The 72,089-nt window shown below is 33.3% G+C and overlaps 2 protein-coding genes and 1 long non-coding RNA gene across 9 annotated transcripts; all 3 read left to right on the top strand.

The window, feature by feature from the left end:
* Nucleotides 1–18,488: 18,488 nt before the first annotated feature.
* Nucleotides 18,489–21,464, top strand: LOC105339692 (cysteine dioxygenase type 1). Of its 3 annotated transcripts, XM_066082689.1 has the most exons (4): nt 18,491–18,757; nt 20,068–20,318; nt 20,483–20,669; nt 20,713–21,464. In XM_066082689.1, coding segments are annotated over exons 1-4 (597 nt in total). In that variant the 5' UTR covers nt 18,491–18,599; the 3' UTR covers nt 20,714–21,464. The 3 variants fall into 3 exon arrangements, with proteins under 3 accessions (XP_019927566.3, XP_065938761.1, XP_011443656.3); XM_020072007.3 differs by having other exon boundaries at nt 18,489–18,757; nt 20,489–21,464; XM_011445354.3 differs by having other exon boundaries at nt 20,483–21,464.
* A 1,937-nt stretch (nt 21,465–23,401) lies between these two features.
* Nucleotides 23,402–35,590, top strand: LOC105339693 (uncharacterized). 5 transcript variants are annotated; one of them, XR_010713318.1, is made up of 6 exons: nt 23,681–24,102; nt 26,005–26,340; nt 27,444–27,471; nt 32,884–33,048; nt 33,670–33,831; nt 34,094–35,590. XR_010713318.1 is itself a non-coding variant. In XM_066082659.1 (5 exons), the coding sequence occupies exons 1-5, from the start codon at nt 24,066–24,068 to the stop codon at nt 34,177–34,179; spliced, it is 780 nt and encodes a 259-aa protein (XP_065938731.1). In that variant the 5' UTR covers nt 23,681–24,065; the 3' UTR covers nt 34,180–35,590. The 5 variants fall into 5 exon arrangements, 3 of the variants coding, with proteins under 3 accessions (XP_065938726.1, XP_065938723.1, XP_065938731.1); XM_066082659.1 differs by lacking the exon at nt 27,444–27,471 and having other exon boundaries at nt 32,890–33,048; XR_010713317.1 differs by lacking the exon at nt 27,444–27,471 and having other exon boundaries at nt 23,871–24,102.
* Nucleotides 35,591–42,650: 7,060 nt separating this feature from the next.
* Nucleotides 42,651–47,009, top strand: LOC136269620 (uncharacterized). The gene is made up of 5 exons (XR_010713336.1): nt 42,651–43,824; nt 44,552–44,902; nt 45,380–45,547; nt 45,966–46,220; nt 46,525–47,009. It is a non-coding gene; the product is annotated as an uncharacterized lncRNA (long non-coding RNA).
* Nucleotides 47,010–72,089: the final 25,080 nt, after the last annotated feature.

The following is a 72,089-nucleotide window of genomic DNA, read 5'->3' on the forward strand; positions in this document are numbered from 1 at the left end:
CATGATTTTCATACCACTTTTTTTTACATGCTACCAAAATGGGGAGGGGGGGGGGGGGGCAACTCCATGATAATTCAATTTTTTATGTAAATTTTATAAAAATAGTTTGCTTCGAGAAACTGATTTCATTCCACCCATAAGCTTGAAATAATGAAATAATTTTAATGAAAACAATATAAATAGACGTCATAAATCCCATATCAAACGACATATTACCACTTGGTTCTGCGCGTCTTTTTAATGAATTTATAAACAGCTGCAAATTCTAAAATGTATTTTAAAGGTAATGTTAGCTGCAAGTCTGTAGACCTTGTATGAAAAATTTCGGATGGTAGTCAATTTTTCCGGGATACAGACCGAGCGGTACATATATGCAGCTAAGGTAACTAAGAATGATTCCAATAAAATACTTTGTTGAGTAATGCAAGCTTTTAAGAAAGCAATACTTATATTTGTTTAAAATATAACACCCAAATACTTCGTCTTACATTCGCTATTTGTAGAACAAGCAGAACCAGTATCAGTCTGACCGGCCTCACCATATACATTGTTGGAATTTTATTGTCCTAGCATTGCATTGCTCTGCATGTACACAATTTCTTTTAAAAATTAAACACTTTTAAAAAGTGTTCAACTATATGGCTACACATAACGTACACACGTGATTCAAAATAACCCACACGGAAAACGGTAAAGAATTCAGTCATTGAGTCTACATTTTATAGAACTTGTAAAAAAACACATTGCGGGTCTGAATGTTTGTTGATATGTCAATCTATCAATATTCAGTTTGTTAATTATTTTCGATTGCTAAGGCTACAGCGTATTTGATGAACATTGAACAACATTTTTTCCATGCCACTTTTTTCCATGGAAGATAGCGAATACAAGTATAAAGCATTTATAAAATTTATTTAATTACCTCTTTAGAATTTTGTATGGAATAAATAATTTATAAGTTGCTGCTGAAGGTTGTTAGGTATTTTCGTTTGTAGATGTTTTGCAAGTAAAAAACCTGAAACGCGGGGCAAGTAATAATTAATATCCCTAATAACCGTAACTTAAAACTAGCGGCTTTGGATTCAAATATTATCGTATACGAATATTAAGTTCACTTTTTAAAATCATCTCCACGATGATAATTATATTATATCCATCGCAAATTGCCAGCGTACATTGTCATGTCAGTAATACACATTGTGCTTTATATGAAGGCCGTGTATACGTATTGTAGAAAAGTTGAGTTTAATTACCATGCATTGGAACCATTTTATTAACACATCTCCCAGTACTGAAACAATTCAAAATGTCTCTGTTACAGTAACACAGTGGGGCGTTAAACGTGTACGTCCGGCTCTACAAGCACATGCACTGTCGTCTAGGCGACGGCCTGAATACAGCTAGCGACTCTCCTATCGATCGATTACCTGGGTCTAAATATATCTAAATATAGACAGGGGCACAGTTATGAAACAAACAACAAAAATAAGGTCAAAGAGGTTTATCTATATGAAATGAAAATGTACATATGTATAAAAACATTTAGGAAATTTATGTGGAATTATTTTTGCGCGCTACATGTATCAGTTAATGCATTACAAGAAGCCCTTTCATAACCTCATAAACGTGCGCACCCCCACACAAATGGACCGAACTGACAACAATTGTTTCTGCAAATACTGACTATAAATTACGAAAACATTAAATTGAATACTATAGAAGGATTCAAAATTAATTTCTTTACAACTTTGCTTCAATAATGCATTAGAAATGTTTTTTCCTTTTTAAGTTATTGACAAGAAACTTTGGACGCCTCTAACTCCCTAATTATAAGGGCCAGCCCCTTTTTCGGTATACCGAATGAAAGGTCTGGGTAAGACCAAGAACTTTTAAAATACATGTTTTAACAAATTTTTATCAGGTAGAAAACTAACACGGAAAATACGCGAATTTTTTTGATTTTTTTTCTTACCTTTGTTTCAACATCCATACCAACCCTTTTATTTGCATTTAAATAATAAATAAAATATATCTCGCACAAATTCAATGTATTAACTTCCAAACCAGCCCATCTTTGAGACTCTGCCAGTCATCGTTAAAGCTAAACCCCCTGGACAAAAGAAGTCGTTAAATTTTACTAGAAGGGGAATAACTCAAAACCGGGTAGGGATTTTCCTCAACTAAAATATGCAACGACAACATCTCGCGGCATGTTATCAGTCCTGAAAATTTCAAAACAATCGGTGAACAAACGAGCGAGATATTAAGGATCAAAGTTGGCGTCTAGAAGAAAAAAAAAATAACTAGAGCAAAGCTCGTTGCAAAGCAACGAGTGGGTCTTCCGTTAATGTCGGAAGTAAAGCTGGAAGTTCCTGTAAGAAGCAGAGCTCTTAAACCAATAACAAGAGTACCTTAAATAAAAAGATGAAAAAATCAAATTATTCCTGGTACGACTTAACAAAAACCTTTCCGATTTCAAGAACGACTTAACAAAAAAAATCCGAATGTGTTACAGTACGACTTAACAATTAATTTTTAGGTACAAGTTAATTTAACCAAGAACTTGATACTAATTTCTTAACCAAAAACGCGGAATCAAATTTTCCGGAAAAATCATTTTTTGAACTCGTATATCTCTGTAATGCATCGTCCGATTTTAAAACGGCTTTCAGTGTTAGATTAAGCTTATTAAGCTCTATAAAAGACTTATTCATTTTTGATTTGATCAGAAAATTCATTTTTTCGAAAAATTTGATTCCCTTCCGGTTTCGACCGGAAGTGACAGATTTTCATTTCCAGCCTTATTACAGAGGTAAATCGATTAAATCATAACCATTGAAAATTTTAAGCCTCTATCTTAAAGCGTTTTTGAGAAACGCCGCGGACAAAATGACTTTTTGAAATTTTTAAAAATGACGTAACGTAAAAACGGAAGTGACGTTTTCAAAGAAACTTCACAAACTTTGAGGTATTATAGTTGCACACAACCTCTGAAAATTTCATCAGAATCGATTGTAAACTTTTTGAGTTATAAAGCCGAAAAGGAGTCAGAAAAAAAAATAAAAAGAACTAGAGCAAAGCTCGTTGCAAAGCAACGAGTGGGTCTTCCGTTAATGTCGGAAGTAAAGCTAAAAGTTCCTGTAAGAAGCAAAGCTCTTGAACCAATAACAAGAGTAAATAAAAAAAAAAGATGAAAAAATCGAATTATTCCTGGTACGACTTAACAAAATCCGAATGATTTTAAGTACGACTTAACAAAAACCTTTCCGATATCAAGAACGACTTAACAGAAAAAATCCGAATGTGTTCAAGTACGACTTAACAATTTTTTTTGGTACGAGTTAACTTTACTTTGAACATTAGGCTATTTTTTAAACCAAGGGCACAGAAACAAAATTTCCGGAAAAATCAATTTTTAAACCCCGATATCTCTGTAATGCATCGTCCGATTTTAAAACGGCTTTCAGTGTTAGATTCAGGTTATTAAGCTCTACAAAACACATATTCATTTTTGATTTGATCAGAAAATTCATTTTTTCGAAAAATTTGTTTCACTTCCGGTTTGGACCGGAAGTGACAGATTTTCATTTCCAGCCTTATTACAGAGGTAAATCGACCAAATCATAACCATTGAAAATTTCAAGCCTCTATCATAAAACGTTTTTGAGAAACGCTGCGGACAAAATCACTTTTTGAAAATTTTAAAAATAACGTAGCGTAAAAACAGAAGTGACGTTGTCAAGAAAACGTTAACATCTTAGAGGGATAATAGTTTCACATTTCCTCTGAAAGTTTCATCAAAATCGGTTGGAAACTTTTTGAGTTATAAAGCCGAGAAGGAGTCAGAAAAAAAAAGAAAAAGTATAATAACTAGAGCAAAGCTCGTTGCAAAGCAACGAGTGGGTCTTCCGTTCATGTCGGAAGTAAAGCTGGAAGTTCCTGTAAGAAGCAGAGCTCTTAAACTAATAACAAGATTAACTAAAATAAAAAGATGAAAAAAGTCGAAAAATTCCTGGTACGACTTAACAAAATTCGAATTATTTTAAGTACGAATTAACAAAAACATTTCTGATTTCAAGAACAACTTAACAAAAAGAAATCCGAATGTGTTCAAGTACGACTTAACAATTATTTCTGGTACGAGTTAATTTTACTTTCAACATTACGCTATTTTTTAATCCAAGGACGCGGAATAAAAATTTCCGGAAAAATCAATTTTTAAACCCCGATATCTCTATAATGCATCGTCCGATTTTAAAACGGCTTTCAGTGTTAGATTCAGCTTAATAAGCTCTACAAAACACATATTCATTTTTGATTTGATCAGAAAATTCATTTTTTCGAAAAATTTATTTCACTTCCGGTTTTGACCGGAAATGACAGATTTTAATTTCGAGCCTTATTACAGAGGTAAATCGACCAAATCATAAGCATTGAAAATTTCAAGCCTCTATCTTAAAGCGTTTTTGAGAAACGCCGCGGACAAAATGACTTTTTGAAAATTTTAAAAATGACGTCACGTTAAAACGGAAGTGACGTTTTCAACGAAACTTCATTAACTTAGAGGTATTATAGTTGCACATAATCTCTGAAAGTTTCATAAAAATCGGTTGTAAACTTTTTGAGTTATAAAGCCGAGAAGGAGTCAGAAAAAAAATTAAAAAGAATAATAATAACTAGAGCAAAGCTCGTTGCAAAGCAACGAGTGGGTCTTCCGTTAATGTAGGAAGCAAAGCTTGAAGTTCCTGTATGAAGCAGAGCTCTTAAACCAATAACAAGAGTAAATTAAATAAAAAGATGAAAAAAATCGAATTATTCCTGGTACGACTTAACAAAACCCGAATGATTTTAAGTACGAATTAACAAAAACCTTTTCGATTTCAAAAACGACTTAACAAAAAAAATCCGAATGTGTTCAAGTACGACTTAACAATTATTTTTGGTACGAGTTAATTTAACTTTTAACTTTATGCTATTTTTTAAACCAAGAACGTGGAATCAAAATTTCCGGAAAAATCAATTTTTAAACCCCAATATCTCTGTTATAAATCATCCGATTAAAAAACGGTTTTCAGTGTTATATTCAGCTTACTAAGCTCTACAAAATACATATACGTTTTTTATTTGATCAAAAAATTCAAATTTTCGAAAAATTTGATTTACTTCCGGTTTCGACCGGAAGTGACGGATTTTCATTTCCAGCCTTATTACAGAGGCAAAACGATCAATATATAAGCTCGAAAAATTTCAACATTTTATCTTAAATCGTTTTTGAGAAACGCCGCGGACAAAATGACTTTTTGAAATTTTTAAAAATGACGTAACGTAAAAACGGAAGTGACCTTGCTATAGAAACTTTAATATCTTTGAGCCATTATAATTTCACATTATCTCTGAAAGTTTCATAAAAATCGGTCAAAAACTTTTTGAGTTATGAAGCCGAAAAGAAGTCAGAAAAAAAAAGAAAAAGTATAATAATAGAAAGAAACCGAAGAATAACAAGAGGGTCTTCCGTTGAAAACGGAAGACCCTAACAATAACTAGAGCAAAGCTCGTTGCAAAGCAACGAGTGGGTCTTCCGATAATGTCAGAAGCAAAGCTGGAAGTTCCTGTAAGAAGCAGAGCTCTTAAACCAATAACAAGAGTAACTAAAATAAAAAGATGAAAAAAATCGAATTATTCCTGATACAACTTAACAAAACCCGAATGATTTTAAGCACGATTAACAGAAACCTTTTTGATTTCAAGAACGACTTAACAAAAAAATCCGAATGTGTTTAAATACGACTTAACAACTAAATTTTTGGTACGAGTTAATTTTACTATAAACATTACGCTATTTTTTAAACCAAAGACGTGGAAACTAAATTTCCGGAAAAATCAATTTTTAAACCTCAGTATCTCTGTAATGCATCGTCTGATTTTAAAACGGATTTCAGTTTTTAATTAAGTTTAATAAAAGCTGCTTTGTTGCTTTATAATAAGTATCAAATTATTGGTCAGAAAAGAGTTATCATAAAAAGACTTAATAGCCCTTGTACCCCCTCATTTGTGGGGCCAGCCCCTTTTTCTTGATATTATGTTCTACAAGTGTTCATAAATTGTAAACCGTTCTCGAGATATCTGTACAAATGTGTTTTAGGGGCCGACCCTTTAACCCCTTACCGGGGCCACTAACAACAAAAATTTTGGTTTAATATTGTTCAGAACATTATTTTGAACAACTTTTGTTCTACATTGCTTTTCAAAATATTTTTCCTTTTTCAAATATAAATGATCATAGTTTTGAGTTCTGGCCCCTTGAAACCCCTAATTACGTAATATATGACTTAGGTATGGTACTGTATAGATGAACAGCTGTACAATGAACATTTTTGCTTCTATAATTAATAACAAAATATTGTTCAGTAAAGAGTTATTGTAAAAAGACATTAGAGCCCTTTTGGCCCCTAATGTGAGAGGCCAGCCCCTTTTTCTTGATATCAAATAAAAGGTCTCGCTAATATAAACATATTTTGTTCAACAAGTGTTCAAGAATTATTAACTGTTCTTGAGATATCTGTACGAATGTGTTTTAGGGGCCGACCCTTTAACTCCTAAATGGGGTCATAAACAAAAACATTTAAGGTAGCATATTGACAAGAACACCATTTTAAGCAACTTTTGTTCTACATTGCTTTTCAAAATATTTCTCCTTTTTCAGATATTAATGATCAAAGTTTTGAACTTCTGGCCCCTTGAAACCCCTAATTACGTAACATATGACTTAAGTATGTTACTGTATAGATAAACAGCTGTACAATGAACATTTTTGCTTGTATAATCAATAACAAATTATTGTTCAGTAAAGAGTTATTGTAAGAAGACTTTAGAGCCCCCTTGGCCCCTAATTTGAGGGGTCAGCCCCTTTTTCTTGATATCAAAGGAAAGCTCGTGAAAATTGAAACAACTTTTGCATTACATGTTTTAACAAATTATGTGCACATCGAAAGGCATTACAGAAAATGTGCAAAAATTTCGTGGAAAAATTTGGTGCCAATTTTCAGGTTCAGGCGAGCTTCGAGGCCTTGAGCAATTTTCATTATTGGAAGCATGGGGGTACATCTACAGACATTCATCTACAATCCCTGAAAATTTCAAGCTTCTATCTTGATTAGTTTCGGAGGAGATGCGTGGACAAAATGACCCTTAAAAATTTTCAAATCGTCTATATCTGAAACCGGAAGTGACGTCATCGTGTTAAAATTTAATACAATGTAGCAACGATGATGTTCTATTACTCCTAAAAATTTCGTGCAAATCGGTTGGGTAGTTTTTGAGAAATAACGCTCCAAAAAAGTCAGAAAAAGAAAAAAAAAGAATAATAAGAATAAAGAAAAAGAAACCGTAGAATAACAATTGGGTCTTGGAAACGGAAGACCCTAAAAAGAAACCGAAGAATAACAAGAGGGTCTTCCGTTGAAAACGGAAGACCCTAATAATAATAACGAGAGCAAAGCTCGTTGCAAAGCAACGAGTGGGTCTTCTGTTGATGTCGGAAGTAAAGCTGGAAGTTCCTGTAAGAAGCAGAGCTCTTAAACCAATAATAATGAGTAACAAAAATAAAAAGATGAAAAAATCGAATTATTCCTGGTACGACTTAACAAAGTCCGAATGATTTTAAGTACGACTTAACAAAAACCTTTCTGATTTCAAGAACGAATTAACAAAAAAAAATCCGAATGTGTTCAAGTACGACTTAAAAATTATTTTTGGTACGAGTTAATATTGCTTTCAACATTACGCTATTTTTTAAACCAAGGACGCGGAATAAAAATTTCCGGAAAAATCAATTTTTAAACCCCGATATCTCTGTAATGCGTTGTCCGATTTTAAAACGGCTTTCAGTGTTAGATTCAGCTTATTAGGCTCTACAAAACACATATTCATTTTTGATTTGATCAGAAAATTCATTTTTTCGAAAAATTTGTTTCACTTCCAGTTTCGACCGGAAGTGACAGATTTTCATTTTGAGCCTTATTACAGAGGTAAATCGACCAAATCATGAACATTGAAAATTTCAAGCCTCTATCTGTGAGCGTTTTTGAGAAAAGTCCGGGACAAAATGACTTTTTAAAATTTTTTAAAATGACGTCACATCAAAACGGAGGAGACTTTCTATCTGAAACTTCAACATTTTTGAGGGACGCCAACTTGCAATAATCTCTGAAAATTTCATCAAAATCGGTTAAAAACCTTTTGAGTTATGAAGCAAAAAAGGAGTCAGAAGAAAAGAAAAAGAATAATAACTAGAGCAAAGCTCGTTGCAAAGCAACGAGTGGGTCTTCCGTTAATGTCGGATGTAAAGCTGGAAGTTCCTGTAAGAAGCAGAGCTTCTAAACCAATAACAAGAGTAACTAAAATAAAAAGATGAAAACAATCGAATTATTCCTGGTACGACTTAACAATATCCGAATCATTTTAAGTACGACTTAACAAAAACCTTTCTGATTTCAAGAACAACTTAACAAAAAAAATCCGAATGTGTTTAAGTACGACTGAGCAATTATTTTTGGTACGAGTTAATTTCACTTTAAACAAAACCAAGGACGCGGAATCAAAATTTCCGGAAAAAATCAATTTTTAAACCCCGATATCTCTGTAATGCATCGTCCGATTTAAAAACGGATTTCAGTTTTGAACTCAGCATGAAAATTACTGTAAGATACGTACGTAAAATTTTTAAAATTGAAAAACATGAAAATTCAAAAAAATTGGTTTTGCTTCCGGTTTCGACCGGAAGTGTCAGAATTGAGTCTCCAGCCTTATGTCATAAGTAAAACGATAGTTCTACCTTCTCTGTAAATCTCATAGCTTTATCTTAAATCAAAAATGAGAAAAGCTCCGGACAAAATCACTTTTTAAAACGTGAAAAACGTCAATATCTGACGAAATTGATGACGTCATCAAATAATTTGTTCATATCATAGAGATCTTTTAGATACACATTACACCTGTAAATTTCAAAACAATCGATGCAAGCGTTTTTAAAATATTTGAGTTGGAAAAAAAATAAAAAGAATAATAATAATAAGAATAAGAAACTAGAGCAAAGCTCGTTGCAAAGCAACGAGTGGGTCTTCCGTTAATGTCGGAAGTAAAGCTGGAAGTTCCTGTAAGAAGCAGAGCTCTTAAACCATTAACAAGAGTAACTAAAATAAAAAGATGAAAAAATCGAATATTCCTGGTACGACTTAACAAAATACGAATGATTTTAAGTACGACTTAACAAAAACCTTTTTGATTTTAAGAACGACTTAACAAAAAAAATCCGAATGTGTTCAAGTACGACTTACCAATTATTTTTGGTACGAGTTAACTTTACTTTGAACATTACGCTATTTCTTAAACCAAGGACGCGGAATCAAAGTTTCCGGAAAAATCAATTTTTAAACTCCGATATCTCTGTAATGCATCGTCCGATTTTCAAACGGATTTCAGTTTCGTATTCAGCATGACCAACTCTACAAACTTCGTAAACATTTGAAATTAAAACGAAAAATTCGAAAAATCGAAAATTTTAAAACACTTCCGGTTTGGACCGGAAGTGACGGAAACTAAAATCCAGCCTTATGTCCAAATAAAAACGATCAATGCTTCAACACAGAAAATTCCAAGTCTGTATCTTAAAGCGTTTATGAAAAACGCCCTGGACAAAATCACTTTTTTAAAATTTACAAATTGACGTAACGTAAAAAGGAACGTGACGTTGTAGTTGTAAATTTAACATCTTTGGGGCACAATAATGCTACATCATCCCTGAAAGTTTCATGTAAATACGTTGAAAACTTTTTGAGATATTAAGCTTTGAAAAAGTCAGAAAAATAAAGAAAAAGAAAAAAAATAATAATAAAAAGAAACAATAGAATAACAAGAGGGTCTTCCGTTGGAAACGGAAGACCCTAAAAAAAGAAACCGTAGAAAAACAAAAGGGTCTTCCGTTGAAAACGGAAGACCCTAATAATAATAGAAAGAAACAATAGAATAACAAGAGGGTATTCCGTTGGAAACGGAAGACCCTAATAAGAAATTTAAAAATTTTTCAGAATAATAGTAAGGTTTTCCGCTGAGAGCGGAAAACCTTAATTAATAGAGAGTTATAATTAAAGTTGTTGTAAATATGCTGATTAATGTTATCAATTCTTAAGCAATTAGACTATGATCGGTATTGGGAAAGTGAAATCTGAATACTTCTTTAATCGTGTTTTATGAATTAAAAGAACGTGTTTAATATAAACTACATTGGCATCTACCACATCATGCATCACAGAAAACTACATTGGCATCTACCACATCATGCATCACAGATAAACTTTATTATGCCTATGCATTTTGAACATACATCATGTTAAATAATTTGATCACACCCGACCGTGTTTGATCTCCTCATAATATTCAAATAACGATTAATTACTTAGTAATACATATACACATTTTTAATTTTTTTTAGCAATTTTACGATTAAATATTGAAATAATCATTGAAAAATTGTATTAAACGATACATTACAAAATCGATTTAAATGTTAACACGGCCAAAGACACTGGAAAATGAATATTCTAGACAAAATACAAGAAAGGTTTTAATTTGTGTTACATACAGTCTGCCATATATCACAGTGCAAAATTGACTGTTCTATAATTATCTTTATTTCGGACTTTACTTTTCAAATGCAACATTTATTTTGTCAATATATTTTCTTATAATTTAATGTTTACAAAGTGAATTAGCCATTGACACCTGGCAGACTCTTTATTTAATTGTTATTACAAATCAGACAGATGTTTCTCCCAAGAACTACTAATCTCTTGAAACAACATAGCGTAATTTAAGCCTTTCATGTCTTGGTCATCAAAGACTCATTGAGTTAATCTTATTACATAATACCTGTGAATCTTTCACTCAATTCATCTGATGTCATCAAATTGTCACTTTTCCTCATTGTTTAGATTCTTATATATACTGAATTGTATTTGTCAATCTTTAGTTCGGAGGCCTGACGCATTACCGGCCACTTCCGTCTGTGTCGCTTATTTGTTTGTTATTGTTCATCTTTTAAATTCGATTGATAATAAATACGGAATCCTTCATCACTTGGTTTTACTTCTCTGGAATTGCATATTGGTGGACCTTTGGGAATACGGCAAACCTACCCTTCGTTTTTACCTTACGGCCCACAGCGCGCCTCAACCTTATACTGTATACTTATACCTTCGACGCCAACATTCCCTCACCCCATCCGTACTGCACACGGCGGATATACAGCTCCAGACGGATTCCCTAGCACCGTGAAATCTACTCGGTCACAATTGGTGGATGAATCCTAAGGGTAATTACAACGCCCGGGGCTGCTGCATATACCTTGCAGTAGCTAGATCCCGTACCTTAACAGCAAGCGAGTTCCCCTACGACGATGGACACTTATCGATTTCGGCCAGCTTGGATGTCTTGGACCTTTCCCCCAAATTCCAAACAACATAGACCCTGGTTCAACAACACTTGCTTCAGATGTCACATGCCTGGACACTTCGCCAGAACCTGCACCTTTCACAGAGCAAAGAAATCAAAATCGAACCAGGTACGTGGTAAATACAGGATCCAAGAGTATTCCCAACAAAAACAACATCTGAAGGAACTTCCGTTCTACAACGTCAGAAATTCGGCCCTACGTAATTTGATGGACTATTCGGCTGTTCTTAAACATGAACTTGCCCAAACAAAACAATCTCTTAAAGATTCACAGGACAACTTTCTAGGATTGATTACCCAGTTCAATGAAATGAAAAAGGAGTTAAATTCGACCAGACTCAAAATGCACGCGACTCAAGAGAATTCCCGAGAAGAAATAAGACAGTTGCAGACAAAACTGGACGCATCCAAAGAAATAAACAAAATGGCATCCGAAGAAATTCAAGCGCTAATCCAGAAAAATCATCACCAACTTCATATTTCTCAGGACCAAGAAGAAGACATCTCTGACTTGAACATTCGAAATTCCGATTTAGAATATTCTTTATCCGAGCAACAACACATCATAGATGACCTTCGTGAGGATATTTATCGCCAAGATCAAACTATTCAACATCAGATGGAAGAAATCGAAGATTTACATCAAACAAAGTTTGATTTAGAACAAGTCATATCTCAACACCGCAAAGAAATCTGTGACTTGCGAAACCAGATATACCCCAACCATAGCAACGGTTACAACAGACACTACCTGAACGGACACTTCTACCGCTGACAGTTCCTTTCAAACACGAGGACGTGTTTAACCGGAGCGGGAGGATATTATCACAGTGCAAAATTGACTGTTCTATAATTATCTTTATTTCGGACTTTACTTTTCAAATGCAACATTTATTTTGTCAATATATTTTCTTATAATTTAATGTTTACAAAGTGAATTAGCCATTGACACCTGGCAGACTCTTTATTTAATTGTTATTACAAATCAGACAGATGTTTCTCCCAAGAACTACTAATCTCTTGAAACAACATAGCGTAATTTAAGCCTTTCATGTCTTGGTCATCAAAGACTCATTGAGTTAATCTTATTACATAATACCTGTGAATCTTTCACTCAATTCATCTGATGTCATCAAATTGTCTCTTTTACTCATTGTTTAGATTCTTATATATACTGAATTGTATTTGTCAATCTTTAGTTCGGAGGCCTGACGCATTACCGGCCACTTCCGTCTGTGTCGCTTATTTGTTTGTTATTGTTCATCTTTTAAATTCGATTGATAATAAATACGGAATCCTTCATCACTTGGTTTTACTTCTCTGGAATTGCATATTGGTGGACCTTTGGGAATACGGCAAACCTACCCTTCGTTTTTACCTTACGGCCCACAGCGCGCCTCAACCTTATACTGTATACTTATACCTGACGCCAACATTCCCTCACCCCGTCCGTACTGCACACGGCGGATATACAGCTCCAGACGGATTCCCTAGCACCGTGAAATCTATTCGGTCACAATAACATTCACCGGGGAAAAGTAAGGTGTTTCTATATATCCGGCGACAATAAAACTAAAATGCTTTAGATGGTAAAAAGCACTTTATTTGAACTTTAGGTCGGTATGGGTGATTTCTGGGAATCCAAAAACTACACCCGAACAATCCGAAACCTAATTCCTCTCTTCCGACAATGGTGTATAACACAATATAAATAAGAATTGAAAACAATAGAAATTAGCACTTAAGCACGAGTGACATATGTCATAGAGTAAAACTTCAATATGAGTGAGTCAATTAAATCAAAGGTGAGGGTAAGAGTTAATAAAATAATTAAGCAATTATAACTGAAGTGAATTATTGTCTTGTACAAAGGGAAAGGCATATTTATGAATAGATAACAGTTACTCAAATTTCACTCCATGATACATACATCAACAACAAAGACATGCGTTAATGATATTGTGATAGTATGTGTAATTTTTCAGTATCAGAAACATCTTTCTGGAAGTGACATACAATTGGCATTGCATGTGGTGTTTAGTCTTCTTAATTCATAAGCGTTGAAAATAAAATGTAGGAGCGAAAACCGAAACTGATACTAGAAACTGGTTAGCCCAGCCACTGCTTGTCACTTAATACTTTGTGAAATTGGTTTATTAGACATATATTAAAAAAACACAGATTAATGTATCATTGTCTTGAGATTGACTTCAAATAAATATGCATGTAATAAATGTCCCATCTCTACTTAAATTATAGATTATTTTTAAACACGTCTACGTCGGTTGTTATATCTAACTTCGTTTAAACATAAATATAATCTCGTGAAGATCGGTCATATTTTATACAATGAAATCGTCCGTATATGTGATATAATATTTTGTTTCATTCTTAACAGTTCTTAATTACCATTTCAGAATGCGTTTTAAAAGCTGGCACCAGTCAAATTAAAATCCTCTCTCTCTCTCTCTCTCTCTCTCTCTCTCTGTTATTTATTGTATATTATGTGTTTCGATAAAATGCTGATCCAAGAAATCTACACAAATGTTAGTGTTAGTATCTTGTTAATATGCAATAAAATTGGATCTACCTGAAAACAAATTATTTAGGGAAAAAATTCATCAACATTGAAACCAATTACGGGCGCGCTTGATATTCCAAGAAAAGTGAACACCGTGGACTCTTAATTATAACACATGGAGTGGTGAAGCGACGAGGTATCACCGGGTATATACTTTTTAACAGCCCCCCCCCCCCCCCCCCCCGTTGTAAGGTCTAGGGATGAAATCAATATATGACTACAGCAAACCTCAAACATAACAAACACAAATTTACGGCTATAACGAATTTTTATTCCTGTTCCGGCAATATTATTTTATAAATCTATAGAAAGTTGCCGTAGATAACGACCATGGCTATAACGAATTTATTGTTAGACCCCGCTGTTAAAATTTAAACGTTTTTTTAATCATTCATATTACGATTTTTGTTTCATTACAAATTTCATTGAAGATACATCAAATTTTAAGATGTATATCTTAAATATTCAAGTATAATACAGTTAAAAAAATGAAAAGGTTAGATTAATATATTTTGTAGATTGCTTAATATTGATTTTATACGATATCTTACGAATTCGCTAAAACACATAACAAATTACGGTTATAACAAACTTTTTTAGCTCACCTGAGCTGAAAGCTCAAGTGAGTGAGCTATTCTGATCACATTTTGTCCGTCGTCCGTCTGTCTGTCTGTCCGTCCGTCTGTCCGTCTGTAAACTTTTTACATTTTGAACTTCTCCTCTAAAACCCTTATCCAATTTCAACCAAATTTGGCACAAAGCATCCTTATGGGAGGGCAAATATAAATTGCAGAAATAAAAGTCCGATCTGTATTCAAAGCGGAGAAAACCTTGAAACTGTAGAAAAAGGGGGTTGCATTTTTAAAAATCTTCTTCTCAAGAACTACCAAGTTCAATTCAACGTAGTTTAGCATAAATTATCCTTATGGGAAGGAAAATATAAATTGCAAAAATTAAGTGCTAATTCAGTTTCAAATCTGAGTTATTACGAAAATAATAATAAAAGAAAAGGCGTGTTTCAATCAGTATAATAGCTTCGGGCTCGGCATACGGTAAAATGGGTAGGCGAGACTTGGCCTGAGCAAAACAAAAGATTGGCAGGTATTAATCTGCCAATCTCATTAAAATTTCGGGATATTTGATGGACCAGTATATTTGTATTCGCTGTAAATATTGCTGCAAAATAATGCATATTTGGAATTGACGATTGCCGATCTGCCCCGGCTTTTATTTTGCCACGGCCCGGGTTTGCATACCCATTTTACCAAGACTCGTATTCCATACTTCTAAAACGAGGTTCTTTGTTTAAAGCAGCCATGACATACGAAAAAGGGTCGATCTGACTATGATGAATTTGCTTGCTATGCAACCGTTCGCGTATGAATGGAAATTTTTGAAACATGCAATATTGGTGACGATTTTGTGAAGTATATTAAGGCTAAATATTTCAATGCGTTGACAGTTTTCACAAATGACGTTGGTGTTAGCTTGTTCTGATTTTCGTTTCGTTTTCATTATTTATGCTTTGTAACCTGGGAACTATCGTCTGTTTTTCGTGATTTTTACGTATCAAATCAAACAGAGACTTCGGTAAATCAAACAGTTAACTGTTAACCTGCGCAAATTAAGCAAAATCTGAAGTAGGGGTACTGAAATACAATTCATTCTATCGGTAATTCGGCATTATCTTTTGCGTAATGGTAGACTAATGCAATAGGTTTTGTTGAGATGCTCGGCTTTTTCTCGAGTTTATTCAGTTTAAATAGAGTTTGATATCGCTGACGGAAATATGTAGGTATATACATGTATATATATGATTCATTTCGAAAAAATAAATTATATTCTTTATTTGTTATTCATGTAGTGCATGTTTCTTGTGTTTAATTAATTGTTTACAATTTCTATTTACTAACCATATTTGAGTGTTAAGCTTCGAATTATATGCAAGATACAGAGATTTGCTCAAAATTCTATGTTTGTACACATATCTTAAAAGCTAAAGATTAAAAAAGTAAAAAAATTGTCAATATCTATTACGAATATTTTCAAAGTCTGTTCTTCCAGACACCAACTTATTGAATTGTAAACTTAACCTTTTTAGCTCACCTGTGAGAGGGGCCACAATGGTGGGTCGAAGTTTAACAAATGAATATATAGAGTAAATCTATAAAAATCTTCTTCTCAGAAACTAATCGGCCAGGTAAGCTGAAACTTGTGTGGAAGCATCCTCAGGTAGTGTAGATTCAAAGTTGTGAAAATCATGACCCCCGGGGTTAGGGTGGGGCCACAATGGGGGATCAAAGATTTACATAGGAATAAACAGAGTAAATCTTTAAAAATCTTCTTCTCAGAAACTGATCCGCCGGCAAATCTGGAACTTGTGTGGAAGCATCCTCAGGTAGTGTAGATTCAAAGTTGTGAAAATAATAACCCCTGGGGGTAGGTTAGGGCCACAATGGGGGGTCGAAGTTTAACATATAATTATATGGAGTAAATATTTAAAAGTCTTCTTCTCAGAAACCAGCCAGGAAAACTGAAACTTGTGTGGAAGCATCCTCAGGTAGTGTATATTCAAATTTGTGAAATTCATGACCCCTGGGGGTAGGTTTGGGCCACAATGGGAGGTCGATGTTTTACATAGGAATAAACAGAGTAAATCTTTAAAAATCTTCTTCTCAGAAACTAATCAGCCAGGAAAGCTGAAACTTGTGTGAAAGCATCCTCAGGTAGTGTAGATTCAAAGTTGTGAAAATAATGATCCCCAGGGGTAGGGTGGGGCCACAATTGGGGAGGGGGACAACGTTTAACAAAGGAATATATAGGGTAAATCTTTAAAAATTTTCTCAGAAACTAATCAGCCAGATGATTCTTTATCATTGTTAAGACTTTGGCCCCAGGACAATTCTTTGGCCTCACGAGAAGGTTCAGAGTTTGATGTACGTTTATATCCCATATATAAACTATTGTTAGGGATCTTTTTGAGAACTGCAATACTCAACATATGATATGACTATAAAATCATCCTGTTAGAAAAGGGACTAATGATTATAAACATAAGAATATCCAGGGGAAAATGGATTTTATTTATACAGGATCTACATGTATTATTGTACATTGTCCAGATAGTTTGTATTATGACTCCATTGAGCTGATTTTACCTACCTATTGTTCCTCAGGTGAGCGATGTGGCCCATGGGCCTCTTGTTCTATGGCCCATCGAAATTCGCTTTGACGAGTTTTGCTGTAGTAAATGTTTATACTTGTCCTTATTTTTTTCCTACACTACAACATTTACATGCACTTATTAACACTACAAAATCATTACTCATGTGTACATTCAGTTTCGGTGAACTAACATTACTGAAAGTGTTATTTATAGCGACAGCAAACGAAAACGAAAGTAGGATATACGTTCCCCAAGGCATTCACATAAACAAGCGACAAATAATATAGTAATGGAGCAATAGCATACCGATTACATGTGATTAATAACGACGGCTTTGCGCCACGCCGCTGACTTCCATAAACCTTAATGATATCATGATAACGTGTTTCTATTTGTGTGTGTGTGTTGGAGGGGGGGGGATCAAAACAGTGTTGTAAATTCACCAATAATTGGTGATTCTTCTTTAAAAAAAATGTGGTAATGAAAAATCGTTAAAAAACATGTTATATCAACAAAAAATAAATGCATCGAATTTTTAATCACAATAACGAGCATTTATGGTAGGGATTAAAGCTTGCGACTTTTAAATATAAAGATCTGATAAATATAGACTGAAAGACAAATTGGGCATTTAAACCGACAAAAATGCACTAGCGTTTTAAGCTATTCAAATTTAGATAAACAGGTGAGGATAGTCGGAATGTTGATTTAAATAATGCAATAAACTGACCGCATTGACATATAAACAGGAAATATTGATGTGGAGTTAAGTACCTAATGAACACGCGTTGTTGTTATTTTTCAATATTGATGGGATTTCTACTCGGCAATGTCTAAATGTAAAATACTTAAAATATTTTTAAGTCCTTGTAAAATAAAGAAAATAAAAGAACTGTGATGAAAAATATTTTTAATGAAAATTAAAATATAAGCACTTTGTCTGTATAACCCATGGCTAAATACTAAAACCGTGAAATGTCAAGGAAATCAAGTTGCTAGGTTATAAAAATAATAATATTTAACAAAACACATCTTATTTACCGGAAAATATCCATAAGCATTGAATGTCTCTATATTAAAACATATTATATGCATAACATATGTTTAAAGGCCACCTAATTCAAATAGCTAACGGGCCCGATGCGACTTTTCCTAGAAAGAAACAAAACGCTAAAAATATCATTGACCTAAGAAAAATTTCTGTCGTTTCACAAAAGCCGATATATAAAAAAAACATACGACTCTGACAGAACAGTCACTGCTACATCAAGTGAGTACACAGAGGAATAAAACAACCTCCTTTAATCTATTACAACTTGAACAAAGTATTTACTGTTGTACACAATGTCGCGGTACGATTTGAATTCGTTACAGTCAGATTTGAGGAAGGAGCTGGGCAATGGTTTGACTGAGGAGAATGTAAAGTTAGTGAAAGATCTAATGTCTCGTTATAAAAGTGACCCCAGGGACTGGAAGGACAAGGAAAAGTGGAGCGATGTAAAGTAAGTGAATCCTTTATACAAAGCCAAACCGATATGCTATACTTTTAGAATAGATTTAAAAGGTACAAACTTATCAATGTGAGGAAATTGGTAGACAGCTAAAAATCTCTGTTGTAGTATAAAGTGAAATGTGGAGGCTTATAACATATTTTGAATGCTAAAAAGTATTAATATCATATTTAAAAATTATTGACTCCTTATGCTTTGATAATAAATGATTGAGGAATTTCTATGAGTTGAATGCCGAAATTCACTAACTGCGTTTTACATGCTTGTTACTTGGGTTGATTCGTTGTTTATCCAGTTAAAGCTGAACACCGCTCGTAAATAGGCACCGTCACACAGATACCTGGTATATAAACCCTTCGATTTCGTTACACCCGATTGCACACCTGAACCTCGTGGCCGACATGTAGTATTCCTTTCGTGGTCTTTAGATTTTATGCATTTTTTTTTTATCTTATGTTCATTTTCTGTTCGTAAATAATGCATTGATCAATTTATTTGATGTTAGTAATCTCCTGGCTTCAAAAATGTGCGTAAAATTTGATAATTTCTTCGCGACCGAGTAACACGGCGAGACAAGATGTGTCCACATAGGTGAGACCTCTACAGCAAAGTACTTTGAACTGTTTAAAGGTCTGTCCCTTATATAAGGGTTGTAGGGACAGCAGTGATTAAAGAGAAATGGCGGACAGTGCCTATTTACGAGCGGTGTTCAGCTTTAAGTAAGAATTTCACACAGAATTTCAATCATATTTGAGTCAATAATTGTAAAAATGTTAATTATACGTGACGTCTGTATACACCTAATTTTTCACTGAAACTTTAACGCTGCGTTTTTAAAGCTGCTTATATTTCGGGTTTAGATATACAACGCAGTTTAATTTGTGGAAATATAAGGAGATTGTATTTTTTTTCAAGGTCGTATATAAAACCCTGTGTGTCACCTAAATTATATTGTTTAGTTTTATGAAATTTTTTTTTTTTATACCAAATAATTCTTTAAAAGAACATTGATACATATACAGATATATAACCGAAAAAAACGTAGCCGACATGTTTATATAAAGCCAAGTTTAATTTTCTAAAATGCGTAAATTCAATTTTTTGTATTTATCACTTCTCCCCTTTTCTGTGTGTGACAGAGCAATAATTATTGTTAACTTTATAAGAAAATAGGTTAAAAAAATCGACTTTGCGTTCAGTGATGTTCAGAATACCAGAGAGCGATCCATTAAATTCAAGAACATTTGGAGGGGGTCGGATTTTCTTACAATCTTTTAACTAATTGCTTTGTTGCCTTTTAGGTACACACGGACTTTGCTGGACAAAGGAAACGGCCATTACAACCTGATGATTCTGTGCTGGAACGTTGGACAGGAGAGCCCCATACACAACCACCCAAACTCACACTGCTTCATGAAAACACTAGAGGGCGTGGTCCACGAGGAGCTTTACAAGAAGCCGGATATGACGTCATGTCAGTGTTCATGCGGATGCAAGATGGAAAAGATTGACGATAGAGACTATGCAATTGATAATGTTGCTTTAATCACAGGTACATCTTTCACGAATTTTTAAATGCTGTAATAAAAAATTTACTTTAAAGCATAAAATATAATGTAGCACCTATGATAGAAATACCTTTTCTTTTAAGCATGTATATCATATTTTCATAAATTCATAGATTATAAAATTATAAATTATATCGTTTTTCTTCAGACAAAGATGGCGTGCACAGAGTTGGAAACAGAAGTCACGTGGACAAAGCCGTGACGCTACATCTCTACTCGCCGCCATTTACCACGTGTCATAAGTATGACGACAACACGAGTAAAGAGATGGAGGTCCCCATGGGATTCGATCAGGACTTCAGTGGTCGGTGTTGTGGCACCTCATGCTGTAGTTAAACATTTTATATTAAAAATGATGTGCAGATTTTTTTTTACTACAACATTTTATCTATGTACGATGTATAGAAATTTATGGACCTGCTAGGAATCTCAATGTTTTGTTTGAGTACGCCATGCTAAATGATATTTATTGTAATACTGAGAAAGCGTGGTGAACAAAAACATGAAGAGGGATTACATGACAATTTGATGTATGCACGCAGTTTTTGTTAAAATTATGTTCTATTTAAACACTAGTCACTAAAACGACAAAACCACATACTAGTAGACGACACTAAATCCGACTGACTATAACAGACAAAAACATTAAATCATATTACATATATAAATTGAAATAAGGTATTATCAATGTTTTCAGTATGTTTTCTGATTGTCGTAAATCAAATAAATTGTAAAAGAAATGAACACTTGAAGGTTTCAACTTTGGCATGTTATCTTTTTAGAAATGATTAATGTAGAATAAATATCACTATATACAATGGTTTTTACACAAATCATTTAGCATTGCTGTGATACATGGAATATTAATCTTTTTCTTGTTTGCAAAGGATAGACCCATGGAATGATAGTTGGGGTTTTTTCTTCAGATGTTAAATCTCAAATTTGAACTTTTTGTATTTGAACGTTTCTTGTTTTGAACATAAGTTTAAGAGATGATTTTGTTGAGACTCTGTGAAAATTTTAGTTGCAAAAATCATTATGTTTTAAGGTTTTCACGTATTCATGACCATCAAAAACACGTTGTAATATCCTGAAATAAAGTTAAAACACATTTTGTTTTTTAAAAATATGTTTAACACTTTTATAAAGAAACATATAGTGTAAAGATATTATATTTGTCCCGCTTTTTTTGAAAAAAAATATACATGATTTATTTAATTATTTCAGATTTAGTTAGATTGAAGACAAATAATCATTCAAAATTATTTCTATAGATATCAATATAACTTATTCAGTCTCTTGCAGTCTATTTATACAAGCCTCTAAAATACAAAATATTCCCTATTGTTGGCATTGCGCAGATACTAACATTTGAAACCCTCATTAAAACTTAATGCTCTTTAATTTAGGCATATTGTATATCAAACAATTCATTTTAATAATATATTTTGCCCAGTTCAGAATATAAGAGGGCTGGCTATCCTCCGTATGTCATTGAAAATGAAAGTTTAAAACATGCTTTTCATGATGTTTACAAAACATTTTAGCCCGGGTACACCTATCAAACAAAGCTATTATTATGAAGCATCATTAAAATGTATATCATAAATTTTGTAAACCTGTTGGCACCTTTTATTTACTAGATCTTGATATAACCAAGTATTTATATGCGTCCAAATATTTTTTTTATTATTTTTTATGCTTTTGAAATGAGAGTTTCAAGCAAGCTAATACAAACGTTTTAGAAGCGTTGCGTACCTTTTCATATATCTGAGATAGACGATTTAAATTAGTTTTTTAAAGGCAAAGATTAACTAGAGGTACTGTGAGCAAGCTAACAATCGATACCCCCCGCTAAGATAAAAATCATAATGCGTGTATTTTTCCAATAATAGAAAATATTGGATGAATCTATTTCACCGTCCATTTTCCTTAAATAACAACTGCTCTATTTATTTAAAACTGTTGGTAATAAGCAATATTTGTGCGAAGTAAGAACATTTAATGCTTCTCCATAAGAAATATAATGACCGGACACGAATTTTTCACCCTTTCTGTCAGTGACCTTGACCTTGCCAACCTGACCTTGGGTCAAGGTCATGACACACCTTTAGGTCCTAAGCAATATTTGTGTGAAGTTACAACGTCCAATAATTCTCCATAAGAAAGATATTGACCGGACACGAATTTTATACTATTTTTCCCAACGACCTTGACCTTGCCCAAATGACCTTGGATTAAGGTCATGACACACCCATGGGTCATAAGCAATCTTTGTGTGAATTAGGAACTTCCAATGGTTCTCCATAAGAAATATATGGACCGGACACAAATTTGCACTTTTTCTGCCCTTGACCTTGCCCGATTGACCTTGGGTCAAGGTCATGACACATCCTTAGGTCATAATCAATCTTTGTTTGAAGTAAGAACTTCCAATAATTCACCATAAGAAAGATATGGACCGGACACGAATTTTGCACTTTTTCTGCCAGTGACCTTGACCTTGCTCAAATGACCTTTGGTCAAGGTCATGACACACTATTAGGTCATAATCAATCTTTGTGTGAAGAAAGAAATTTTAAAAATTCTCCATAAGAAAGATATGGACTGGACACGAATTTTGCACTTTTTCTGCCAGTGACCTTGACCTTGCCCGATTGACCTTAGGTCAAGGTCATGACACATCCTTAGGTCATAATCTATCTTAGTTTGAAGTAAGAACTTCTAATAATTCACCATAAGAAAGATATGGACCGGACACGAATTTTGCACTTTTTCTGCCAGTGACCTTGCCCAAATGACCTTTGGTCAAGGTCACGACACACTATTAGGTCATAATCAATCTTTGTGTGAAGTAAGAAATTTTAAAAATTCTCCATAAGAAAGATATGGACTGGACACGAATTTTGCACTTTTTCTGCCAGTGACATTGACCTTTCCCAATTGACCTTGGGTCAAGGTCACACCCTTAGGTCATAAGCAATCTTTTTGTGAAGTAAGAACTTCCAATAACTCTCAATAAGAAAGATATGGACCGGACACGAATTTTGCACTTTTTCTGCCAGTGACCTTGACCTTGCCCGAATGACCTTGGGTCAAGGTCATGACACACCCTTAGGTCATAAGCAATCTTTGTGTGAAGTAAGAACTTCCAATGCCTCTCCATAAGAAAGATATGGACCGGACACGATTGCACAGACAGACGGACAGACGGACGGACAGACGGACAAGGTGATTCCTATATACCCCCCCCCCCCCCAAACTTCGTTTGCGGGGGTATAAAAATTGTACATTATCTACTAAGCATTTGAACCAGAATAAGTTCTTCTGTGAACAAATACTGACTTATGCTGTCTAATCAAGACATATTATCGTTCAATCAGTGCAAAGATCTTTAAAACTTTGTGGAATGTAAACCTCTGGCGTTTATATCTACCTTAGACTTGTTAAAAATTTAGTTTTGTTGAAACCTTGGTACTTATCTCGTAACACATCACAGAACTTACTTTAATCAATAGGCAAATATATTGACATATGTATTCACTGGTTTTAACCAATAGAAATAAGAATGGCAATCAGTAAACAGCATAGGCGGTTAACCTGTTAGCTGCAGTTCAATTACTTTGAAAACCGGAAGTTATGTGTTTTATTAGTGTTTTAATCTAAAAGGAATGCGAAATGGCATCGTTTTTAGGATTTTGTAGTGGAGGTTTTACACTGCTAGAAAACAGATGAAGAAATTCCTAGGTTGTTTTCTGTTCACACACGGTAAAGTTTATCTCCTTTCGTGTATTGCTATTGATTTTAGGCTGGAAATATTTAAGCTTCCGGGTTAATCTTACTAGAATGATTTTAATTTTAAAACCCACACATCCAAAAAATTTAATAAGGGTATCTCACTACTCATGTTTTGATTTCATTGTGCAGATGATCATTATATTTTAAATGAATATTATTTTATTTATTTGTTCACCAAAGAAAGATCAGTATTTCATATTTACACAACATTCATAAAGAGAATCCATTTGAATTCAAAAAGCAAACACGTTTTTTAGGGAATTTATTTTCGTGCGGAAGGGTTTTTAGACGAAAATGACAGAAAAAAAGCTTTTCAAAGAACTTTCAATATACTTTTCTTTTTATTATTGAATGATAGACGTTTAACATAAAATAATGCAAATAGATAGAAAATGTATGAATTATTTAAACCAAATTTTGCAAGAGTTTTAACTCTGAAGCCATATATCTAAAATTTCATCAATGACCCCAATGTTTTATTATGTCAAAATTATACTGAATACATATCCAGGCAAATTGGATTAATCTTATAAAGTTTTGGATATTCAAAATGTTTTTAATTCATATCAAATTGTAACTAATTCATATAAAATTGTAACTGTTATAGAAAGTGTCTATTGTAAGTTCAAAAAGGCCACAAAAATTTTGAAGCTTTGTACAATTCTTTTCGTAATCCTTCTATTTATTGTGACCATTGTGCATATATAAAAGCAATATTTGAAGAAATAGCTTTGCTTAATCAAAAATACTGACAACAAATACTAATCGGACTGAAATTACATTTTAGGTGCTAAAAGGTCAAATAAATTAACCATAACTCAGAGGGATGAACACTGACCTCCCATTTTCTTTGAATTTTTTAAGTATGTTTTGTCCGCAGATGCCAATGATATACTTCTCAAGAAATGCTTGATACAAGAACATTGAGGAGTGGGATACTTTAACAGAATGATAAATGAAGTCATAGATGAGAAAACAATAAACTAAACTAAACTAAAATTTAGATAATATATATTTGTATTTTCTTTCTTCTAAACGGCTTTTTGATATTCCTGTGTAAATTCGATACATTAATGTACACAAATGGAATGAATACTGAAACGAATATAAAAAATTTGTGGAATAAAAGTTTTTGAAAATGAAATACAGTGTCATGATGAGAGGAGCAATATAGTATGATTAAAAAGATCAATATAAAGTCTGCCGATATAAGGCATACAGTAAGTTGTTAACACGCAGTCTAAACACAAAGTTAAATACAGAATCTATGATGAACAGTAAGATCCATGCGGTGAAATGATAGGCATTGAATAATGAAGTAACTTGTAATATTTTAACAAGTTGTAAACAAATGATACAAACATTATTGTGAAAAATTAAAAGCGTTGTGATGTGAGGACAAAGGCGGTATTTTAAACTGAATTTCAAGTAAATATTTTTTGGTATTATAAACATTCTTAGCGAAAACAAAATCATTGGACAAATTCTAATATTCTAACAGTATATGATTTTATACATTCGCCCTTGGGAAATATGATTTTTCTTGGTGGAATAAATCTTCATAATTCTCAAACATTCATGCAATAATAGTTTTATGATACCGAGCAACATGTGATAATGCAAAATACGTCGATTTCTAATAATTTTTCGACTTGTGCGAAAGCAATAACGTCGTGATTGTTTATTTTTGTTATTGTTTCTCTTTTCTTTTATAAATTCGAATCAAATGAAGTAAGACACGACGTTTTGTCGCTCGAACACGTGACTCTCTAGACCAATCAGGTGACACGTGATATAGAATAATCACATTGAAGTATTATAATATGTTTTATTGCTTTGAGATTAACCTTAATGCATTGTTTCCCTTTCCAGTGACAGCAATCTCCATAATCAACAAAGACATAATTGACCAGGGATTCTGTCATAATGAACACGTCAAGTTAGAACTACCTGTTGAATGTGGCTCCAATTTCACTGCAAGTGCACTTCATTCCACTGATGGGAACCTCATTTTGCAATGCCAGCACCCCCTCCATGGTTCGTTGAATTGTGGCGTTGAGAATGTGACAGGAAAATACAATGTATCAACAGACATATTTGAGATTGACTTTATATACAACGAGACCGTCCACGGTGGTCAACAATATAACATCAGTATTTCCTGCAATGACTCGTCGCAAGCAATACAAATTCTTCTCAAACCATGTCGTAAGTTTCAGAAACCTTAATAAAGCTTAATATATGTTTGAACAGACATTTCAAATGTTTATTTACTATACAAAACACACTTACACACTTACATCACTGGCGTGAGAAGCAAATTGAAAGTGGGAGGCTAGACGGGGGGAGGGGGGGGGAGGGTTACCTATACTTCCGAAAATAAATTTTCCTACCCATTTTTTTTTTACCCCAAATCATGAAATTCCTAATCAGGGGGGGGGGGGGGTGCTCGTATGCCTATTACTCCAACTTCTCAATCTTTAAAGGTAAATTTAGGAACAATGACAAAAGTGGGGGGGGGTCTAAACCCCCTATGATGTTATGTGCCTAATGGTTAATTCTAACTTTGCAAAAAAAGGGGGCTAAGCCCACCGCCCCCCCCCCCCCCCCCCCCCCCCCCCCAGCCCCCCGGTTCCGACGCCTATGCACATAACCTATTGCAATTTGCTTTCGATCAGCGTCGTGCGATAACAATTGAACATCTTCTTTTAAACAAACTACGTGCAAAATTCTTTTTAAATTAAGGTAAGGGGGACCATAAACTTTTGCTTCTCTGATTCTCGACCAATAGGGGTCCTAGGGGAGGGGAAAATAAAACCATTTTCGTAAAATTGTCTTATCGTCTCCAACAAATCTGATTCATGATTATGTAGACCAGACATCCTTCTACCAAAATTGTAAATTTCACTTACGGAGTACGGGTTTTGACTCTAGAGCGGGGCCGAAATAGTAAGTAGTGTTTATGCATATGAGGTTTGAAAATCTTCTATTATGTAGACCAGAAATCCTTCTACCAAAATTGTAAATTTTACTTCGGGAATGACAAAACAAACCATGATTTTTTATTAATTGAATTAGCTTATTAGTTTTTTATGTAATATGAAATCTTTGTAACAATTTTTTGTTTTATAAAAATAAAATGGATAAAAACATGTGAAAATTATCAGTATTGTGTTATCGATACTGCATTGCAATGGACTGCTTCGTGAACAATTGCCTTTTTTTCTGAAATGTTGATGAGTTTAAAGTGCCTGTCGTTATCGTTTGTTTCTTTTACTTGAGACTCTGTTTTAAATTCCATTTCTTCGTAGGTTTTGACTCTAGAGCGGAGCCAAAATGGTCAGTTGTGTTAATGCATATATTGTTTGAAAATCTTCTATTCTACTCGCACAAATCTGTTTAAAAAACTGAATTCATAATTATGTAGACCAGAAGGTCCTATATATATCAGAATTGTACATTTCATGTAACCCTGAGAAGACGTTAAATATATTGTAGAGGCTTTTGCCAAGAGTTCGAAAGGGGGGAGGGGGCAGTTTATGGAGCTTGTTCATTTAATATTTATTCATTGTAAATAATGAAATTAAGAAAAGTGGTTTTTATTATGATAAAATAAATTTTGACATTGGTCCCTGTATGCACAGGTTTGCGGGAGTTATCGCTCTTTGCGCAATGCAATGCGCAATTTTTGCAGTTAAGTTTTGGCGCCATATATATGCAAGCTGTTCGGCGAGCAGCTCTTTTTTCTCTCCATGCAGGAGGGTCACCCATACGATCTTCGTTCCAGAGACCGGGCTGTTCTTGAATTTATAAGATCGTGTGACGACTCGTCAGGCGACAGCCATGCAGAATTAGAGGCTTCCGGCGGCTTGGCAACAACGGTATCAACAGAGGAAGTTCGGGCCACCACGCCGCGGATACATGCAGTCCTAAGAGCCCCAAATATATCTAGTGAAATACTCGTTTTAGAGAAGGAGCTTCAGACCTTAGAACTACATAAACGAAAGATGCAACTCCTTCAGAATATTGATGCTTGCAAACAGACTATAGCGGCAATGCAAGAGAAAGACAGCCCTGGCCAAAGCCCAAGTTCAACTCGCGCACTTAAGAATCATGCGACTGCTTCTGGAGTTGAGCCTACACCGAATGTACAACCCCCGCAAGGTACAGTTGACCTCAGTAATCTTATGAACTTGTTCCCCTCTCATGTTTCTACTGCATTTACACAATGCCCATCCAGTAATAAAGGGAAAGTAAGACTCGTTCATAACTACGTTTGGCTTGACCCCATTATGCAACAAGAGAAGGATGATCTTCTCACACTTACCAACACTGGAGTGAAGATTAACAAAAAGCTTGATTGTGACTATTATAAACTGTCCATTGAACAGTGGGGCTAAGGTAATGCTGCCATTATGCAGGAAATGATCATTAATCAGGAACTGGATGACCAGGGAGTGCGCGACTACCTGGAGTATACCAAGTACATTAATCGCTTATTCAACAAGTATGTCAAAGGTAGTGTCCTTCTCTTTGACCGTGAGTACAGAGAATTGCAATTCAAGGAAAAGTTTCGATGGGGTGTATCTCGTCCTCACCTTCAGGATTTTCAACTGATCTCTAAACCCAACAGCCTTACCATGCAGACCCTGCAAGGATCATTGGGAACAAACGCTAAGAAGGAGGGTACCTCCAAGCAGAAAGGAAGTCGACGTGGTCCATTCACACCTGACGGCAAAGAGATTTGCAGGAAATTTAATATGGAAACATGTGACTTTACCAACTGTAAATTGCAACATTGTTGTTTTGTTTGTTATTCACAAACTCATAATGCTCTGTCTCACCCAAAAAACTAGGGAATGGGACAGGTTACTGCTCTGACTCCTCCTCAGGGCTAAAGTATTCTGTTTGGGAATTTTATTTACAAGATGACTTTCTATGTGAGGGGATAAAAGAGGGCTTTAGAATTATTGATGAGGGAGCTGAGCAGCGACTTGTCCCATGTGAAGTCGATAATTATCAGTCATGTTTTCAATATGCACAACAAGTTGAGAAACAGATGCTGTATGAATTGTCAAATGGAAATTATGTGGCTACTTGTGTCAAACCTACTATTGTTAGTGCCTTAGGAGCTATCCCTAAATCACATTCTAAGGTTAGGCTTATCCATGATGCTAGTCACCCGTTGCATATGTCTATTAATGATTATGTACAGTCGGATACTTCATGTTCATACATGGATTTACGTGTTGTTAGTAAGCTCATTACTGAAGGTTGTTATCTTGCAAAGATAGATCTACAGTCTGCTTACAGATCAGTCCCCATTCACCCTTCTAACTATTGGGCTACTGGGTTAAAATGGCAGTTTGTAAATGCTACATCGCCAACATATTTGTATGACACTAAGCTTCCCTTTGGCGCTGCTAAAAGCCCTCAAATTTTTCAACGGCTTAGTAGTGCAGTCTGTAGAATTTTAAAGAAAGAGTATGGTTATACTGCAATTGCTTATCTTGATGATTTTTTGATTTTTGGTAAAAACTTTTATGACTGTTCAAGAGCATTGTATACCCTTCTTAGGCTACTTAGAGAGCTAGGTTTTGCTATAAACTGGTCCAAGGTTGAAGGTCCTTCCCAGCAGCTGGTATTCCTGGGGGTGGTAGTAGATTCAGTGACAATGACTCTATCCTTGCCATCATCAAAGCTACAAGATTTCAACAATTTACTGGGACTTTTTCTCGGAGAGAGCGAGCTAGTGTTAGACAGTTAGAAACACTTATTGGAAAGCTCAATTGGGCCTCTCAAGTGATCTGTGGTGGTCGTACCTTTCTCCGTCGAGTTTTGGACTTGAAGAATGCTGTGACTGAGAGACATCATAAAGTGTTGCTCACTGAGGATTTCTTTGCAGATCTTCAGTGGTAGATATCATTTATATCGATATTCAATGGCACGTGTCGTATACAGGATCCACGCCCCATCACCTCACTCCAGACGGATGCTTCTTCTGAGGGAGGTGGAGGATACTACAATGGAGACTACTTCTACATTAATTGGCCATTAGATCTACCAGCTTGTGCCATGGCCCATATTAATGTTAAAGAATTTATCGCTATTTTCTTGTCTGTGTGTAGGTGGGGTAAATACTTTGTGAATAGTAAAGTGATCATACATAGTGATAATTCTTCTGCCGTGTCGTGGATTAACAAAGGAACTTCCAGGATTCCCCTTGTACAGTTCATGTGCCGCATTCTGTTCTGGACATCTGCCCTGTATAATTGTGTTATCAGTGCTAAATACTTACCAGGCAAACAAAACATCATTGGGGATGCATGTTCCCGTCTCCATGAGCTGGGTCAACTTACAAAACTGTATTCCTTAGTGCCTTCCCTGCAACACAATAACTTTTATATTGCAACATTGTTGTCTCATATGTCATTACCATTTATCTTTGCCAGGTGGATTCACTGTACAGTCCCTACAAGACCAAGCATCTGCTTTGAAAAGAAAGGCATGGGCTAACTCAACAACTTCCACTTATCGCACTCATATGAAGACTTACCTGGATTTTTGTGACCATATCAGTGTTCCCCCACTACCAGCAACTTCTAAAACATTACAGTTATATGCGACTTACTTGGCCAAAGTGAAGTGTTTCAAATTTTGTTCAAGTCAGCAATACTTGAATATTATACCACACATGCACAAACTTTGTAATCTTCCAGACCTTATTCCAGAGGATTACCAGTTGAAATATTTGCTCATGGGTATTAAGCTAGAATTGGGTAGCGCCCAATTTACTGTCGATTCGATAACACCATCACATCTTCTCCGGATGAGATCTTTCATTGACTTTTCATCAGTTGAAGACTTGGGCTTTTGGTGTGCGTGTTTGATAGCCTTTTATGGTCTGCTTCGTCCAGGCACCATTGCAATTACAGGACCTTTTGAGACATCACAACATGTCAGAAGAGTTGAGTTGATGCCTTGTTCATGGGGCTACCTACTTTGCTTACGACATACAAAGACAATTCAGTTTCGAGAAAGGGAGCTTAATGTTATCCTTCCTCAAGTTACTTGGGAAATGTGTCCGGCATCAGCCGTTCAGGCTTACCTTCATCTTACAAGAGGAGCAGATCTTTTTGGGCCTCTTCTTCTCACAGGAAAAGGTGCCGTTTTTACCTACAGCATTTTCCGCCGAAAGCTACATTCCATACTTGTACAAGCAGGAATTGATGACAGTAACATCAAGGGTCATTCTTTTCGACGTGGTGGAGCCACCTGGTTAAGTCGGATTGGTGTGCCGGTGGATCAGATCCAATCGATTGGATACTGGTCGAGTGATGCAGTGCTAAGATACATTGACCCTCACTTTTCAAATTTACTAGATACCATGGTCCTCTTTGGTAAATCACTTCCAAATGCTAAATAGACTAGTATTTTTGTTACTTATAACCTTCCAATTCAAGATATGTTACAAATCAGTTTTCTTATCTTCCCCACAAATTTTGGGATTGGGGGTTTTTGTAACTATTATTTTTCTCATATTCTTTAATCATGTTTTACGTGTATATGCGTTTGATGTATTTTTTGTCAATAAATTTTACGCCACTTTGATTACTTGATCTATTGGTAACAGGACTTGAGTCAAAGTGGTTTTTATTATGATAAAATAAATTTCGACATGGTCCCTGTATGCATAGGTTTGCGGGAGTTATCGCTCTTTACGCAATGCCATGCGCAATTTTTGCAGTTAAGTATATGCAAGCTGTTCGGAGAGCAGCTCTTTTTTCTCCCACCCACCCAACCCATTTTTTTTTCTATTTAAAGTAGCATTACTTTGTGGCTGCACTGCCTTTTTGTATGTTTGGTAATTTTTGTAATAGTGTGTATGGGGTTTTTGTAACTATTATTTTTCTCATATTCTTTAATCATGTTTTACGTGTATATGCGTTTGATGTATTTTTTGTCAATAAATTTTACGCCACTTTGATTACTTGTTCTATGGTAACAGGACTTGAGTCAAAAAATGATTAAAAAGTTACACAAGTGTTTTATTATATAAAATAAAAGAACCCAAACTTTTGCAAGATTTTAAACGAAGAAATGGCCTTGTTAGGAGAAAAGTAATATTTGGTTTGCCAAAAATACTGATAAGCGGTACGTGTACAAATGCCAAGTGATGTTTTGTATAAAAGGAATAATACAGAACGGGTGAAACATGAGAAGTGAGAAAGAAAGCAAATAACACTTTTTTCGTTTTAATGATATAGGGGCGAGATTCTGTCTGGCCCATGAGGATGGAGCATTGGGTTGATTTAAATAACACATGTATACTATTAGTTTTTAGTTTATCTCTGAAAACGCATACACGCAAAAGCTACATCCAGGTAATAAAGTTAACAAATATGCGAAATTTTCAGTATTTGGCCATGTACTCTATTATCTTAAAGTTATTCACCAAGATTGTTGGTTAATAGTCCTTGTTGCAAAATTTAAAGTAGGAAGGGGTGTTTATTGCAATATTGAATGCAACTTTAAAAATGCATAAATAGGAATCCTCAACATGTCTGTGTATGGGCTATGGTAATCGAGTGACCGTTAAGACTTGTTGGCTTCTTGTTGTATTTCAGTGTGTTATAAATATGCTTCGAAATTGTCATTATAGGAAAGAAAAAAACAACAGGAAAACTTATTTTAAATCGTATGTTTTGTCTTATTTAATATACTTGAAGCCGCTAACAAACTATTTTATAGTTTCAGGATTCGCAGTAAATGCGACTCTTCTCAACGAATCATCCATTATCGTTGATTGCCAGCATTCGTCATTCAACTATTCAAGAACTCCATTAAGTATCCAACAAAAGGAAGGGAACGAATATGGAACCGGCTCAAAAAACTATCACACACCTGATTGTCTTAGTAAGATAGATATATAAGTCATTTTGTCAACATCAGAAATAATTATCTTCTAAGTTTATTAATTTTTAAAAAAACAATTGTAAGAAAAGAGTGATAATTTCAATAAAGGAATTGTATATTTGTCTAAATGTATATTGTACATTAGCTATAATTCAGTAAAGACTTATTTTGTTAAAAAAAAAAACTCGCGCTCCAGCCAGCGTTTGTACAATTAAAGTACATTTTTCACAAAATAAATTTTGTATTTTAAAGGTAGTATGGGACACATCCTTGTTGTGACCGAATATTTATGGAAATAAACACTAAAATCAAGTGTAATTTTATAAATAGTTTCTATTCCAAACTTGTTACATGTACCCAACATCGTAGCACAGTAGGTTAGAGGGATCTGTTTACCATGAGGTCGAATCCCGCTGTAGATTTAAAGATTTTTGTTTATCCAGAAATGTTTAAAAACGTATTTTTGGGTTAAATATTGTAAAATTCGAACATTTTAAACCGCTTAAACTTTAAGAAATATAATGTACTTAAATCCGAATTAATATCGATATATGTCCAATACAATTTTCAAATGCCTGTTATAATTTTTTAGCAGTTGCAAATTGTAATCATTTTGTTTAGCTCTACGAAACGGTTTACGATGTGTGGTACCATACACACCCGGTAATGTATACCAGTGTTACTTGGGCGGTGCAGTGTACAACATCGACAGCATAAGTAATCAAACAGAAACAACACATTTAACAAGAAACACAACTTACGCAACAGGAACTGCAGCCAAAAGTAGGTTAATTTTTTTAGAGTAATAAACTACAAAATCAACGATTTTCCGAATCGTCGAAAGTACCTGTAATAATAAATGTACTGTAATTTGATAATGTTGACTTTCAAACGCCTTTGTGATATTTTTGTATTTCTTTAAAATAGATAATGCTTGTCTTATATAAAAAAATGTTTTCTTAGGTAGGTAGTACGAATTCATGCATCTGAATAATCTGGAAGGAATTCCAAACAAAAAGATTATAATAATTTTCCTATTTTACAGGTATTGGCTTTGGCAACACACGATCGATGCTGTTTGCTATGTTCCCTGTTGCTCCTGCCATATTAATCGCATCTTGCTCAAGATGAAAAAGTGTGATGACTTATCAGTATTTATAACCTTTTTGCCTATATCATTCGCGTTATTTGGGTATTTACGTCATCGAAACAATACATGTATTCAACATCTAATGTTGGACTTCAAATTCGACCATGTTTTAAATTTTTTTAGTTTATCATTATGATTTTCTGCCTGCTAGTGACTGCAACGTTAGACATTCCACATATATATAACAATTCTTATTCAAAGAGTCCGATATTTACATTTTTTAAGTGTTTATGTAAAAGGTTACTTTTTATTCTTGATCCGCCTTAGTAACCTAACATACACGAGGTGTACCTTGCCTTCATACATGTCTTATCATGAGCTGTTTGCTGTGGTCGGAATGTGATTGGCAATTCCAAAGTGTGCATATTTCATAGATACTCTTTCCCAAGATATCCTCGATTCACATTATTAATGATTAATGACTCAGTATTTGTAAATACCTCACGGTTAAAAACATACTCATAAAAACGTACGACAGTTACCAAGGTTCCTTCTTTGAAGGGGCCCCTCTAACTTAACAGGTTTCAATACCCGGCTAATAATGTTTTTGAGTTTTGTATTGCAACACACTCGAATGATAATGTTGAAAAATTGTGCGAGGAATTCCGAATGATTTCAAATGAAGATTGGTTTCAACATCCCATCCCAAGTATAAATCTTCGTAAAAGAATTCCCGTGTATTTTTACAAGTAAAAATTAATAAATATGTGAATAAAATTATTTGGATAACTTCCCTTTCATCAATATCAATTGCACTACGTTCTCAGGTATGTGTATTTTTTTTTTATTAAACATCGTCTTAAAATGCTGTATTGATATCGTAGGGCAGACTATGCCATGAAAAACAGTCATGGCAACAGTCTTCTCTCGAACTTAAAAAAACCACAAAACCAAACAAACTGTTGAATATGATAAAATATTGTTAAAACCAAAATATATTATATTCAAAAGTGTGCAGTCATGGATGACCAAGTCTGGAGTACAGTTAATTCATACAACATAACATGCTATTTTCAGGTTATGCATACTATCCCTATCCACCTTCATTAATAATGATTTTATGTGAATCACCATAACTACAATATTAAAACAAAATACATCAGAATATCTACAAAATACCTGAAATTGTAATATATTAGGTGTGTTTATATGATTGTTTTTAGTTTGTGCCATCGACAGACTGAATTACATTAGTGAGTGCTCGGGAATCAAGAACATTCATCTATTGTATGTATTTTAATTAGATATTGATTCTTGGTATCTTGTTTTAAGTGGCATAGTGTCTTTTGGACTCTTTATACATCATTTAAAGAATGAAGTCTCGAATATCAAACATGCATACCTGTAGTTCTCTTTTTTTCTCACAATAAGAATAAAATTATTTTTCTTGAAGATATTCATTTTTTCTATACAATTGCAAAATCTCTGTCAATTCTATTAATGAGTTGTCAAATATCTACGTAAAACAACAAAACAGAATAAACTACTGCCCAAATTATTATCAATAAACTGTTTGCCTGTAATTGGATAATGAGTTGTTTAAAATGTTAACCTAAATTTATCTGATATATCTGAATGTGAATCCGTGTAAATAAATGTAGTGTCATAATACATTTATCACGCAAAGAGCAGAGCAGACTACAGGGCTGCATTTTACAAAAGTACTTACGACAAAGTCGTAAATATTTACAGTCTCATAAAATGATCTGTAATGAACAGAATTGTCATAAAACCATTTGTTTACAAATATTTCAATTCTTATAATCATGTTTTCTAGCCATAAGAATAAACTATTGATTAGTTTGTGATTAACTAGCATTTATTAATTCAGTCGAAAGTTCTTTTTGTAAAACGCAGCTAAGGTCGCTAGATCTTCAGCTACGTTTCATAATATATACGGATCGTTTATGTATGCTTGTCACTTAATGAATCTAAATTATTTAACTTTAAAGCATATGTGTACATGTGTTGAGTTTCTGCTAGGAATAGGAAAACTGAGCAACCACGTAAATGTACCCCCCCCCCCAATTTATACAGCACAAAGCTTTGGGATTAGGATAAATTATATATTATGAACTCAAAGTGGTTTTTAGAAATACTGGTGTCATATGTATTTTAATCTGAGAAATTTACATGTATTTTCCTAAAAATAATTCTAAATAATGAATTTCCCTCTACAACAAGTCATGTCGCGAGGGGATGCTCCGCTTTGCGGTGCCCTTGTTTTCTTTTTAAATGCAAATAAACCATAGTTCGGTTACTTTGTATGTTTCATAATTATTATTGCACTTTCGATGACTGTATATCTAATTTAAAGTGCTTGTAATCCCATTGGTCCCAACCTATTAGCATCAGTGTTTTATAATTACTTTTACGCTCTTAATGACTGTATATCTAATTTAGAAGAGTAAATCTAAAGCTTGCGTATATATCCATTGATCACAACCTTATAGCGCCGTGAACATATCACTGTGAGGGGGGCGGGGGTATTGGTTTTTGTTTACGTCGATCGATGTTACAATCAAGATTGTGAAGACATGTTAAAATACAGAGATCAGATAAAAAAAAAACCAAGGCGATTCATCGGGTCATTTAACAGTTTAACTCTAGAGATATTACCTTTAAGGATTTCATGCTGACGTCTTTAAGTGCATGTACACATGAGTGAGCAGGTGTATTGAATGATCAATTAGCCAGCCATCGTAGAGTTTTCCCACATTCTTTCTTTTCTTTGTGCAACAATGAAATATAGTAGGCCGAACGAAAGTAGGCCTACACATTTGTAAAAAAAACAACCAAGTCTTGCTTGCAAACGGTTTTTATTCATACACAATAGATACATTTCTTATATAATGTTTGGTGAATTATACATGAATTATTTCCCAAAAATCATTTAATTTTACATAAAAAGATACCTATATCGCACACAGATTGCGTAACATTTCGTACGAGATATTCAAGAAAGTTAATGTGATTCGTTTTCATAGTTTGTTTTTTAATTTTAGTAAAGTTTTTAGTTTAGCCAAACATTCCAAGGTTGGTAAGATTTCCTTGGGTATCAACTATGGGTAAATTCTGTTAGTGTAATGGGTGATATTCAGGCTCTAACTATATCAACAGATGTGCCTAGTAGACATAAACTGAAAGATCATTGGAATTGCGTAATTTAATTTTTTTGTACTAGAACAGCAAAAGATAAAATTTATCGTCCAATGAAATGTTTCTTTTCTTTTGATTGGCAAATGCCATTATCATTATATCGTTTAGTAAGTATACAGTGGGCAAACAATTCTAAAGTCATTCATATTAAAAACTGTGGCGTACATGGCCGGTACAACAGGATTTTACTATGTTTACATGCTGATAAAGGACTATATCCTTTCTCTCGAAACTCTCTGCTGTATTAAATGTCTCAATAATTCGACAAACACATTACGAATAAGGTGTATGTGCCACGTGCCTTTGAAACTACATAGTTCTTAGCTTGTTTACCTGTATGCAAGTTAAATGACATTCAAATCAACCATCCGATCCTCGAGCAGGTATTTCTCTGTGGGGAGATTTAAAGAACGATGAATCTTGGACACGGTAAGAATGATTTTTTAATTTTTTTTTATTTAAAACAGATAAATTATTAAATTATTTATCTAAAGATTCAAATCTGTTATAATATATTAAAAGATATACCTCTGGGACCTTAGGTTTTCTACAACTCTATGATTGAAATCACTTTGAAAGAAGTAAAACAGATACACAGTTATGAGCTACAGTGTAGGTATTGATACGCAGTCGTAACGGTCTGACATTTTCTTATATAACGGTATTTCAGTCATTAATAAATAGACTCAAAGTTAATAATGTGTATCAGTGTATGATATATTATCTCAATGTTGTACATCTTTTAACTACACATAACGAATATGATATAGTTGTACATGCATACATCATCCACGATATCAATCAGTGCAGTAGATACAGAACACAGACAAGGGCAAGTTAGCGGACTAATATATCCGGTTCAAAGTCAAAATGATAATCACTACCAAAAAATAGTCTGCTTTCGCATTTTCTGCATACTACACCGTCGAATATTTAAAACTGTGAATTTTTTAGCTCACCTGAGCTGAAAGCTCAAGTGAGCTATTCTGATCACATTTTGTCCGCCGTCCGTCTGTCCGTCTGTCAACTTTTTACATTTTGAACTTCTTCTCTAAAACCGCTTATCTAATTTCAACCAAATTTAGCGCAAAGCATCCTTATGGGAGGGCAAACATAAATTGCAGAAACAAAAGTCCGATCTGTATTCAAAGCGGAGAAAACCTTGAAACTGTAGAAATAGGGGGTGCATTTTTAAAAATCTTCTTCTCAAGAACTACTGAGTCCAATTCAACGTAGTTTAGCATAAATTATCCTTATGGGAAGGAAAATATGAATTGCAAAAATTAAGGGCTAATTCTGTTTCAAATCTGAGTTATTACGAAAATAATAATAAAGGAAAGGCGTGTTTCAATCAGTTTAAAAGCTTCGGGTTCGGCATCCGGTAAAATGGGTAGGCAAGACTTGGCCTGGGCAAAACAAAAGATTGGCAGTTGTTGATCTGCCAATCTCATTAAAATTTCAGGATACTTGATGGACCAGTATATTTGTATTCGCTGTAAATATTGCTGCAAAATAATGCGTATTTGGAATTATCGATTGCCGATTTGCCCCGGCTTTTATTTTGCCACAGCCCGGGTTTGCATACCCATTTTACCAAGACTCGTATTCCATACTTCTAAAACGAGGTTCTTTGTTTAAAGTAGCAGGGGAGGGGGGGGGGAGAACGAAAATATAGGGAATTGGAACATAACAGTGTACCCCTACCAAATGTTTAGCTTTATATCTTGCGTAGGATTTTCTTATTCTGGTAAAAAAAAAGTATTTCATAAAGGTACAATGTCAAAGATTACGTGTATGCAAAAATAAGTGTAAAATTTGAATACTTTACAATATTTATTTTTTGTTATTCTACCGAGGGACCATATGGCACAATATCTTTTGAACGCCCATTGTTACTCAGGTGAGCGATGTGACCCCTTGGGCCTCTTGTTGAAATATATAATAACATGTCCGTTTGTATAAACTAGTTTGAATACTCTGCGTTGCGCACTTATCTGTTAAATTTTGATATTTTAATTGGCCTATTTTGACAAAGAAGATGTGACAAAGAAGGTAAATCGGTTATATACAAACACTTAAAATTGAGACGAAATAATAAGTTTGTAGACATTGCAGCATAGAATTACAAATTTGAAGGTTATATTGAATAACCAGCTTGTTAACCAAGACGAATTACATAATACTTCGTCTTATACTATAACATGAATAACAGTATAAACAACCATTCAACATTCTGGAAATCCATTAGTGCAATAAACAGAAATAAATGTAACGATACAAATGAAATATGTAGTTCCATCGATATTTATGTAGAACTCAATAGGAGATAAATGCTTAAAACATATGTTTGAAGAGTAAAACGTGTGCTTGAATGATAGTTTCTCTCTCTCTCTCTCTCTCTCTCTCTCTCTCTCTCTCTCTCTATATATATATATATATATATATAGATCTATTACATATCATATAAAGTGACAATGTGTTATTATGTAATTAATTAATTCAATTTTTTCACAATATTAAATTTTTCAGCTCCTCTGCAATACGATTTCGAGATAATGATAACGCGTACATGAAATAGAACTACCTAAAAATAGAGTAGAAATTAAAAAAAATGAAAAAAATATACTGCCCCACCACTTTTATAAAAAAAAAAAGGAACCAAACCAACATACATAACTATAAACCATAAATATTCGATAACCTTACTAAAACCAGGAAAATGTGAAATACCCCGAGAGCAGCGGATATAGCGTAAAAATTGCTTTGCAAAGAGCAATTCACTGTTAAGGTTTTCTAAACACTTATGAACGGGTTTTCTAGCAGAGTCAGTCTAGCTAGGTATAAATACACGTATCGCAATTTAATGGTTTCATATCAGCATAATTAAAGAGGCAATCAATATTTCAGTTCGATAAAAAATGCTCAATCTGTACAGTTAATCTCCTGATTTTTTTATTGTTGATTTTCGTTATAGACAATATTTCGGTAATGATAAAGTCTTTACTAAAAGTATTAATGCATGATTTGTAAGGTTTCATAAGAATGCAAACTATTTGTACAATTTTGTTACTTAAATTTTAATTCTCGCAGACAAAATATATTTGCATCAATATATTAATAACAGTCACGAGTAATATGTTGTATATCGCCATAAATTAAATTGTCGATTTCACTGATTTACATTCAGAATTGTCTATTAACTTTGATTACATTGTAGAACCAATGGAATCTGTTTTAAACTTTTGCACCTTATTGATTTTTTTTTAAAAGTATTCAATACGCAATACTTATCTGATAGAACAGGTAGAACATGTGTCGCCTCGACACAACGAAGCTAGATATACTGATACGAGAGACCCACCAGTTTAATACATAATACTGTTTCGTGTGTTTGCAGGTCAGTTTAATGGTGGATAGGATTCATCAGGAACCAACGCCTCTCTTACAAGCATGTTCCGGATACAAGTACTGTTATCGATTTATAAGGCTTGAATTTTATGACAAAAGGAGAAACGGTTGTGACTTCGTAGAAAACACTTAACTTGTTCAACGGAATTCCAATAACGAGTCATATTCATTTCAAAATGTAGGATTTCAATTTAAAAAAGACGGTTCATATAGAGTTGACCTTTAATGAAACTTGTTTACTATCCTAACGTAATTTTAAAAAACCTTGTGACCTCAAATGAAAGAACGTTACTATCGCCACGGAATAAGGCTTGTTCTGTGCAATAAATAAGGAACAAATGATAGTAAAAAGAAAAATTCTGGATTCACAGGATGATCTAATGCCAGATGTTTAGGATAATAGCCTTCGCATTTGTCGCCCAAGGTAATGCTAACTATCTTTTAATTATAACTCATATTGAAATCTACATTGTATAGATGCATGCACTAACATTTCAGTCAACTGGAAAGTGAATGAAAATTATTGAAGCGTGTGAATATGTCAGATTCTTGTCAGTTAAATGACTCACAGAGCTTTCTGTTGTTGAACATGATTAATTTTTCAATGACCTTAATTATTTGTATTCAACAAGAAAACTTTATACTTTAATGTCGTTTTGTTTATGTCATTCGTATCACCTGAGATTGTTATAATTGTAACTATATATTAGCCAGAAACGCCTAAAAATTCAACATCGCCCCCCTCCCCTCTCCACACAAACTAATAATACATAATATGTAAATGAAATAAAGAATGATGTCCTTTGTCCAAAGGCCATGGGCAGATCGATCCAGAAATTTTTTTTAAAGGGGGGGGGGGGGATTGTCCGAGTGATATTTATGTTTGACATGACATTGCAAGGGATGTTTTTAGTAATTTATAACGTAAATTAAAAAAAAATAGTTTTTCGAGGTGGTCCGGACTCCAATTTTCCCTCTAGATCCGGGCTTGAAAGGTTTTAATACGCCGGGCTTGAAAGGTTTTAATACGTTCGTATATCCTATACATAAAAATGAGAAGTTGGATAAAGATAGTGACTGTTGTATATGGTGATGTTTATAGCTTATCATAAATTGTGAAACCCCCATCCCCACCACCACCACACACACAAATATACAAAAAAATCAAATGAAAAGCAATCTCATTAATTAAACTAATTGTTTGAAATATATCGAATATAATATCATAAAAGAGTACCAGAAATCGGTACTAATTACATTCTTATACATGTTTAAACTAAGTTCAGTAATGCGTAGACATCATCGGAATAACATAATTTTATGCGAATAGATTACGCAAGTCTAGGATCGATTATTATATCAAATTGATACTTTAGATCAGGCACTTTCATTAAAGACAAATTTTTGTAGTTTGAGTTTTTTTTACCTGATATCCGAAGTTAGAAATGAGAGGAAAAAGTTAGAAATTGTAAGATTGGTATTCTATCCCTAAAGTAAGCAAACGTACTTTAAAACGTTGAAATTGCATTATATCAGCGGAATATATAACAACAATGTGATTTTAGTTTTTTTAATAGTTAAATACAGACAAATTAAATACAAATCAACCTTTCTTTTTCGTTAAATTTTCGAATCAATTGACATGTTAAAAAAAAGCTCTATTTTTACATTGATTCTAAAATAAGTTCAGGGATTTTTCAACATGTTATGAATAGCTTTTAAAAAAAACCCATCGGAAAGTCCCTTTAAGATATTGATTTTGCCTTTGAAAGAAATACAATGGCTGTGATGCTGTCAAATATTACTCGATATGATATATTAACAAAACAATAAAATATTGTTCAAATCAATTTATTGTTGCCCGTAAGAAAATGTTTAGTAATTAATTTCAACCGTAATTAATGAAGTATGCCTTTCTTCGCACTAGTTGTTTAAAAGTGCAAGGTGTGTAATAGATTAGAGTACCTGTGTATTTTACAAATATTACAAAATCATAGTTAATGCAGCCGATGAATTCTACTAGAATTGGTTTGGATTTTTTCACTTAAACAATAAGACTGTATCTATATCTACATTTAAAAATCCATTGATTTATATAGCTTGGGAATTTCCCTTAAAATTTGAATATAGACTTTTGCAATCACAAATATATGTTTACCTGTTACCATATAACACAGAATAACTTGACTTCCCTCAACCGTGATTGTTACGTCATTTATTTATGGGTTATCGATTTTTCGAAAAATTAAAGGACTATGACAAAAAGGATTTGTACAGCAAATCTAAGGAAAATGTGTCAAGAAAACCAATAAGAAAATAGAAAATAAAACAGCTTTTGACAGATAAAAAAGAATACAAGTAGCAAACAATAGATCTGCCGTGTAGTCGGTAGTTTGCCCTTTGTAATACTAGCCCGCTTTGTTGAATACACTTTAAAGCTGAACACCGCTCGTAAATAGGCACTGTCCGCCATATTTCTCTTTAATCACTGCTGTCCCTACAACCCTTATATAACGGACAGACCTCTAAACAGTTCAAAGTACTTCGCTGTAGAGGTCTCACCTGTGTGGACGTACATTTTGCCTCGCCGTGTTACCCGGTCGCGATGAAATTATCAAATTTTACGCACTTTTTGAAGCCAGGAGAATACTAACATCAAATAAATTGGTCAATGCATTATTTACGAACAGAAAATGAACATAAGATAAGAAAAAAATGCATAAAATCTAAAGACCACGAAAGGAATACTACATGTCGGCCACGAGGTTCAGGTGTGCAATCGGGTGTAACGAAATCGAAGGGTTTATATACCAGGTATATGTGTGACGGTGCCTATTTACGAGCGGTGTTCAGCTTTAAGTAACTCTTATTTTAGTAAACAACCGTTTTAAGTTTTCGCATTCCGTTGATGGCTTATCAGACATCGATATGTTTGGTTATACGATCCGTCAACCCAAGGCCGATACAAAGTCGGACGGATAATTATATTTTAAACTAAGTCTGTCCAGATTTGAAAAGGCTTTCGCGGCTATCGCGCTTACATGTTGACACTTTAAAAGGTAAAGGGTTTCAGAGAGATATAAATTAATCCTACATTAATGTAACATCTTTGATTATATTAACATTAAAACTTTAACGTACACATATCATATATTCTGTGACGTGTTTATTAAAGAGGTTCCTTTGATTTTCAATGACACAGCTTGATGTGTGGGTATGTAGATATCTAAATTTTGTTCATATTTTATTCAAAGATTTTTTTCTGACAAAGATCTCTTCACATGTTCCGTATTTCATGTAATATTTTATCAGTGTTTCTTAACTATTTACAATTATTACTTTATTAGGACAAAATTTTCACAATAATTGCCGAAACATTTGGTGTACGGAATCTCTGATATTTTATGAAATAAGAATGATTTACCAAGGCGTTGAGTAATAAACATAACCTTCATTAAGAGATGGGCAGGTCTCTTTCTATTTTCCGTCTCAATAGAGTTTTGTAAGTAGTCAGCATACTACTGCAGAGAGAATGATTCAAAGTGTTCATATTATATGCACTTGTAATCAGTAGTTATTGATTGTAGTTTAACGTTCGTCCTTCTGTTTGATGATCATTTTACTTAACATTATCATTTTTTAATGCTTCATTCATTGTTCCAGAAAATGTTTAGACCTTTTTTTTTTTAATCTGTTTGCAACTTTTAATTAAACATAATGCATTTAACGTGGAGGAAAAATGGACACATTTTATAAACCTTAGATTATTTAATGATATTTTTATAGCCACAGCATTCTTCATCTGCGAACAGGACGTGTTTGACCGGGGGTTTTGTCACCAACAAGATGTGAAGATTGCAGTTAACATTAACTGTAGTGCCAATGTGACTGATTCTCTTTTCGTAAGCGTAGTCAAAAATAGATCATCCACTGACCAGAACTATAATCTTCAATGTCGTAAAATAAGTAACGAATTGCAGTGCCCCGGCGGAGATATGATGGGAATATCTAATGCTATCAATAATACATTGGATATCAAATTTACATTCAACAATACCGTGTATGCTGGACGTTATTTGCGAATTACTGTTTTCTGTTATGATAGGAAGGAAAAGGATATTCTCTTGAAACCATGTGGTAAGTTAGTAAAACGTTTGTGAAATATATTCATGTTGCAAAATTAGTTTGTTAACCAAAATGATAAAAAAAATAATACCACGGTACGCTTGGTAAATACAATGATATAATTTTTCGTTATCCGATCTCGATCTCGCGTTAAAAATTATTCTTAACATATTCAGTAAATATTTGCTATTTTAAAATTAGTTGATATCAGTAAATAAAGTTTATGGTATACGTTAATGTTCTTTCGACATTAAAGCTTATGACAAACAAATGATAGTAAATCGATGAAAAATGTCGCCATTATCAGCAAACAGCTAATACTAGGTGTATTATGGTTTCAAACTAACCCCCATCACTGTGATTCTGTATTATTACCTTGCTGAAAAAACTGTTTATTGTAAAAACATTGGCAATGGAAATCTGAGACCAATGCTTTTATACATTAAAACTGCACTGAAAAACAATTAACAACAGTGACTGTATTTGTAGTCTCAGGGTTTACATCTAGTGCTGCCTTTTACAACACCACAACCGTCACTGTACGGTGTGACCATTTGGACTTCAACTATTCGAACACACCAATGAGGATTAAAGAACAAGGAGGGAACATTCATGGGTCCTGCTTGAAAAATAATACCTGCACGTCTGGTTGTAAATGTATGCACGATTAACATACCATATACTTTTTTAGTCTATGTTAATTATGAAAGTTGTGTGACTTTACTAAATTGCAAAAAAAAACACCATGTTTATTAGTATGGAAAGAGATACATCCATCAAATAATAGGGAATTGTCTTAAAACTGGATCTTATCTACATTAAAAATACCTGTAAAATAATAATCAGGGTTACATATGAAGTCAATTTCTTTCATTTCCTTGACTTCCTCTTTAATGACTGTTTCTTGTTTTCCCAAACTGGTATTTTTTTTTAAAACAAAGACAACATTCGCTTCGAGCAGAACGGCTAAATATCCAAATGTATAGAGTGAAACTAATCTTTAATTATCTTTTGAGTATAAGCATTTTTTTTAATCATGCATGTTTCAGTAGAACTTATGTTGTATTTATTACAGTGCTATCGGATGGCATGCATTGCTTGGTGCCCTATACATCTGGTAAAATATATCAGTGTGATTTGGACGGTGCAGTATACAACATTACAGATATAGATACTGTGCCAACACCATTACCAGACACAACAACAACTACACAAAGAACAACAACTGTGAGACCGACAGGGACAACTACAAGAAGAACAACTGTTAGAACGCATGGTACTTCTCATAAAACAACGAAATCTTCACATGGGAGTACAACATCATTACAGAGTATGATAACTACGTACCAAATTATGTTGAAAAATTGAGAGATCTATAAATGATGTATAAATGAATATAAAGAAACAATTTGAAATTAACATGATTTCATATCCTTACTTCTTGTATCCAATTTTTATATGATTAGACAGATGAGAGATTTAGGGTATGACATAATGAGTAAAACCCTGAAAGGTTTGGGATAATGAGTAGTGAATATTTAATCGCATACAAGTCAAATTTTCTTAAGTTCTGCTCTCCAGATATCTTTATCATAGTTACAGGTTATTGATCCTAAGCATTTCATCTTTTACAGGTACCGGTGTAAACAACATGGCATCAATTTATGTTGTTTGTGGACTCCTTATTTTCTTCATCTGTAAGAAATGAGAGACTGAAACGTTTGTGATCAGTATCATCAATATTGCCTAACAATAGAACACATGTTACAGAGCCACTCCCTCGGGTAAATTAACATTAATTAGTGTTGAGTGAAAGATGTGGTATGAAAGGTTTGCAGGTGCGCGACGCAGGCGTTGTAGCCCTTCTTCTAAAGAGTTCCATTACAACTTGTAAGGAAAGTATGAGAGAGTTTTCATTTGTATTATATTATATGCATTATAGCGTTTTGAGAGATATAAGTGAGGAGTTGATCCCAATGGGAGAGAGTGTGGAGTGAGGGATAATTGGTAGGCTTTACCCAGTGAACACATGGGAAAGAGAGGATGAGAGATGGTGAATGAGCCTGAAGTCATCGAATAAGGACGCATTTTGTATACGCAAGGATATTAATTATGATTTATATATATATATATATATATATATATATATATATATATATATATATATATATATATATATATATATATATATATAACTACGGTTCCCACCTTAGCGCCAGACTATGTAAAAACACCGTCTTGCAGGCGGGTAACTGGAAAAGACTCTTTACAATTATTTTTTGCACAATTTGGACTTAAGATATGTAGAGCCGGTATATAAAAGCGTTCTTTATTAATAACAGCGGTTATAAAGCGAAGATACGGAAAATATTGAACATATATATTTTGACCCTCCTGCAATGCGGGTGAAGTAGTTTTAAAAAACCGCCTGCAATATTTTTTTCCATTTGATCAGTCTTACAGGCTATTAAGGGGGAAAACTGTTCTAGTCTTATTTGCTATAATGTGCTATTTTTAAGTAAATAAAACAATGTTTAATGTATTTTATTTTGGAAGAAAATGATTAGAAATAGAGAAAGACGTGGCATATTACACATGTAGTTATTTTATTTATTTTCTCTATCTTTATTTAGAAATACTTATCGAAGAATATTTGTTTTGAACATGTGAAGGAGTGTTGATTTGAGTGCACTTAGGTAGTGTTGCTAAGGCTAAATTAATAGAGTTTTGTTTCACAAATATGTTTTATGGATTTATACTTTGAATAAAATTGTAAAGACCATGACCAGTTTTAGTATAACCGGTCCGCAAAAAAATATTAAAGGCAAGAAAAATGTAAGGAAAACAAAAACAAATAGTTCTACGTAGATTGTAGAAGAGTTGTCTTTCGTTTTGACATAATTCAAGTACTGAGAGTACTTTAATAATTCAAATTAATGTATTAGTAATTTACGGTGAATTTTTACTATAATGCTACAGTTCCATTACCTAATAAAGTCAGAAAAATTATAAATATGTATTTATACATATATGTTAAATGTGCAAAAACTATAGAAGTACCGGTACTTATAACAATACATTATTATGACGGTCAAAATTCTTATATTTGAAATGACAATAATGGTAACATATGTGATTTATGAAAATCAGTATTTTAGAAAAATAAAAAGTTGTTTGAAAGCCAACCCATAATAAAAATCCAATCTTTTTATAGCCCTAAAATGATATTACAAATATGAAACATGAAATTCTTCACACCTGCATAAACGTGTAAAACTTTATGAATCTTTTTATAACCATAACAATAAACATGTTTTGATAGCAAGAATAATACAATGATACAAACCTCAAAAATAAAATAAATTGAATTCATATGCATAACCCATTTTAACTAATATTAAATAATAAGTAAATAATAAAAACTATTAATATGTAAAATACTGACAGAGATTCATCATATAAAAAGCTAAAATATGTACAAATATCCGAATAGGAAAACAAAGATTTATCTTATTACTTGCATTTATTCAGTAACATAATTCGCATTTGAAATTGTCGCTTTTTTATTGCAGTAAAAGAATAAGTATGTATATAAGTATGATTTTAATTTTTTTGTTTACTTTTAGAACTGCTAACAGTATTATTAATGACCATAAATTAGAAATCGGTTTTAAAGTTTATTAATATTAATATTATTAATAAAGTAAGCAGTATGCAAATCATAAATAAAATATTGAACCATGAACGTTAAACAATTATTTATACTAATCAATTCCTGATGAAGTTATGAAGTTGGCAGGTCAAAAGGTTACAAAACTGTATCTTGGCGCACAAAAATTGTGCTTCCACATCTGACGTAAAGAAACACGAAACAAAAACAAAACAACAATAAATCATATGTATTTACTATGTTATTTTATCAAATTATATAAATACAGGTAAGTTTCACGCAGTAGATATTTTTTTTTCACAGACATATATATATATATATATATATATATATATATATATATATATATATATATACATACATCCTAACCCTCTATTGACCATGTTTATGAAATTCTGAATGATCAAACATGTACAAGGCAAATACTAGATTTTCAGTCACAACAAACACGTCACGATGCCATGACACACCAAATTGCTTACACAATTTTCTTCAAGAATAAGTGCCAATTGCTGAAATCTACATGCAACATCCATGTCATCTTCGCTAGCCAAGGGTTTTCGGTCCGCTTTGCTCCCCATAAACCCTCGGCGGATTTCATTATGAAAACTCGATGACAAGCTCCGCTTTATGATTGGCTGTAGCTGCAAATAGCTGATCCAATCACAGTGGATGTAAATATAAACTTTAAAAGAAAACAAATGTGGGATCTTCGGTAAAACATTAGGTGCTTTTTAATGAGTTTAGACACATGTTCTCGAGTACAGTGCTTCTCCAACGATGGTCTAACCAGATCGCTTTAAAACCTACAAGTATCTATTTTACTGGGATTGAACATGTCGTTCTACAAACTTGTCAAGGCTCGCGTGATCAGCATGGGAAGTAAACACGGCAAATGTAGAAGTTGCCTATCCCGTTAGTATATATACGTCCCTGCTTATGGTTATTGCTTTTAAAGATTCAATGATCTTTGTTTTATTTAATTTCTTTGGTCCGCAATATTCACGACAGCGGTACCTGGTTTTATGGCATGAAAGCTTTCATATACATGTAAATCGGTCCTTACAAAACACGATGAATAAAACATTCTGTGCTTTCCCTTCGTTATTACTTAATTCGTATTTAACATGTTTAATAGCATCGTTAATTATGTTCCGACATTCGGTAGTCAGCATGTTTTTAAGTTGTATTAATACCGTAGTGTGTGTATAACCCGTTGTTTAATTCGATTAAAAATGTAAATATGCAAGGGGCGCAGCTCAAGATGCTCGCTATATAGCGCCACCACATCACCGAGTTTTCGCAATGAAATCCGCCAAGGGTTTACGGGGAGCAAAGTGGACCGAAAACCCTTGGCTAGCGAAGATGCATCCATGTTTATATCGCCGATTGTCATGTTGTTTGTTGTCTGTTCGCCATCATACATAAAATTCTTCATATTTACGGTAATGTTAGTATGCGTACATTACCTATCAATTCGAAACTTGATCTTTTGGAAACTTTTACATAAAACTAGGTAATCTAATTCAAATCATCAGCAGGCTTTTTTTTCAATAAACGTTCGACCAAACACCGGCGCTAGGACTGGGACTTTTCATACTTTAGACGCCGCTAAGACGGTAAATTTTCATACTTTAAAATGCCAAATTAAAATTGTATTAGGCTACCGACATTTTTAAAAATTCTTTTAACTGTACTACAGATGAAATGTAATCTGCCTAAAATTTTAATATCCATGCGATTATGTAAAGCATATATCGCCCGATTCCTGGAAATAAAAATAAATTCCGAATCGTCAGAGTTTGATAAATGTGTGAAAAAAATGTAAAATTCCCATGGGACTTCATTTGATTTAAGTATATGAGTAATCTTGAAATTGGCGATTGGGTAACAGGCGTTGAGTACATGTACAGATTCACATAACTTATTTGTTCATTCCAAGAGCTTGTTACAGATCTACTACTGTCCGTATATTACATAACAATTCGAAACTTGATCACTTGCAAACCCTTAAATTAAAATAGTTAATTAAAATTATCAACTGGTTTCTTAACAATAAACGCTCAGCCAAAACCGGGGCTAATACTGGGAGTTTTCATACTTTAGAGGCCGCTAAGACGGTAAATTTTAATACTATAAAATGGCCAATAATAATTATACTAGGCTGTCGACATTTTTATAATTCTTAATACTGTATTCAAAATAGAACATAAACTGCCCAAATATTGTCTTCGCATGCGATTATGTCACGCATACATGATCTGATTCCTGAAAACAAGTATCCCAAGTCGTTGGTGTTTATGCAAAACTTGTGACATTATCGTGTGGAGTATATTCATTCAAAGGACAAAACTGATAAAGGTGATAACAAATATACAAAACTCCAATAAGAATAGATTTGCTTTGAGTATCAGTAAAAATGAATCTTGTAATATCGGAATGGGCGCCGTGATCGTGTACGTATTTACATGGCTATTCTGTTAAACTAAAGAGCTTGTTACAGTGTAATCAGTGTCCGGACATTACACATCAGTTCAAAAATTGACCCTTTATAAACTATTACAAAAAATAGAGTTAACTGTGTTTATTCGAATAAACGTTAAACCAAAGATCTGGAGCCTATACGGGTATCTTACATACTTTAGACGCCGTTAAGACGATAATTGTTCATCTTTTAAAATGCATGATAATAATTGTATTAGGTCGCCGATTCTTTTTCTATAATTCTTAATACTGAATTAACATTGAAATAGGTTCATTTGTAGTGTCATTTTTTATTGCATTAAATATTTGTTTGTTCCCTGAACGATTGTATACATCCTAACCCTCTATTGACCATGTTTATGGAATTCTGAATGTTCAAACATGTACAAGGCAAATACTAGATTTTTAGTCACAACAAACACATCACGATGCCATGACACACCAAATTGCTTACACAATTTTCTTCAAGAATAAGTGTCAATTTGCTGAAATCTACATGCAACATCCATGTTTATATCGCCGATTGTCATGTTGTTTGTTGTCTGTTCGCCATCGTGAAACTTGTCCGTCCTAACAGCGTCTAAAGAGAAAAAGTTCAAGAATTAGCAGCGGAGTAGCCAGGAAATATCCGATGTCGGAATATGTACGTATTCGCATAATATGTTTGTTTAATAATAGAGATGTTAACGGTAATATTAGTATGCGTACATTACCTATCAATTCGAAACTTGATCACTTGGAAACTCTTACCCAAAAAAAATTAATCTATTTGAATCATCAACTGGCTTTTAACAATAAACGTTGGACCAAACCTCGGCGCTAATACTGGGACTTTTCATACTATAGACGCCGCTAAGACGGTAAATTTTCATACTTTAAAATGCCCAATAATAATAGTAATAGGCTGTTGACATTTTTAATAATTCTTTTAACTGTACTACAGTTGAAATGTAATCTGCCTAAAATTTTAATATCCATTCGCTTATTTAACGCATATATCATCCAATTCCTAGAAATAAAAATAAATTCCGAATCATCAGAGTCAAAGTTTGATAAATGTGTGAAAAAAATGTAAATTTCCCATGGTACTTCATTTGATTCAAGTATACGAGTAACATTGAAATTGGCGATTGCGTAACAGGCGTTGAGTACATGTACAGATTCACACAACTTTTTTGTTCATTCAAAGAGCTTGTTACAGATCTACTACTGTCCGTATATTACATAACAATTCGAAACTTGATCACTTGCAAACCCTTAAATTAAAATAGTTAATTAAAATTATCAACTGGTTTCTTAACAATAAACGCTCAGCCAAAAACCGGCGCTAATACTGGGAGTTTTCATACTTTAGAGGCCGCTAAGACGGTAAATTTTCATACTTTAAAATGGCCAATAATAATTATACTAGGCTGTCGACATTTTTATAATTCTTAATACTGTATTCAAAATAGAACATAAACTGCCCAAATATTGTCTTCGCATGCGATTATGTCACGCATACATGATCTGATTCCTGAAAACAAGTATCCCAATTTAAGTCGTTGGTGTTTATGCAAAACTTATGACATTATAGTGTGGAGTATATTCATTCAAAGGACAAAACTGATAAAGGTGATAACCAAAATACAAAACTCCAATAAGAATAGATTTGCTTTGAGTATCAGTATAAATGAATCTTGTAATATCGGAATGGGCGCCGTGATCGTGTACGTATTTACATGGCTATTCTGTTAAACTACAGAGCTTGTTACAGTGTAATCAGTGTCCGGACATTACACATCAGTTCCAAAATTGACCCTTTATAAACTATTACAAAAAATAGAGTTAACTGTGTTTATTCGAATAAACGTTAAACCAAAGATCTGGAGCCTATACGGGTATCTTACATACTTTAGACGCCGTTAAGACGATAATTGTTCATCTTTTAAAATGCATGATAATAATTGTATTAGGTCGCCGATTCTTTTTCTATAATTCTTAATACTGAATTAACATTGAAATAGGTTCATTTGTAGTGTCATGGTTTTTTTTGCATTAAATATTTGTTTGTTTTCATGAACGACTGTATACATCCTAACCCTCTATTGACCATGTTAATGAAAATCTGAATGTTCAAACATGTACAAGGCAAATACTAGATTTTTAGTCACAGCAAACACGTCACGATGCCATGACACACCAAATTGCTTACACAATTTTCTTCAAGAATAAGTGTCAATTTGCTGAAATCTACATGCAACATCCATGTTTATATCGCCGATTGTCATGTTGTTTGTTGTCTGTTCGCCATCGTGAAACTTGTCCGTCCTAACGGCGTCTAAAGAGAAAAAATTCAAGAATTAGCAGCGGAGTAGCCAGGAAATATCCGATGTTGGAATAGCCGCCTTGTATATGTACGTATTCGCATAATATGTCTGTTAATTAATAGAGATGTTTACGGTAATATTAGTATGCGTACATTACCTATAAATTCGAAACCTGATCACTTGGAAACTCTTACAAAAAAAATAAATCTATTTGAATCATCAACTGGCTTTTAACAATAAACGTTGGACCAAACATCGGCGCTAATACTGGGACATTTCATACTATAGACGCCGCTAAGACGGTAAATTTTCTTACTTTTGAAATGCCAAATAATAATAGTAATAGGTTGTTGACATTTTTAATAATTCTTTTAACTGTACTACAGATGAAATGTAATCTGCCTAAAATTTTAATATCCATGCGCTTATTTAACGCATATATCATCCAATTCCTGGAAATAAAAATAAATTCCGAATCGTCAGAGTCAGAGTTTGATAAATGTGTGAAAAAAAATGTAAAATTCCCATGGGACTTCATTTGATTCACGTATATGAGTAACCTTGAAATTGGCGATTGCGTAACAGGCGTTGGGTATATGTACAGATTCACATAACTTATTTGTTCATTCCAAGAGCTTGTTACAGATCTACTAATGTCTGTATATTACATAACAATTCGAAACTTGATCACTTGGAAACCCTTAAATTAAAATAGTTAATTAAAATTATCAACTGGTTTCTTAACAATAAACGCTCAGCCAAAACCGGCGCTAATACTGGGAGTTTTTATACTTTAGAGGCCGCTAAGACGGTAAATTTTCATACTTTAAAATGGCCAATAATAATTATACTAGGCTGTCGACATTTTTATAATTCTTAATACTGTATTCAAAATCGAACGTAAACCGCCCAAATATTGTCTTCGCATGCGATTATGTCACGCATACATGATCTGATTCCTGAAAACAAGTATCCCAAGTCGTTGGTGTTTATGCAAAACTTATGACATTATAGTGTGGAGTATATTCATTCAAAGGACAAAACTGATAAAGGTGATAACCAAAATACAAAACTCCAATAAGAATAGATTTGCTTTGAGTATCAGTAAAAATGAATCTTGTAATATCGGAATGGGCGCCGTGATCGTGTACGTATTTACATGGCTATTCTGTTAAACTACAGAGCTTGTTACAGTGTAATCAGTGTCCGGACATTACACATCAGTTCCAAAATTGACCCTTTAGAAACAATTACAAAAAATAGAGTTAACTGTGTTTATTCGAATAAACGTTAAACCAAAGATCTGGAGCCTATACGGGTATCTTACATACTTTAGACGCCGTTAAGACGATAATTGTTCATCTTTTAAAATGCATGATAATAATTGTATTAGGTCGCCGATTCATTTTCTACAATTCTTAATATTGAACTAACATTGAAATAGGTTCATTTGTAGTGTCATGTTTTTTTTGGATTAAATATTTGTTCCCTGAACGATTGTATACTTCCTAACCCTCTATTGACCATGTTTAAGAAAATCTGAATCTTCAAACATGTACAAGGCAAATACTAGATTTTTAGTCACAACAAACACGTCACTATGCCATGACACACGAAATTGTTTACACAATTTTCTTCAAGAATAAGTGTCAATTTGCTGAAATCTACATGCAACATCCATGTTTATATCGCCGATTGTCATGTTGTTTGTTGTCTGTTCGCCATCGTGAAACTTGTCCGTCCTAACGGCGTCTAAAGAGAAAAAATTCAAGAATTAGCAGCGGAGTAGCCAGGAAATATCCGATGTTGGAATAGCCGCCTTGTAGATGTACGTATTCGCATAATATGTCTGTTTAATAATAGAAATGTTTACGGTAATATTAGAATGCGTACATTACCTATCAATTCGAAACCTGATCACTTGGAAACTCTTACAAAAAAAATAAATCTATTTGAATCATCAACTGGCTTTTAACAATAAACGTTGGACCAAATATCGGCGCTTATACTGGGACTTTTCATACTATAGACGCCGCTAAGACGGTAAATTTTCATACTTTAAAATGCCCAATAATAATAGTAATAGGCTGTTGACATTTTTAATAATTCTTTTAACTTTACAACAGATGAAATGTAATCTGCCTAAAATTTTAATATCCATGCGCTTATTTAACGCATATATCATCCAATTCCTGGAAATAAAAATAAATTCCGAATCGTCAGAGTCAGAGTTTGATAAATGTGTAAAAAAATGTAAATTTCCCATTGGACTTCATCTGATTCAAGTTTTTTTTTTATTGCTTATTTGTTCTCCCCCTCCCACTCCCACCCCATCGCCCCAAACTTTCCATTTTTTTCTACTCTGTTATTAATTTTTGTTTTGTTTTTATTACATGTTTTTTCTTCTCTTTCTCATTTTTTCTCTACACTACATATACTTTTTTTATTTTCAACCTTAGCAATAAACCATTATTTTTCTTTTTTTTTATATTTTCATTTTCCTATCATAAGCTATTTGTTTTGATTATTTTTTTGCACTGTACCTCCTTCCAATGCTATTTATAATATTAATCTATTATACACAATTCTATTGCAATATATATGTATAAATATCTTATATAAAATTATATCATTACTCATATTATACATTGACTACAGGAGAGAACATAAATAGGCATTGTGCCTGCTGTTCAATCCATTTCAATGTATTTATATACTTGAATAAAATATTTCTTAAAATTAAATTTGATTCAAGTATATGAGTTACCTTGAAATTGGCGATTGCGTAACAGGCGTTGAGTACATGTACAGATTCACATAACTTATTTGTTCATTCAAAGAGCTTGTTACAGATATACTACTGTCCGTATATTACATAACAATTTGAAACTTGATCACTTGGAAACCCTTAAATTAAAATAGTTAATTGAAATTATCAACTGGTTTCTTAACAATAAACGCTCAGCCAAAACCGGCGCTAATACTGGGAGTTTTCATACTTTAGAGGCCGCTAAGACGGTAAATTTTCATACTTTAAAATGGCCAATAATAATTATACTAGGCTGTCGACATTTTTATAATTCTTAATACTGTATTCAAAATAGAACATAAACTGCCCAAATATTGTCTTCGCATGCGATTATGTCACGCATACATGATCTGATTCCTGAAAACAAGTATCCCAATTTAAGTCGTTGGTGTTTATGCAAAACTTATGACATTATAGTGTGGAGTATATTCATTCAAAGGACAAAACTGATAAAGGTGATAACCAAAATACAAAACTCCAATAAGAATAGATTTGCTTTGAGTATCAGTAAAAATGAATCTTGTAATATCGGAATGGGCACCGTGATCGTGTACGTATTTACATGGCTATTCTGTTAAACTAAAGAGCTTGTTACAGTGTAATCAGTGTCCGGACATTACACATCAGTTCAAAAATTGACCCTTTAGAAACTATTACAAAAAATAAAGTTAACTGTGTTTATTCGAATAAACGTTAAACCAAAGATCTGGAGCCTATACGGGTATCTTACATACTTTAGACGCCGTTAAGACGATAATTGTTCATCTTTTAAAATGCATGATAATAATTGTATTAGGTCGCCGATTCATTTTCTACAATTCTTAATATTGAACTAACATTGAAATAGGTTCATTTGTAGTGTCATTTTTTTTTTGGATTAAATATTTGTTCCCTGAACGATTGTATACTTCCTAACCCTCTATTGACCATGTTTAAGAAAATCTGAATCTTCAAACATGTACAAGGCAAATACTAGATTTTTAGTCACAACAAACACGTCACGATGCCATGACACACCAAATTGCTTACACAATTTTCTTCAAGAATAAGTGTCAATTTGCTGAAATCTACATGCAACATCCATGTTTATATCGCCGATTGTCATGTTGTTTGTTGTCTGTTCGCCATCGTGAAACTTGTCCGTCCTAACGGCGTCTAAAGAGAAGGAAATATCCGATGTCGGAATAGCCGCCATGTATATGTACGTATTCGCATAATATGTCTGTTTCATAATAGAGATGTTTACGGTAATATTAGTATGCGTACATTACCTATCAATTCGAAACTTGATCATTTGGAAACTCTTACATTAAAAAAGTTAATCTATTTGAATCATCAACTGGCTTTTAACAATAAACGTTGGACCGAACATCGGCGCTAATACTGGGACTTTTCATACTATAGACGCCGCTAAGACGGTAAATTTTCTAACTTTTGAAATGCCCAATAATAATAGTAATAGGCTGTTGACATTTTTAATAATTCTTTTAACTGTACCAGAGATGAAATGTAATCTGCCTAAAATGTTAATATCCATGCGATTATGTAACGCATATATCATCCGATTCCTGGAAATAAAAAAAATTCAGAATCGTCAGAGTCAGAGTTTGATAAATGTGTCAAAAAAATGTAAAATTCCCATGGGACTTCATTTGATTCACGTATATGAGTAACCTTGAAATTGGCGATTGCGTAACAGGCGTTGAGTACATGTACAGATTTACATAACTTATTTGTTCATTCAAAGAGCTTGTTACAGATCTACTACTGTCCGTATATTACATATCAATTCGAAACTTGATCACTTAGAAACCCTTAAATTAAAATAGTTAATTAAAATTATCAACTGGTTTTTTTTACAATAACTCAGCCAAAAACCGGCGCTAATACTGGGAGTTTTCATACTTTAGAGGCCGCTAAGACGGTAAATTTTCATACTTTAAAATGGCCAATAATAATTATACTAGGCTGTCGACATTTTTATAATTCTTAATACTGTATTCAAAATAGAACATAAACTGCCCAAATATTGTCTTCGCATGCGATTATGTCACGCATACATGATCTGATTCCTGAAAACAAGTATCCCAATTTAAGTCGTTGGTGTTTATGCAAAACTTATGACATTATAGTGTGGAGTATATTCATTCAAAGGACAAAACTGATAAAAGTGATAACCAAAATACAAAACTCCAATAAGAATAGATTTGCTTTGAGTATCAGTAAAAATGAATCTTGTAATATCGGAATGGGCGCCGTGATCGTGTACGTATTTACATGGCTATTCTGTTAAACTACAGAGCTTGTTACAGTGTAATCAGTGTCCGGACATTACACATCAGTTCCAAAATTGACCCTTTAGAAACAATTACAAAAAATAGAGTTAACTGTGTTTATTCGAATAAACGTTAAACCAAAGATCTGGAGCCTATACGGGTATCTTACATACTTTAGACGCCGTTAAGACGATAATTGTTCATCTTTTAAAATGCATGATAATAATTGTATTAGGTCGCCGATTCATTTTCTACAATTCTTAATATTGAACTAACATTGAAATAGGTTCATTTGTAGTGTCATGTTTTTTTTGGATTAAATATTTGTTCCCTGAACGATTGTATACTTCCTAACCCTCTATTGACCATGTTTAAGAAAATCTGAATCTTCAAACATGTACAAGGCAAATACTAGATTTTTAGTCACAACAAACACGTCACGATGCCATGACACACCAAATTGCTTACACAATTTTCTTCAAGAATAAGTGTCAATTTGCTGAAATCTACATGCAACATCCATGTTTATATCGCCGATTGTCATGTTGTTTGTTGTCTGTTCGCCATCGTGAAACTTGTCCGTCCTAACGGCGTCTAAAGAGAAAAAATTCAAGAATTAGCAGCGGAGTAGCCAGGAAATATCCGATGTTGGAATAGCCGCCTTGTATATGTACGTATTCGCATAATATGTCTGTTTAATAATAGAGATGTTTACGGTAATATTAGAATGCGTACATTACCTATCAATTCGAAACCTGATCACTTGGAAACTCTTACAAAAAAAATAAATCTATTTGAATCATCAACTGGCTTTTAACAATAAACGTTGGACCAAATATCGGCGCTAATACTGGGACTTTTCATACTATAGACGCCGCTAAGACGGTAAATTTTCTTACTTCTGAAATGCCCAATAATAATAGTAATAGGCTGTTGACATTTTTAATAATTCTTTTAACTTTACAACAGATGAAATGTAATCTGCCTAAAATTTTAATATCCATGCGCTTATTTAACGCATATATCATCCAATTCCTGGAAATAAAAATAAATTCCGAATCGTCAGAGTCAGAGTTTGATAAATGTGTAAAAAAATGTAAATTTCCCATTGGACTTCATTTGATTCAATTTTTTTTTTATTGCTTATTTGTTCTCCCCCTCCCACTCCCACCCCATCCCCCCAAACTTTCCATTTTTTTCTACTCTGTTATTAATTTTTGTTTTGTTTTTATTACATGTTTTTTCTTCTCTTTCTCATTTTTTCTCTACACTACATATACTTTTTTTATTTTCAACCTTAGCAATAAACCATTATTTTTCTTTTTTTTTATATTTTCATTTTCCTATCATAAGCTATTTGTTTTGATTATTTTTTTGCACTGTACCTCCTTCCAATGCTATTTATAATATTAATCTATTATACACAATTCTATTGCAATATATATGTATAAATATCTTATATAAAATTATATCATTACTCATATTATACCTTGACTACAGGAGAGAACATAAATAGGCATTGTGCCTGCTGTTCAATCCATTTCAATGTATTTATATACTTGAATAAAATATTTCTTAAAATTAAATTTGATTCAAGTATATGAGTTACCTTGAAATTGGCGATTGCGTAACAGGCGTTGAGTACATGTACAGATTCACATAACTTATTTGTTCATTCAAAGAGCTTGTTACAGATATACTACTGTCCGTATATTACATAACAATTCGAAACTTGATCACTTGGAAACCCTTAAATTAAAATAGTTAATTAAAATTATCAACTGGTTTCTTAACAATAAACGCTCAGCCAAAAACCGGCGCTAATACTGGGAGTTTTCATACTTTAGAGGCCGCTAAGACGGTAAATTTTCATACTTTAAAATGGCCAATAATAATTATACTAGGCTGTCGACATTTTTATAATTCTTAATACTGTATTCAAAATAGAACATAAACTGCCCAAATATTGTCTTCGCATGCGATTATGTCACGCATACATGATCTGATTCCTGAAAACAAGTATCCCAATTTAAGTCGTTGGTGTTTATGCAAAACTTATGACATTATAGTGTGGAGTATATTCATTCAAAGGACAAAACTGATAAAGGTGATAACCAAAATACAAAACTCCAATAAGAATAGATTTGCTTTGAGTATCAGTAAAAATGAATCTTGTAATATCGGAATGGGCGCCGTGATCGTGTACGTATTTACATGGCTATTCTGTTAAACTACAGAGCTTGTTACAGTGTAATCAGTGTCCGGACATTACACATCAGTTCCAAAATTGACCCTTTAGAAACAATTACAAAAAATAGAGTTAACTGTGTTTATTCGAATAAACGTTAAACCAAAGATCTGGAGCCTATACGGGTATCTTACATACTTTAGACGCCGTTAAGACGATAATTGTTCATCTTTTAAAATGCATGATAATAATTGTATTAGGTCGCCGATTCATTTTCTACAATTCTTAATATTGAACTAACATTGAAATAGGTTCATTTGTAGTGTCATGTTTTTTTTGGATTAAATATTTGTTCCCTGAACGATTGTATACTTCCTAACCCTCTATTGACCATGTTTAAGAAAATCTGAATCTTCAAACATGTACAAGGCAAATACTAGATTTTTAGTCACAACAAACACGTCACGATGCCATGACACACGAAATTGTTTACACAATTTTCTTCAAGAATAAGTGTCAATTTGCTGAAATCTACATGCAACATCCATGTTTATATCGCCGATTGTCATGTTGTTTGTTGTCTGTTCGCCATCGTGAAACTTGTCCGTCCTAACGGCGTCTAAAGAGAAAAAATTCAAGAATTAGCAGCGGAGTAGCCAGGAAATATCCGATGTTGGAATAGCCGCCTTGTAGATGTACGTATTCGCATTATATGTCTGTTTAATAATAGAAATGTTTACGGTAATATTAGAATGCGTACATTACCTATCAATTCGAAACCTGATCACTTGGAAACTCTTACAAAAAAAATAAATCTATTTGAATCATCAACTGGCTTTTAACAATAAACGTTGGACCAAATATCGGCGCTTATACTGGGACTTTTCATACTATAGACGCCGCTAAGACGGTAAATTTTCATACTTTAAAATGCCCAATAATAATAGTAATAGGCTGTTGACATTTTTAATAATTCTTTTAACTTTACAACAGATGAAATGTAATCTGCCTAAAATTTTAATATCCATGCGCTTATTTAACGCATATATCATCCAATTCCTGGAAATAAAAATAAATTCCGAATCGTCAGAGTCAGAGTTTGATAAATGTGTAAAAAAATGTAAATTTCCCATTGGACTTCATCTGATTCAAGTTTTTTTTTTATTGCTTATTTGTTCTCCCCCTCCCACTCCCACCCCATCGCCCCAAACTTTCCATTTTTTTCTACTCTGTTATTAATTTTTGTTTTGTTTTTATTACATGTTTTTTCTTCTCTTTCTCATTTTTTCTCTACACTACATATACTTTTTTTATTTTCAACCTTAGCAATAAACCATTATTTTTCTTTTTTTTTATATTTTCATTTTCCTATCATAAGCTATTTGTTTTGATTATTTTTTTGCACTGTACCTCCTTCCAATGCTATTTATAATATTAATCTATTATACACAATTCTATTGCAATATATATGTATAAATATCTTATATAAAATTATATCATTACTCATATTATACCTTGACTACAGGAGAGAACATAAATAGGCATTGTGCCTGCTGTTCAATCCATTTCAATGTATTTATATACTTGAATAAAATATTTCTTAAAATTAAATTTGATTCAAGTATATGAGTTACCTTGAAATTGGCGATTGCGTAACAGGCGTTGAGTACATGTACAGATTCACATAACTTATTTGTTCATTCAAAGAGCTTGTTACAGATATACTACTGTCCGTATATTACATAACAATTCGAAACTTGATCACTTGGAAACCCTTAAATTAAAATAGTTAATTAAAATTATCAACTGGTTTCTTAACAATAAACGATCAGCCAAAAACCGGCGCTAATACTGGGAGTTTTCATACTTTAGAGGCCGCTAAGACGGTAAATTTTCATACTTTAAAATGGCCAATAATAATTATACTAGGCTGTCGACATTTTTATAATTCTTAATACTGTATTCAAAATAGAACATAAACTGCCCAAATATTGTCTTCGCATGCGATTATGTCACGCATACATGATCTGATTCCTGAAAACAAGTATCCCAAGTCGTTGGTGTTTATGCCAAACTTATGACATTATCGTGTGGAGTATATTCATTCAAAGGACAAAACTGATAAAGGTGATAACCAAAATACAAAACTCCAATAAGAATAGATTTGCTTTGAGTATCAGTAAAAATGAATCTTGTAATATCGGAATGGGCGCCGTGATCGTGTACGTATTTACATGGCTATTCTGTTAAACTAAAGAGCTTGTTACAGTGTAATCAGTGTCCGGACATTACACATCAGTTCAAAAATTGACCCTTTAGAAACTATTACAAAAAATAAAGTTAACTGTGTTTATTCGAATAAACGTTAAACCAAAGATCTGGAGCCTATACGGGTATCTTACATACTTTAGACGCCGTTAAGACGATAATTGTTCATCTTTTAAAATGCATGATAATAATTGTATTAGGTCGCCGATTCATTTTCTACAATTCTTAATATTGAACTAACATTGAAATAGGTTCATTTGTAGTGTCATGTTTTTTTTTGGATTAAATATTTGTTCCCTGAACGATTGTATACTTCCTAACCCTCTATTGACCATGTTTAAGAAAATCTGAATCTTCAAACATGTACAAGGCAAATACTAGATTTTTAGTCACAACAAACACGTCACGATGCCATGACACACCAAATTGCTTACACAATTTTCTTCAAGAATAAGTGTCAATTTGCTGAAATCTACATGCAACATCCATGTTTATATCGCCGATTGTCATGTTGTTTGTTGTCTGTTCGCCATCGTGAAACTTGTCCGTCCTAACGGCGTCTAAAGAGAAGGAAATATCCGATGTCGGAATAGCCGCCATGTATATGTACGTATTCGCATAATATGTCTGTTTCATAATAGAGATGTTTACGGTAATATTAGTATGCGTACATTACCTATCAATTCGAAACTTGATCATTTGGAAACTCTTACATTAAAAAAGTTAATCTATTTGAATCATCAACTGGCTTTTAACAATAAACGTTGGACCGAACATCGGCGCTAATACTGGGACTTTTCATACTATAGACGCCACTAAGACGGTAAATTTTCTAACTTTTGAAATGCCCAATAATAATAGTAATAGGCTGTTGACATTTTTAATAATTCTTTTAACTGTACCAGAGATGAAATGTAATCTGCCTAAAATGTTAATTTCCATGCGATTATGTAACGCATATATCATCCGATTCCTGGAAATAAAAAAAATTCAGAATCGTCAGAGTCAGAGTTTGATAAATGTGTCAAAAAAATGTAAAATTCCCATGGGACTTCATTTGATTCACGTATATGAGTAACCTTGAAATTGGCGATTGCGTAACAGGCGTTGAGTACATGTACAGATTTACATAACTTATTTGTTCATTCAAAGAGCTTGTTACAGATCTACTACTGTCGGTATATTACATATCAATTCGAAACTTGATCACTTAGAAACCCTTAAATTAAAATAGTTAATTAAAATTATCAACTGGTTTCTTTACAATAACTCAGCCAAAAACCGGCGCTAATACTGGGAGTTTTCATACTTTAGAGGCCGCTAAGACGGTAAATTTTCATACTTTAAAATGGCCAATAATAATTATACTAGGCTGTCGACATTTTTATAATTCTTAATACTGTATTCAAAATAGAACATAAACTGCCCAAATATTGTCTTCGCATGCGATTATGTCACGCATACATGATCTGATTCCTGAAAACAAGTATCCCAAGTCGTTGGTGTTTATGCCAAACTTATGACATTATCGTGTGGAGTATATTCATTCAAAGGACAAAACTGATAAAGGTGATAACCAAAATACAAAACTCCAATAAGAATAGATTTGCTTTGAGTATCAGTAAAAATGAATCTTGTAATATCGGAATGGGCGCCGTGATCGTGTACGTATTTACATGGCTATTCTGTTAAACTAAAGAGCTTGTTACAGTGTAATCAGTGTCCGGACATTACACATCAGTTCAAAAATTGACCCTTTAGAAACTATTACAAAAAATAAAGTTAACTGTGTTTATTCGAATAAACGTTAAACCAAAGATCTGGAGCCTATACGGGTATCTTACATACTTTAGACGCCGTTAAGACGATAATTGTTCATCTTTTAAAATGCATGATAATAATTGTATTAGGTCGCCGATTCATTTTCTACAATTCTTAATATTGAACTAACATTGAAATAGGTTCATTTGTAGTGTCATGTTTTTTTTTGGATTAAATATTTGTTCCCTGAACGATTGTATACTTCCTAACCCTCTATTGACCATGTTTAAGAAAATCTGAATCTTCAAACATGTACAAGGCAAATACTAGATTTTTAGTCACAACAAACACGTCACGATGCCATGACACACCAAATTGCTTACACAATTTTCTTCAAGAATAAGTGTCAATTTGCTGAAATCTACATGCAACATCCATGTTTATATCGCCGATTGTCATGTTGTTTGTTGTCTGTTCGCCATCGTGAAACTTGTCCGTCCTAACGGCGTCTAAAGAGAAGGAAATATCCGATGTCGGAATAGCCGCCATGTATATGTACGTATTCGCATAATATGTCTGTTTCATAATAGAGATGTTTACGGTAATATTAGTATGCGTACATTACCTATCAATTCGAAACTTGATCATTTGGAAACTCTTACATTAAAAAAGTTAATCTATTTGAATCATCAACTGGCTTTTAACAATAAACGTTGGACCGAACATCGGCGCTAATACTGGGACTTTTCATACTATAGACGCCACTAAGACGGTAAATTTTCTAACTTTTGAAATGCCCAATAATAATAGTAATAGGCTGTTGACATTTTTAATAATTCTTTTAACTGTACCAGAGATGAAATGTAATCTGCCTAAAATGTTAATTTCCATGCGATTATGTAACGCATATATCATCCGATTCCTGGAAATAAAAAAAATTCAGAATCGTCAGAGTCAGAGTTTGATAAATGTGTCAAAAAAATGTAAAATTCCCATGGGACTTCATTTGATTCACGTATATGAGTAACCTTGAAATTGGCGATTGCGTAACAGGCGTTGAGTACATGTACAGATTTACATAACTTATTTGTTCATTCAAAGAGCTTGTTACAGATCTACTACTGTCGGTATATTACATATCAATTCGAAACTTGATCACTTAGAAACCCTTAAATTAAAATAGTTAATTAAAATTATCAACTGGTTTCTTTACAATAACTCAGCCAAAAACCGGCGCTAATACTGGGAGTTTTCATACTTTAGAGGCCGCTAAGACGGTAAATTTTCATACTTTAAAATGGCCAATAATAATTATACTAGGCTGTCGACATTTTTATAATTCTTAATACTGTATTCAAAATAGAACATAAACTGCCCAAATATTGTCTTCGCATGCGATTATGTCACGCATACATGATCTGATTCCTGAAAACAAGTATCCCAATTTAAGTCGTTGGTGTTTATGCAAAACTTATGACATTATAGTGTGGAGTATATTCATTCAAAGGACAAAACTGATAAAGGTGATAACCAAAATACAAAACTCCAATAAGAATAGATTTGCTTTGAGTATCAGTAAAAATGAATCTTGTAATATCGGAATGGGCGCCGTGATCGTGTACGTATTTACATGGCTATTCTGTTAAACTACAGAGCTTGTTACAGTGTAATCAGTGTCCGGACATTACACATCAGTTCCAAAATTGACCCTTTAGAAACAATTACAAAAAATAGAGTTAACTGTGTTTATTCGAATAAACGTTAAACCAAAGATCTGGAGCCTATACGGGTATCTTACATACTTTAGACGCCGTTAAGACGATAATTGTTCATCTTTTAAAATGCATGATAATAATTGTATTAGGTCGCCGATTCATTTTCTACAATTCTTAATATTGAACTAACATTGAAATAGGTTCATTTGTAGTGTCATGTTTTTTTTGGATTAAATATTTGTTCCCTGAACGATTGTATACTTCCTAACCCTCTATTGACCATGTTTAAGAAAATCTGAATCTTCAAACATGTACAAGGCAAATACTAGATTTTTAGTCACAACAAACACGTCACGATGCCATGACACACCAAATTGCTTACACAATTTTCTTCAAGAATAAGTGTCAATTTGCTGAAATCTACATGCAACATCCATGTTTATATCGCCGATTGTCATGTTGTTTGTTGTCTGTTCGCCATCGTGAAACTTGTCCGTCCTAACGGCGTCTAAAGAGAAAAAATTCAAGAATTAGCAGCGGAGTAGCCAGGAAATATCCGATGTTGGAATAGCCGCCTTGTATATGTACGTATTCGCATAATATGTCTGTTTAATAATAGAGATGTTTACGGTAATATTAGAATGCGTACATTACCTATCAATTCGAAACCTGATCACTTGGAAACTCTTACAAAAAAATAAATCTATTTGAATCATCAACTGGCTTTTAACAATAAACGTTGGACCAAATATCGGCGCTAATACTGGGACTTTTCATACTATAGACGCCGCTAAGACGGTAAATTTTCTTACTTCTGAAATGCCCAATAATAATAGTAATAGGCTGTTGACATTTTTAATAATTCTTTTAACTTTACAACAGATGAAATGTAATCTGCCTAAAATTTTAATATCCATGCGCTTATTTAACGCATATATCATCCAATTCCTGGAAATAAAAATAAATTCCGAATCGTCAGAGTCAGAGTTTGATAAATGTGTAAAAAAATGTAAATTTCCCATTGGACTTCATTTGATTCAATTTTTTTATTATTGCTTATTTGTTCTCCCCCTCCCACTCCCACCCCATCCCCCCAAACTTTCCATTTTTTTCTACTCTGTTATTAATTTTTGTTTTGTTTTTATTACATGTTTTTTCTTCTCTTTCTCATTTTTTCTCTACACTACATATACTTTTTTTATTTTCAACCTTAGCAATAAACCATTATTTTTCTTTTTTTTTATATTTTCATTTTCCTATCATAAGCTATTTGTTTTGATTATTTTTTTGCACTGTACCTCCTTCCAATGCTATTTATAATATTAATCTATTATACACAATTCTATTGCAATATATATGTATAAATATCTTATATAAAATTATATCATTACTCATATTATACCTTGACTACAGGAGAGAACATAAATAGGCATTGTGCCTGCTGTTTAATCCATTTCAATGTATTTATATACTTGAATAAAATATTTCTTAAAATTAAATTTGATTCAAGTATATGAGTTACCTTGAAATTGGCGATTGCGTAACAGGCGTTGAGTACATGTACAGATTCACATAACTTATTTGTTCATTCAAAGAGCTTGTTACAGATATACTACTGTCCGTATATTACATAACAATTCGAAACTTGATCACTTGGAAACCCTTAAATTAAAATAGTTAATTAAAATTATCAACTGGTTTCTTAACAATAAACGCTCAGCCAAAAACCGGCGCTAATACTGGGAGTTTTCATACTTTAGAGGCCGCTAAGACGGTAAATGTTCATACTTTAAAATGGCCAATAATAATTATACTAGGCTGTCGACATTTTTATAATTCTTAATACTGTATTCAAAATAGAACATAAACTGCCCAAATATTGTCTTCGCATGCGATTATGTCACGCATACATGATCTGATTCCTGAAAACAAGTATCCCAAGTCGTTGGTGTTTATGCAAAACTTATGACATTATCGTGTGGAGTATATTCATTCAAAGGACAAAACTGATAAAGGTGATAACCAAAATACAAAACTCCAATAAGAATAGATTTGCTTTGAGTATCAGTAAAAATGAATCTTGTAATATCGGAATGGGCGCCGTGATCGTGTACGTATTTACATGGCTATTCTGTTAAACTAAAGAGCTTGTTACAGTGTAATCAGTGTCCGGACATTACACATCAGTTCAAAAATTGACCCTTTAGAAACTATTACAAAAAATAAAGTTAACTGTGTTTATTCGAATAAACGTTAAACCAAAGATCTGGAGCCTATACGGGTATCTTACATACTTTAGACGCCGTTAAGACGATAATTGTTCATCTTTTAAAATGCATGATAATAATTGTATTAGGTCGCCGATTCATTTTCTACAATTCTTAATATTGAACTAACATTGAAATAGGTTCATTTGTAGTGTCATGTTTTTTTTGGATTAAATATTTGTTCCCTGAACGATTGTATACTTCCTAACCCTCTATTGACAATGTTTAAGAAAATCTGAATCTTCAAACATGTACAAGGCAAATACTAGATTTTTAGTCACAACAAACACGTCACGATGCCATGACACACCAAATTGCTTACACAATTTTCTTCAAGAATAAGTGTCAATTTGCTGAAATCTACATGCAACATCCATGTTTATATCGCCGATTGTCATGTTGTTTGTTGTCTGTTCGCCATCGTGAAACTTGTCCGTCCTAACGGCGTCTAAAGAGAAGGAAATATCCGATGTCGGAATAGCCGCCATGTATATGTACGTATTCGCATAATATGTCTGTTTCATAATAGAGATGTTTACGGTAATATTAGTATGCGTACATTACCTATCAATTCGAAACTTGATCATTTGGAAACTCTTACATTAAAAAAGTTAATCTATTTGAATCATCAACTGGCTTTTAACAATAAACGTTGGACCGAACATCGGCGCTAATACTGGGACTTTTCATACTATAGACGCCGCTAAGACGGTAAATTTTCTAACTTTTGAAATGCCCAATAATAATAGTAATAGGCTGTTGACATTTTTAATAATTCTTTTAACTGTACCAGAGATGAAATGTAATCTGCCTAAAATGTTAATATCCATGCGATTATGTAACGCATATATCATCCGATTCCTGGAAATAAAAAAAATTCAGAATCGTCAGAGTCAGAGTTTGATAAATGTGTCAAAAAAATGTAAAATTCCCATGGGACTTCATTTGATTCACGTATATGAGTAACCTTGAAATTGGCGATTGCGTAACAGGCGTTGAGTACATGTACAGATTTACATAACTTATTTGTTCATTCAAAGAGCTTGTTACAGATCTACTACTGTCGGTATATTACATATCAATTCGAAACTTGATCACTTAGAAACCCTTAAATTAAAATAGTTAATTAAAATTATCAACTGGTTTCTTTACAATAACTCAGCCAAAAACCGGCGCTAATACTGGGAGTTTTAATTTCATACTTTAGAGGCCGCTAAGACGGTAAATTTTCATACTTTAAAATGGCCAATAATAATTATACTAGGCTGTCGACATTTTTATAATTCTTAATACTGTATTCAAAATAGAACATAAACTGCCCAAATATTGTCTTCGCATGCGATTATGTCACGCATACATGATCTGATTCCTGAAAACAAGTATCCCAATTTAAGTCGTTGGTGTTTATGCAAAACTTATGACATTATAGTGTGGAGTATATTCATTCAAAGGACAAAACTGATAAAGGTGATAACCAAAATACAAAACTCCAATAAGAATAGATTTGCTTTGAGTATCAGTAAAAATGAATCTTGTAATATCGGAATGGGCGCCGTGATCGTGTACGTATTTACATGGCTATTCTGTTAAACTACAGAGCTTGTTACAGTGTAATCAGTGTCCGGACATTACACATCAGTTCCAAAATTGACCCTTTAGAAACAATTACAAAAAATAGAGTTAACTGTGTTTATTCGAATAAACGTTAAACCAAAGATCTGGAGCCTATACGGGTATCTTACATACTTTAGACGCCGTTAAGACGATAATTGTTCATCTTTTAAAATGCATGATAATAATTGTATTAGGTCGCCGATTCATTTTCTACAATTCTTAATATTGAACTAACATTGAAATAGGTTCATTTGTAGTGTCATGTTTTTTTTGGATTAAATATTTGTTCCCTGAACGATTGTATACTTCCTAACCCTCTATTGACCATGTTTAAGAAAATCTGAATCTTCAAACATGTACAAGGCAAATACTAGATTTTTAGTCACAACAAACACGTCACGATGCCATGACACACCAAATTGCTTACACAATTTTCTTCAAGAATAAGTGTCAATTTGCTGAAATCTACATGCAACATCCATGTTTATATCGCCGATTGTCATGTTGTTTGTTGTCTGTTCGCCATCGTGAAACTTGTCCGTCCTAACGGCGTCTAAAGAGAAAAAATTCAAGAATTAGCAGCGGAGTAGCCAGGAAATATCCGATGTTGGAATAGCCGCCTTGTATATGTACGTATTCGCATAATATGTCTGTTTAATAATAGAGATGTTTACGGTAATATTAGAATGCGTACATTACCTATCAATTCGAAACCTGATCACTTGGAAACTCTTACAAAAAAAATAAATCTATTTGAATCATCAACTGGCTTTTAACAATAAACGTTGGACCAAATATCGGCGCTAATACTGGGACTTTTCATACTATAGACGCCGCTAAGACGGTAAATTTTCTTACTTCTGAAATGCCCAATAATAATAGTAATAGGCTGTTGACATTTTTAATAATTCTTTTAACTTTACAACAGATGAAATGTAATCTGCCTAAAATTTTAATATCCATGCGCTTATTTAACGCATATATCATCCAATTCCTGGAAATAAAAATAAATTCCGAATCGTCAGAGTCAGAGTTTGATAAATGTGTAAAAAAATGTAAATTTCCCATTGGACTTCATTTGATTCAATTTTCTTTTTATTGCTTATTTGTTCTCCCCCTCCCACTCCCACCCCATCCCCCCAAACTTTCCATTTTTTTCTACTCTGTTATTAATTTTTGTTTTGTTTTTATTACATGTTTTTTCTTCTCTTTCTCATTTTTTCTCTACACTACATATACTTTTTTTATTTTCAACCTTAGCAATAAACCATTATTTTTCTTTTTTTTTTATATTTTCATTTTCCTATCATAAGCTATTTGTTTTGATTATTTTTTTGCACTGTACCTCCTTCCAATGCTATTTATAATATTAATCTATTATACACAATTCTATTGCAATATATATGTATAAATATCTTATATAAAATTATATCATTACTCATATTATACCTTGACTACAGGAGAGAACATAAATAGGCATTGTGCCTGCTGTTTAATCCATTTCAATGTATTTATATACTTGAATAAAATATTTCTTAAAATTAAATTTGATTCAAGTATATGAGTAACCTTGAAATTGGCGATTGCGTAACAGGCGTTGAGTACATGTACAGATTCACATAACTTATTTGTTCATTCAAAGAGCTTGTTACAGATATACTACTGTCCGTATATTACATAACAATTCGAAACTTGATCACTTGGAAACCCTTAAATTAAAATAGTTAATTAAAATTATCAACTGGTTTCTTAACAATAAACGCTCAGCCAAAAACCGGCGCTAATACTGGGAGTTTTCATACTTTAGAGGCCGCTAAGACGGTAAATGTTCATACTTT

The sequence above is a fragment of the Magallana gigas genome, chromosome 1, assembly GCF_963853765.1.
Source record: "Magallana gigas chromosome 1, xbMagGiga1.1, whole genome shotgun sequence".
In the NCBI taxonomy this organism is placed as follows: Eukaryota; Metazoa; Mollusca; class Bivalvia; order Ostreida; family Ostreidae; genus Magallana; species Magallana gigas.

Bases quoted from the DNA above. Each gene is read 5' to 3' on its own strand.
- LOC105339693 (XM_066082651.1), top strand. From the start codon at position 24,066: ATGAAGAAATTCCTAGGTTGTTTTCTGTTCACACACG. The intron at 24,103-26,004 runs GTAAAGTTTATC...TTCCCTTTCCAG, and splicing joins TTGTTTTCTGTTCACACACG to TGACAGCAATCTCCATAATC. The intron at 26,341-30,584 runs GTAAGTTTCAGA...TATCTTTGCCAG, and splicing joins AATTCTTCTCAAACCATGTC to GTGGATTCACTGTACAGTCC.
- LOC105339692 (XM_011445354.3), top strand. From the start codon at position 18,600: ATGTCGCGGTACGATTTGAATTCGTTACAGTCAGATTTGAGGAAGGAG. The intron at 18,758-20,067 runs GTAAGTGAATCC...GTTGCCTTTTAG, and splicing joins GAAAAGTGGAGCGATGTAAA to GTACACACGGACTTTGCTGG. The intron at 20,319-20,482 runs GTACATCTTTCA...GTTTTTCTTCAG, and splicing joins TAATGTTGCTTTAATCACAG to ACAAAGATGGCGTGCACAGA.